General features: G+C 43.3%; 2 protein-coding genes across 2 annotated transcripts; both read right to left on the minus strand.

Moving 5' to 3' along the window:
- Positions 1-10592: 10592 nt before the first annotated feature.
- syt19 (synaptotagmin XIX) lies at positions 10593-28280 on the minus strand. The gene is made up of 9 exons (XM_034141153.1): positions 28157-28280; positions 27641-27845; positions 27470-27543; positions 25846-25965; positions 24546-24731; positions 15138-15287; positions 14854-14973; positions 11828-11936; positions 10593-11736 (listed from the first exon to the last, which is right to left on the minus strand). Exons 2-9 carry the CDS (start codon positions 27798-27800, stop codon positions 11429-11431), a joined length of 1227 nt encoding a protein of 408 aa, XP_033997044.1. The 5' UTR covers positions 27801-27845; positions 28157-28280; the 3' UTR covers positions 10593-11428.
- Positions 28281-54885: 26605 nt separating this feature from the next.
- On the minus strand, positions 54886-71817 carry si:dkey-12e7.4 (uncharacterized protein LOC558132 homolog). Its single transcript, XM_034141587.1, has 4 exons — positions 71665-71817; positions 65307-65358; positions 64878-65065; positions 54886-54987 (listed from the first exon to the last, which is right to left on the minus strand). The coding sequence occupies exons 1-4, from the start codon at positions 71815-71817 to the stop codon at positions 54886-54888; spliced, it is 495 nt and encodes a 164-aa protein (XP_033997478.1).
- Positions 71818-72089: the final 272 nt, after the last annotated feature.

Consider the following 72089-nt stretch of genomic DNA (forward strand, 5'->3'; position numbering starts at 1 on the left):
GGCAAGTATGCTTACAGAGTGGTAACATGAGACCCATTTTTATATATAAAATATAAATATATTTTAATTTTATAATTTATTTTAAATATTAACAATATAATAAAATAAATGGAAATATATACACCGGCAAATATTTAATATAAATACCTTGTGTGTGTGTATAGCTATCGCTTTATCTGCTTAATGTTATTTTCATATGAAAGTCCATGATTATAAGTATGCAGTATCATAACTACATCTTTGATGTTTATAAAAAACCAAACCGTTTGAAAATTGGTTGAAAATTGAGCAAGCTATGGTTATTTAAATAGTAAACCATAATGTTATGAATGAGAGCACTGCCTGTAGCAAGATGGCGGCCATGTGGCAACGTCGGTCTCCATTGGCCAGCAGCGCGGGTGAGTCATCTAGTGTTTATATATATCTATGCCCGCGAAAACGGCATCTATAGTTGCCGACAGTTTAGTATTTTTAAAATACCGTTACTATGTCAAACATGCTCAAAACTTTCTGACACACTCTCTTAAACATCTCTAACATTATATCTCATTAACACAAGTTAACATCGATCATTTTCATCATGTACTGACCTGTAGAAAACAGAAAAGTGCAGCAGCAAGAATTAGACACAGGATCCGATTGATCGTTTGGATTGCTTCTGCGGAGGGGGTGGAAGTGTCCCCCCTAAAATAACCCAGGTGTCACCGCTCACCTGCCAAAGGTTCCACCTTGGCACTACTTACTCTTACTGCTTCTCAAACAGTACAGATAAACCATAAAATGATATGAATGTCACCAAAATAAATACAGATAAGGTTGAGCTTCTCAAAACAATAAATTCACTGTTTAGCAAAAATAAATAAAAGTAAATACACAACAGCGACGTGCAGTCAGTGGAGGCAGAGCCTCACCTGTCGAGCACTGCCTCACGTAAGCCCACAGTAACTTGCTGGAGCGCGGGCACTAATTTAGCGCGGCCACTTATTTTGTGAGCGCGCTCAAGCCATTTACTGTGGGATGAGGTGAGGCACAGATGAGCTCTGCCTCACTTCAGAATGCGTCACCCCACAGAAACTGGCTGGAAAGCGGGCCCTAAGCGCATGCCTGTTCCCATCTCACTGTAGGTCACCAATGTAATGTTTGTAGATCCCTTTATTACATTTATCCTCGCCATCCATAGTCTCTAAATAACTTATTTCACGTATATATGATATTTAGGCTCGCTGGTCTCATCGTACAACGGCAATGAAAAAAGCACCAGGAGAGGCAGCCATAACCTCTGCCGCACTGAAGGGGGCGCACGTGAGCCCACAGGTTCTTGTTGCTACTGTTATTCTACCGCAAACAACAAACTAGACTTTTGAAACTACAGGAAGATAAGGAGGACTTTTACAAAACAGTAATACAGATTGTTGTCCAGAAGGATAGCATGGACTTATATTCATCTTCAAGTCAAGGTAAGACCACAACTGTAATGAAAATGGGATCTTACTTAGAAAGAACAATCCAATATTTAGATTTTGGGTATCCTTTTGTTGATCGGTCTGTTTCAAATTAATCATAGCATCAGACTAAAAAAGCTTTTGAAAATAACAGAATATTTCGATTAAGGTCAAAATAGGCTATAATATTTGTAAATCTGACTCTGAAAGAGTCAGTGCCTCACCAGCCATGAACCTCACCGCACATCACTGATACACAAATAATTGTACCATTTTTGGGGTGTACCACACACTCCCCCACAAACAAAAGTGGCTCCTGACACTACCTATTTAACCTGTTAAGCCCTGAGCCTGTTTTTCAGGTCTCAGGCTCGAAAATGACATTCCCAGAACAAATGACCATATCTTCCCTTCTAAAAGGGTTAAATTAATAATCTTTTTTCTCAAAGTAATGATAAACCTGTGAGTTGGATGTAGAAAAGTCAGAATCAATGTAGATGTTTTTTATTTGAAAGAAAATTCAGATTTTACATAGTAAAAAACTGTAAATTATAGTGTCCGTCCAAAAATTCTTTTTTACTTATAGTGAAAACTACCCTTGGATGATGGTAAGGTAGACTAAAAGCTTTAGGAATCCAAAGTACAACATATAATAAGTACCCTGTATCAAGATTGATACAAAACAAGTGACATTTGACCTTTTTAGAGAGGTTTAGCCAAAAACACTCCACCTCTGAGGTGATTTGGGTGGAAATGGTTTTGTTTTCATATCTCTGGAACCCATTGGTCGATTTTGATGGTTGACACCTCTTTCTGACCGTTAGAGCCAATAGAATCGAAGGGGGAGTCCCCCACACACACTCATTGTGAAACAAAAAGGTGGGGGCTTTGCGCATGTAATTTTGCATTAGAGTGAAGCTACATTCTAGCTCTGACATCTAGAAACGGAATAGCATGGATTATCCGTTGTATTGCTCATGGATTATCAGAAATCATTTCAAAGGGACACAGACACATTGGATTAACTTGTGGATTAACTTCAGCAGCGTTTTTATCGTTTTAATGCCATTGAAGACCACTTTGGAGAGACTACAGAGCCAAGGTAAGAATGTTAGCATTTTTAGCTACCTAGCGTCACCTGTTTTGATGTCTGTTTTTGTTTATAACGTCGCGAATTAGTATAATTCAGTGATAATGAGGGTACCCATCGATTGTGTGTCACCTCACGATGTGAATCGATGTCATGGATGTGGAGAGAAGATAAATAATAAGGTTTTGTGAGTGATTTTCGGTGCAGTAATCTGTTAGCATTTTTCGCTCGTTGCTAATTCAGAGGCTCAGTGTTAGCATTGTGGGTTTTCTTTTGGAAAAAAAAAAAAAAGATCATTTAGATGAGTTTCTTCCCGTTACATGGATATAAAACATTCATAGTTTATTAAATGAACATGCCCTCAGACACTGTTTCCTGCAAGATGTTGCGGCAGTGCCCCGGTACCGGGGTCTCTCGGGCTTAACAGGTTAAACAGTTCGACTCCCTTGGTCATATAAACTCTCAACAATATACAAAACATTTAACCTTGTGGGATACCCCAACATCTGAATACTAGAACCTTAGGTACCCATGTGTGAGTGTCTATTAACCATTCAATAACAGTACATAGGATATGTGTACAGTAAGATTACAATCTATCTATTTTCCCTGAAATCCACTTTGAAAAGTGAAAAGAAAATGTTTTTTTAAATCTAGAAAATTTGATAATCTCTGTTTTGCCATACATTCCATGGTTTTACCCAGAGCCGTATATAATAGAAGAGTTACGACATCTCCGTTCACTCCAATGGACCAGTTTTTTTACAGCAATGGCGGATCGTGGAGCCGTCAATAGTTCCCTGGAAGTTAGCTTGCCGCTGACTTCCGGGGAACTATTGCGGCCAGCAACACAGTAACAGAGTTGCAGCATAATAGACCGTTCGCAATGGACTTTTAAAGGTAAGAAGACGTTTAAAGATTTATATTGCGGATATTATCAGCACATCTGAGTCAAATGAACATGTGTATTAAAGGATGTTAGTGGATTATCCCTAAATCAGTAGATTTAGGGAACGTTTACAGATAACAGATTAGGCTAGGATACCGGATAAAGTTAGCAACACACGTGAACCATGAACAGCCGATTAATCCGTTCTCCTAATGTTATTTCATCCAATGTTGTGGAATTAGAGAAAAAGGGCTTCTAAACGTGATTTTTTTGTGGGGTGGAGGAATATAATATTAGTTAAATATAACATTGGGGCACGTGTGATTGTAATGAGTGGAGGTGGAGAAATTACGATCTCCATTTTGGAGTAGGCCTACAAACTAGTATAATAAAGTTAACTTTACACAATAATAAGGAAGAGAGCTATTTGTGTGATACATCGCTATTGATATTAATTTAGAGTGCATATTTGAGACTTCCAAACAGTAAACAAAAACGTAATTTATGGGTGAGTGTTTTTAGTGTATTCTGTTGATTATTACCTGTCTCTATTATGTTGCAGCTCAGCTGATTTTGAAATGATGGCAAAGTGAGAGTGAAAACACAAGGTAAATGTAATACTACTGTTGTATATAAGTAAGCATACTAAACATGTATTCTATCACTGTATTATATAAGTAATCTTGTTAGTGTATATTAGTAACCTACTGTATGGCAGGTGGAGGGGCAGTGATGTTACAGGTGGAGGAGCAGGGATGTTACAGGTGGAGGAGCAGGGATGTTGGCTGGGTGCTGGCAGCTGGAGGGGCAGTGATGTTACAGGTGGAGGGGCAGGGATGTTATATCTCTCACAGGCTCCGCCCTCTACTGGACTCTATGGGTACTACCTTATCATGCAAGCATTCACCTACTGAGATTTCTATAGACGTAGCCGGCCCCGGGGCGGGCCTACCTGAATGCGTGCGCATCTCACTTCCCTATAAAAGGAGGCCTCGCCTCCTGACCACCATCCTTTACTCTTCAGCGAGCGGAGATGATAGCCTAGCACTGAGTCCAAGACGTATTATTTGAGAGAAAGGAAGAAAGTAAACGAGTCATTTTTTAAATCATGCCCTGGATTAAATAGCGGGCGTCGATCCCCACCACCTCTGCTTCGAGTGTGCCAGGATATGGCCGAGGCGGTGCAATTCACGTTCACCATTCCTTCCGGGTCCGGCGTCCATGGAAGTCCACCGCCCAGGGCTGTACTCTCCCTGGATGATGATCATGGCGGCGGGTGTGTGGGCTACTCGCTCATTGCTAGAGATGCCCCCGCCTCACAAGGTCAGAGCGATTATTGGGCCGCAAGGCCGAATAAGTAGCTTGGTCCACGGGCCTTGCCCCAGGCCTCGGTGGCTTCACATGATATAGGGGCGACCCTACTTCATCACAGGCCGCCGCCGCTGCCTGCCGTGTGATGTCCCTGGGATATCACGCCGCATGGCACTTTCCAAAGAGGACCGTGTTGATCTCCTGGGAGCCCCCGTGTTTACGGAAGGGCTCTTTGGATCGATCTCTGCAGCGTGGCTGCTTCTTGCCCATCCCCAGAGGAAGAAACACTGTCATACACTCCCCGCCTCTGCTGTAAACCCCAGTATAGGGAGCCAGCAGGTGGGTATGTGCACGTGAGTGGGATAAACCGAGTGCTGTCAAAGCACTGTGCGGGTTCAAGAGACGCCAATGCCGGCGCGCTGTTGTCAGAAAACACACCTTGCCTGGTATAATAGCTCCGATTAATGCATTTCACCGGTGAATGGGAAATACAGCGTTAATACGTGGGCGCGCGACCCTCGTAAGAGTGGCCGCGGTGCGTTCAGGAACCTCCGCAGGAGAACGGTGATTTACGTTTGTAAACTCTAGTTCTGGAGTGGCGTGTGTGTGGGAAAATGCATTCAGTAAACACGGTTGCATTTATCCCAGAGTAAGAGTCATCTCTCTCCACAATTCCACTTTTCCCCATAATGTCCGTTTCAAAGAGAGGGCATTGTGACGGCGCGCGCGGCCCCCCTCCCCTGAGGGCGGGCCGCGGTGCGTTCAAAGAACTCAGTAGAGAGGTTGGCCACAGCGGAGAGGCTGTGGTTATGGGCTTCAGAGGTGGTGTTATCTCTGAGAGCCCTCCATATCCCGGGACTGGAGAACAGGGGGGCCGACCTCATGGCGAGGGGCGGCCCCCTGCCAGGCGAATGGACGCTTCACACGGAGGTGGTGAAGCAGATCTGGGCCCAGTTCGGGAGAGCGGAAGTGGACCTGTTCGCCAGCCGGCACAACAGCAACTGTGCCCTGTGGTTCTCCATGGCCCTGAGCGACGACCCGCCTTTGGGGGTTGACGCGTTTGCACACGAGCCATGGCCAAGGAAGCTGATATACGCCTTTCCACCGCTGCGTCTCATTCTCCCTCTCCTGGGGAGAGTGAGGCGAGAACGTCTGGCAGTCATTCTGGTGGCACCGGATCGCGTCGGGGCTCCGTGGTACTCAGAAATGACACAGATGAAGGTGGGCCAGCCCTGGGCGATCCCCCAGTTCTGGGGGGCGATGTCTCAAGAGGCAGGTGCAATCGGGGCGTTACCCACTCTGGGCCGTCCTCTTCAGGCTTGGCTCCTGAGAGGGACAGGCTGAGACAGGGTGGATTGTCTGACAGCGTTATTCAGTCTATCCAGGCAGCTAGAGCAGAATCCACCACAGCCTGTTACAGGCCAAAGTGGCTGAGATTCCAGCATTGGTGTGAGTAGCAGGGAATAGAGCCCCTATCTTGTGAGTTGGGCTCTATTTTATCCTTCTTACAGTTACTGGTGGACAGAGGGCTTGCTCATTCCACAGTGAAAGTGTATGCAGCAGCCATCTCGTCCTGTCATGAGGGATTCAACGGCAGGTCAGCCTTCTCTCATCCACTGATGTTGCGGTTGTTACAGGGGGTCAGGAGGCTGCGCCCTGTAGTGCACGCCTCCGCCCCACAGTGGGACCTGCCGCTGGTGCTCGAGGCTCTGGTCACAGAGCCTTTTGAGCCTCTTGAGCTCTCCTCCCTGAAAGCACTGTCGTGGAAGACAGCGTTGCTACTTGCCTTAACGTCAGCCAAAAGAGTGTCCGTGTTAACCGCTCTGTCGGTGCACCCGAGCTGTTTACTGATTCGGGGTGACCAGAGTGGGGCGACACTCAGACCAGAGGTCGCGTTAACCGAATATTTTCCGTCTATGACGTAATTTTTCCAAGAATGACGGAAATATCTGAAAGCAGTCCGTCATTTTGACAGATTAGAACACAACTCGGAACAGCGCCAAAATGTCCACCAGCGGCCCACATTATATTACATCCTTATGGCCAGGTCGACTGAGGGCGATCTACTGTACTCTACTTTAACTATTATTTAGTAATTCACACCCCTGTCCAGTTGGTGGCGAGTGTGTGCATATTAAGTAGCTATTGTCTAGTCTTGTATTTGACCTCGTTGATTTCCTCGTTGTTTAACCGGCTTTAGCAATCGCAAAATGTCACGGCAGCTGAGTGTCCGAAGCTTTTTTAATAAGCCCAGTAATTGTGATGGTGTGGATAAACGAGGTGAAAGAAGAGGGATTGATGCAGTGGAGGATGAAGGACAAGCCAGTAAGACTAACACTGACAACGTTCAGCCAGCAGCAGAGGGACAAGCAAGTGGCAAGGAAAAAATAAATCATTCATATTCGTTTCGACATGAAAAGTGACCGCACGGTCGGTGTCTCTGTTCATCTTTTTTTTTCTCCATGCCCTTAAAAGTTCTGTATGAATCATAAAAAAAAGGAATGAATGAACATTTGCTGCTTAGTACCCAAACATAAATATTAAATATGTCTCATCATTAAAACATGAAAAATAAAATGACGGGTAATAATGGATTATGACGGAAATGTTACGATCCTGTCCGTCAAAATGACAGACAACGAAAAAGTCTAACGCAACCACTGACTCAGACCGAACCCCTCCTTTGTGCCCAAAAGCCTAAGGAGTGCGTTCAGGTCGAGGGCTATTCAGTTGGGGGGTTTTAGTCTTCCACCCCATGGTGGGGCCAGGGAAGCTAAATTACACCTCCTCTGCCCGGTGCGCGCGTTAGCATATTATGTAGAGCGCACAGCTACCCTGAGACGCACTGAACAGCTGTTTGTGTGCTTCGGGGGCGGGGTGACTGGAAAAGCTCTGTCCAAGAAACGCCTGGCAGGCTGGTTTTGCGAAGCCATTGCACACGCCTACAAGCAGGCAGGGAGAGCCTGTCCCATGGGGGTCCGTGCGCACTCCACACGAGCTGTGGCTGCATCAACAGCCTTATTCAGCGGTGTGAGTGTGGAGGATATATGCACGGCGGCGTCTTGGTCAACACCAGGCCCCTTCATAAAGTTTTATCTCTTGGATATGTCTGGCTCTTTCTCAACGTCTGTGCTTGCTGGGGCAACACAGGACTGGTGAGGAGGGAGGGGGCTGTGGGTCAGTGGGCATCTGACCCCCTCCCCGGGCGTAAATGCGCTTACATTTCTTCGGACCCCTGGAGGGTCGCAGGGTGATGTAATGCGCTCTGGGCCCTTACAGGGCTGAAGGGCTCCCCTCGCCTGCCTGGAGGCAGGAGGGGGAAAGCCCTCCATACTATAGTCCCTACACACTCTGCACAGGGTCAGTGGCTGAGTGGGGGGACATAGGGGGCACTTGCGTTCTCCCCGTGCTCTTTAGGGACTCAGGAGGGAGAGTGCATAGTGAACCCATACAGGGCTGCAGACTTTCCCTGTCTGCCTATGGGCAGACGCACGGGAGTCCTCAGCACTATTTTTGAGCACACTTTTTTGCGAGGCAAGCGCGTCAGGGTGTGCTCTATCGGCCGCAGCCCGGACTTCTCCACGGTTACAACCGAGGGAGAGGTGAGTGAGGCGCAGTGGCTGCTAAAGCCGGTCAGGGACAGTGAGGTGGAACGGTGTGATGGACGACAGTGCGTGCATACATCGGGGCTCCGCCCACTGTACCCATAGAGTCCAGTAGAGGGCGGAGCCTGTGAGAGATATAACGTCGGGTTACGTATTGTAACCCTTGTTATATAAACACAGGCGGAGCCCTCTACCTTGGGGGCACTGTCTGTCCTATACCGCTCGCTGAAGAGTGGTGTAGGATGGTGGTCAGGAGGCGAGGCCTCCTTTTATAGGGAAGTGAGATGCGCACGCATTCAGGTAGGCCCGCCCCGGGGCCGGCTACGTCTATAGAAATCTCAGTAGGTGAATGCTTGCATGATAAGGTAGTACCCATAGAGTCCAGTAGAGGGCTCTGCCTGTGTTTATATAACAAGGGTTACAATACGTAACCCAACGTTACAGGTGGAGGACTTACTGGACATGTATACACTCATTACATACTGTACGTAAAATACGACCAAGAATGTGAGACAACTTTATACAAATTCATATCACATCCATTAGGACGTTAGGACTGTAATTTCCCGTGTTCAGTGAATGCAACAGAGGCATGACACCAGACCAATCAGAGAGTTGCATGCATGAAAATAAACGTGTGCTTGTGTCATTCAAGCGGCTCTGTGTGTGTGTGGCAATAGCGCATATACTGTAGAGAGAGAGGAGAGAGAGAGGGAGAGAGGGAGAGAGAGGGAGAGAGAGGGAGAGAGAGGGACCTGGAGCTGGAGCTGGAAAAGCACAGTTTTTTCCTGTTCACACCGCAGCGGCGGCGCGTCATAGCTCCGGAATGCGGTTCACTTCCAGCTCCAAAAAATTGTCGGTCCAGAGGCAAGAGCTTCGGAGCTATGACGCGGCGTCTCTTACGTCGAGGCGTGCAGGAAACCTTACTTTGACTATCCGTTCGCTGTTATTGATCATTGTGGAGAGCAGGCAGACGTTTTGTTTGTTATTATAGCAGCTATCGGATGGAATTAATACATGGGCTGTACAGGTTGTCATGTCCGACTATCACAAGTAGAATCATAATGAAAAATACGCCGGTAAAATGTGCCTGTAGAAAACGGCTTAGCAAGTAGTCAGTTTAGCTTCAGTTGCTATGCTAACATCACCCATGTTATACCAGAGAAACTTTCATAACAGCGTTGTGATGCCAAACAGCGTCAATTCAGACTGACACACATTCACTTAAGGGGAACTGGGGATATGTATCAGCTGCTTGTGTGACAGTCAGACAGTGAATACTTTAGAGCCGTGTGAGCTAACCCGGAGCTAACGGGAGAATAAACTCCCGTCGAAGAGCAGCCAGCACTGCAGCGGTCGGTAAATGCCGCTGAAACACATTAATAAACAATGAACCACGGCACTCTGGAGAAAAGTATAAGGTTGGAGAAGTCGTTATTTAATTTAATCTGGCTTCGTATGATTAAAAGCAACACGATCATCGACCCGACGCAGTCCCCGGCCCGTTGTTGTTGTGGGAGAAAATCAGCGACGTAAACTGTGACGTCATGACGCAGCAGCGGCAGCTCTGGGCGGTGTGAACAGAGCGGGAGCTGAAAAGGGAAACCGGAGCTGAACCAGAAAAGCTCTCGCTAGGAGCTAGAAAGGGAAAAGCGCTGGTGTGAAAGCCGCATCTGAGTGTTTAGATAGTTAACTTTAGTCTAAGCTATCTCAGTGGGTCTCAAACGGTTTGGTCACAAATAATTCAAAAGATTATTTCCGCGGCACACGTTTATATGATCATTATAGTTATAAAAGAAATAAGAGAATAAAGGAAAAACAGTTATGAAATAGTATATGGCAGTAAACCAAGAATAGAGTTTAAAAGGGTGATTTGTAAAATATCCATAAAGAAAAAGTAAATCTGCTTACAGTTCTGTTTCATATGGGTGTTGAGAGAGGTATCCATAGATCTCTTAATGTTGCTCTCAAAGTGCACCAGATTGATGCTTTTAACTTCAATATTTAAAAAAAAATCTTCCCGCGGGAGCATCCCCCCGGACCCCCCTAGAGGAGGTTAGGTCCACCCCCCACTCAAAAAATAGCACTTTACCCCTGCCTATATGCGGTGAGATGATTATCGAGCCTTCATTGTAACAGTCGCGGGTGTACTGTGTGGGGAGTGTTGCAGTAAAAAATTCCACTGTAGCGCCGCGGCCGCCGCCACTGTGGGCTAAGCCCCGAATGTTTTCAGGTCCAGGCGACGCCCCTGTTGATCAACATTCTTCCTTTTCCAATGAGCAATTATCCATCAACCATTTCCTGGTTACACATTGAACATGTCAAGTTAATTTGTTTCTATTTGTTTATTTACATTTTCAAAATGTGGGGGGCTCTGTTTGGAAATGGACATTTATTTTTGTTTAATTGATTCACATTTTATTAATTAATTATTATTTATTAAAAATAAATGAATTATTATTGTTAATATTAATCTGGTTTGTTTTGCCTTTTTTCCAGTGAGGCTACTTACCCCTGGTAAAATCTTGATAAACATTCCTTTCTTTGTCATTTTATGTTTATGCATGTTACTAACTCATTATCCCAGGGGCATCAAGTTTTGTGTCTCACCTGGGGCTGCACCTGTTGCTGTTGTACTGCCTGAAGCCTACCTCATTTTATTTTGGCGACACCGGGAAGATTGTTGACATCTTCATTTATAACAAAATTGTATATGTAGCCTACCTTCAGAATTCATCCTATGTGTTCTGGTACTTTTTGTAGTTACTCATAGCCGAGCTATCCATACCAAGAGACACAACGGAGTTATTAAAAAAGTTGAGATTTCAGACCCTTTTCATACATAATCCTGCCAGCCACTAGCAGAGGATGGAGGTGGTACTGTCAAAGCATCCAATCATATGTAAATGTCCCCCAAATTTAATTTGTTGTTGACGAAAGTGCTAAGTGCTAAACCGGAAGAACTAACATGTATGCGTTTAAATCGGAAGTCTTTATAAAGTGAATACACAAGCACCCCGTTTGGCAGTTAAATACAGGTAGTATGTCTGGACAGACATCCAGGAAGAACAGGAGAGAATCTATCGGTATGTCAGATCAGAAGGCCGTGCCACTTTGCTATTGGCTGCCGTACTGAGCACATCATTACGCTCCAGTGTTTGTCTTCTGAACTCTTCTCCTTCCCGACCGTCAACTGTCCAATTAGATGTTTTGGGGATTTCTTGGCCGTGCGCATTTCATACACAGACACCACTATTTTACACTGCTCCAGAGGAAACTCTGGTAGGGAGAACATGGCGACCTCATTGAAGACAGTCACCAGGCAGCGAGCCACTGCAGAGGTTTTCATGTACCGCAACTTGCTCTGGTTGCACTGCACACTGATCCTAGCGCACAGGGCTACAAAAAACAGAAAAGGAAAATCCCTGACTGTATGTTATACTGCTGCATTTTCATAGCTTTATTTTTCTTAGATGTGTTAGCTATTTACCTGCATCAGATATCTCAGAGTGGGCTGTTCTGACCTTTAGCAATCCAACCTCCAGCCTTTGAGAAGTGGGTAGAATCTTTAACGACAGAAGAACCTTTCCTACAAGATCCTATTCAGAAGGTGGGAGGATAAACACAAAGCAAAAAATTTTTTTTACAACAAATAACAGCATTGAAATATTAAATAATAGACAAAACATTAAAAGACGTATTTGTATAATTAAAAAAATTAATTTAACACAGATTTAAAAAAAATAAAATGAAATGCTAGATGTTCAAGTGAGTTACATTAACAGGAAAAGAAACAGGAAAAACTCAACTGAAAATCATTCTGTAAGTATACTGTAGGTATGAGGAGGACTTTATCCCTCTTTAACCCTGCAAATGCCAGGAGCATATTCAGTGTCTCACCTTGTGTAATTTATGTCCCTTTAACTGTTTAATATGTAATATCTTGTTCTGAATGTTCAAGACTTTTGAATTTCAAAATAATTCACCTTGACCGAAAGATTAGGGAAAAAAAGTTCTTATTTGATTGCTATGTGTGTCTTTGTACACATGAGCCGCGTTCACACCAAGTACTTTCCTGTACTTAGTTCCGGCACTAAGAGCCCCGGCGCTTTTAACCCCAGGGCACTTAGTACAGATCGCGTTCACACCGGAGTACTTTTCCCTGAGGGAAGATTACGCAAATGAGCCGCTGACGTCACTTCTTCTTCTTCTGCTTTGGCTTTACTGGCAGGCCACAAACCACTTCACGGCGAGTACAGTAGGTGGCGGTATGCACCTTAAAGTTGTTTGCAATCCGCTGCAAAATAAGAGAAGAAGAAGAAAAACTTCCCGCGTATACTGCGACGCCCACCCACTCGCTGTACATTAGGCGTCTGTTGTTTACCTTACCAAGAAACTGTGCCAGGTGTGTTGTATGCACAGTAAATAGGCTCAGCAGCAAACATAGTGGACTCCATTTTGTGTTGTGTAAAATGGGGGGGGGGAATTAAAGATTTGCAAATCCCCATGTCCTCCTCAGAGGACAATCATAAAAACATTTAGTTTTAGGTCAAATAATATTTAAAATTATATAAATTATCATATTTGTGTATGTGCCCCTGCCATTCCTCCACAAGGTTGCAACATTGATGATAAATAAATGACAAATAAAGCTTTGCCAGTTTATAACCGATGAAACATGATGGTATCAGAATAATCACTTACATGTGATGTATAGGATGCTACGGTCACTAAAGATAAAGTGTCAGGAGAAATAAGCAAGCTACAGGATCTGTTTAACAGTAAATAGAAGTTCACATTTTTAATGTAAATAAAATAGAAGTTGTACATGTAAATTAACATTATCAATATAAAATAAAGTGTCAGTTGTATCAAGACTATATAATAACAGTAATAACAATAATATAAAATGAACTGGTGAGCATCTTGTCCTCCGTTTCCTGGGCCTTGGTGAACAGCACCATCTGATCCCCGTGCATCGACTCTTTCACCACGGCACGCCGGTCCTCCAACGCCTGGACGGTGTCAAAGAAATTCGCATCCCGTGTCCGCTTTCCTAAGAGGGAAAAATAAGCAAGATACAAGATCTGTTTAGTCGCCATGTAGTTTTACAACATACTAGGAGTGTGTTTTTTGTATTTTCACAAATAGAATTAAGGTTTCACAAATCTGAAACTGTGTTATAAAGAATCTTTTGACTCTCTGGGATAATCCAGTCCAGATTTGATGAGTCTAGGTATAGTGGTTTTAGATCAGGACCTGGTCTAATGTGGCCAGGATGTTTAAAAGCACTGAAATCTCTCTTTTTTGTATTTTCACAAATAGAATTAAGGTTTCACAAATCTGAAACTGTGTTCTAAAGAATGTTTAGCCTCTCTGGGATAATCCAGTCCAAATAAATCGGCTATGCAGCGATTTAAGAGGTTCAAACACGGAGGATTGTGCTTCATGTATGCTTGAACTTTGTTTAATGTTGTTGAGGCAAGTTTTCGTACCGGAAGTCATGTGACCTCTAGCCCGGATGTTTACAATGTTTGTGAGAGAGTAAAAAGCGAATACGTTTTCACGCTGTTTCATAATTGTACCAAGAAGGAAATAAACATGATTGTGAACATCAGTTCGATGCGTAACGTTCTTTCAAGACAAAGTTACAGTGTGTGTACCTTTGCGTTTGGTTGCTGGTAAGGGGGACGAGCTAGCGCTGTGATCTAGAATGCAAAGCTCGCTTGTTTCCAATCCCGAGAGTTGTCCATCCTCGCCTGAAACAGACGATTAGTGCCATGAGTTAGTGAAGCAAATTACAGAAACACTACACAGTTATTCACAAGTCAAAACGTTTATAGCGGCCGAGAATATCTAGCTAGCTAGATGTAGCTAGCTCGAGGCCGGTGTTAGCCTATTCAGCCTAGCATGGCTAGCTTGATCTACTGAGCAAATAAAAGTACATCTGAGACCATTATTGTGCAGATTAAAACCCCAGTGCATGTAGTTGATTTTACCTTCGTCGTGGTCGTCATCGTTGGCCACTGAATCCGCCGTTTGTAGTCCTGCCTGAGTTTCTTTATTTATAGCCGGTGTGCCGTGGGGCTGTGCACGATTCCCAGGTCGAGTGAAAGCTACTGAACTGGCTTCAGTAGCATTCCCTGGGTCGCGTCCTCGGCGTAGATCTCCAGAAGCGCCGACACCTCCTCATCATTTTTTGATGCTTGCCATAACTGCTTTCAAAAACAAACTACTCTCCGTCGGTGTGTTGGGATTTTGTAGCGAGGAAAACAAAACATTTTCACAGTTGTACGGGGCGTGGTTTGCAATTCGCCCAGCCAATCAGCACTGGGGCACTTTTCACCCACAGGAAAGTACGATCTCTCAGCAGGCTCTAAAAATGGGGGTAAAAGTTCCCGAGATTAAGTACGATTTTTGGTGTGAACGCGACATAAGGGGTACTAACGGAACTAAACGCGAAAAGTACGGTGAAAAGTACTCCGGTGTGAACGCGGCTATGGTGTCCTTCTGTACCTTCTGTGGTATCATTAGATCTTCTTGTAGCTCCAGAGGGTAGGAGATGTTGAGCCGCCCTAAAGGAACCCTCACCTCCCCTAACACTGAGTGTCTGGAGAATTTATCAAAGTCCCTCACCTGAGATGCACAAGGACACAGGACAGTCAGTCATTTTACACAATCACATGTAAAAAAAATACATAGATTCTGCTTAGATGTTTTTTCTTCAACTGACTAAATACTAATTCCCTATAATTGGAGAGAAATTTAGAGGAAAGTGGTGTATCTATGTATTTCAGGACCTCCATCCTGAGGTTGATGTGATGAAGCTGCTTTTCTTCTAGCAGAGGACAGCTGAACTGGTCTCCAAATAAAGGGTTACAGCTGCCTTTCACAATGCGAGTCCGGCATTCCTGCAGCACTTTCCACAAGACGGGTGCAGTCCCTTCACCCTAAGAAGGTCACAGAAGTAATCTATTACTCTATGAGAATGTGAAGGACAGTGTTATATTTTTACAAAGTGGGCCTAATGAGCATAAAAGGAGAAAACAAAAGCTGTATGTTTCCCAAAATCAAGATTTGTAATTTCTACAATTAATTAACGAGGTAACAAGGAATGAGTCCTAAAACACAGAAATTAGTTAAAATTCTAACACTTCCGGTTCCCTCGTCTGGAAGTCCATTTGTTTTCCTTTACTGTGTTTGATGTTAGATACCTAAAATAAAGGCTGGAATCAACTCAAAATGAAGAGATTTTAACCTTTTGTTTCACCACATAAAATGTTTCAGTAAATACCCCACTGGTGAATATCCGAAGCTTTTATTTGTCATAAAAACAGTGGTAGCTAACAAGTGGCTAAATGAGACTACTCATCGTCACACGCCAAACATTAAGCGCCTTGAGCTTAGTGAATGGTGACATGAAGTCATGTGACCTTGATGTAGCCTAACGTTAGCTTTTCACTTCTGGCGATTGCATTTACGCTTAAAAAATCCTAAAAGCGGAGATGATCCTGCTGAACAAAATTTGTAAATAGCATAAACAGTTGTTTGACACAAAGCTTATTTTCTGCTACAATCTGGAATCCATTGAAACATATGAAGGTAGATATGGTGCAAAATGCGAGAGCGTGTAAAACCTGATGTGAGTACTTGCTTAAAAAAATCTGAGCTTGTGTGCATACATTTATACTTGTATAACATATCCATGTTTGAAGTCACAGAATAAAAAAAAAGTTTTGTAGCTTGTAGAAAAAAAATGAACTTAGTGATGAAATGTTCACTTCAAGGTTCAAGGTTCAAGGTTCTTTATTGTCAATCTGACATAGCTACAGAGTAATTATGCAGTTGAAAATCTTATGTCACAGGCTTCTCCAACAATGCAACATAATAACATAATAACAATAAGAGCATGAACAATACAAAAATAATAATAGTTATAAAAATGAAATAAAGTTATGATGTGGAATAGTGCAATAGAGTCTATATACAAGTTATTGGAATGATTTATATATATTAGGTATTAGATACATACTACTGAGTAGCAGATGAATGTTTGATGTTGTTTTAACAGTTCAATTTTTTAACAGTCTCACTGCCCGCGGGAAGAAACTGTCTCCGAATCTTCTTGTCCTTGCCAGGATGCTGCGGTAACGTCTGCCAGACGGCAACAGAAAGAACAGTTTGTGGCTGGGGTGACGGGGGGTCTTTGATAATCCGTAGTGATTTCTTCCTGAGCCGCTGGGAGTAAAGGTCCTCCATGGATGGCAGCTCCGTCCTGGTGATGTGCTGTGCAGTTTTCACCACCCTCTGTAAAGCCTTACGATCGAGGTCGGTGCAGCTGCCGTACCAGGCCGTCATGCTGCCAGTGAGGATACTCTCTATCGTGCACCTGTAGAAGTTGCAGAGTATCCTGGAATCCATTTTGAACCTCCTCAACCTGCGGAGGAAGAAGAGCCGCTGTCGAGCTTTCTTGGTGATGGTGGTGGTGTGAAGAGACCATGTCAGGTCCTCAGTGATGTGGACCCCAAGGAACCTGAAGCTTTTGACTCTCTCCACCGTAGTCCCATTGATGGCGATGGGGGCGTGTCCCTCTCCCTGCTGCTTCCTGTAGTCCACAATCAGCTCCTTTGTTTTGCTGATGTTGAGATGGAGGTTGTTATCCTGGCACCAAGATGTCAGGTTTTCGACCTCCTCTCTGTACGCCGTCTCGTCATCATCTGTGATCTGGCCGATGACGGTCGTGTCATCAGCAAACTTCACGATGGTGTTGGAGCTGTGTGTGGCCACGCAGTCGTGGGTGAACAGGGAGTAGAGGAGAGGGCTGAGCACGCAGCCTTGAGGGGCACCGGTGTTTAGAATCAGGGTGGAGGATGTGATGTTTCCCAACCGCACTGCCTGGGGTCTGCCCGTCAGGAAGTTCAGGATCCAGTCACAGAGGGCGCTGTTGAACCCGAGATCTCTGAGCTTGATGGCCAGCTTGGAGGGCACAATGGTATTGAATGCTGAACTGTAGTCAATGAACAGCATTCTCACATATGTGTTCCTGTTCTTCGGGTCCAGGTGTGAGAGGGCAGTGTGGAGGGTGAGGGCTATGGCGTCGTCTGTGGACCTGTTTGCTCTGTAGGCAAACTGCAGGGGGTCCAGAGATTCAGGGAGGGAGGAGGTGATGAATAATTTGACTAACCGCTCAAAGCACTTCATTATGATGGAGGTGAGTGCTACTGGGCGGTAGTCGTTGGGGCAGGTGATTGTTGTCTTTTTGGGGACAGGAATGATGGTGGAGTGTTTAAAACATGTGGGGACTACAGACTGCAGCAGGGACCTGTTGAAGATGTCTGTGAACACCTCTGCCAGCTGAACTGCACACACCCTGAGAACACGGCCAGGGATGCCATCAGGTCCAGGAGCCTTGTGTGGGTTAACCCTTTTAAAGGATTTACACACATCTGCCCTATTTAAAACAAACGGGCAGTGTAGCTCCTGGTCCCTCTGTACCTCCACAGCCCGGCTGCTCTCAAAGCGTGCAAAAAAACTGTTTAGCTCATCTGGGAGAGATGCGCACGCAGACACTCCCGCAGCACCCCCCGCTGCTCCTTTGTAGTCAGTCATTGTCCTTAGTCCCGCCCACATATTCCTAGTGTTACAGCCTTTGAAGTCAGATTCCACCTTGTCTTTGTACTGTCTCTTTGCATTTTTAATTGCTCTCCGGAGATCATACCTAGACTTCCTGTACTCCTCCAAATCTCCCGCTGTGTGCGCGATAGTGCGCGCTTTCAGTTTGCCGCGCACCTCACCGTTTACCCAGGGCTTTTGATTTGGGAATGTCCGTACAGAAACCTTCGGTACCACGTCATCGATGCATTTCCCAATGTAGCAGATGACAGTGTCCGTGTGTGTGTTGATGTTATTGTCCTCAAACACACTCCAATCCGTGGATGCAAAGCAATCCTGCAGTGCCTCATCTGACTCCACGCTCCATCGTTGTACTGTTCTTGTAATCGGTCTGTCCCTTTTAAGTTTCTGCTTGTACGCAGGCAACAACAGTAATGAGATATGGTCTGATTTGCCGAAGGGAGGGCGAGGGAGAGCCTTATATCCATTCCGGAAAGGGGAATAAACATGGTCCAGTATGTTTCCCCCGCGCGTCGGGAAGTTGATGTGTTGGTAATATTTTGGCAAAACCTTCTTCATGTTGGCGGTGTTGAAATCTCCAGCCACAACGAACGCCGCATCTGGCCGCGAAGTCTCGGTTTTATCAATAATCCCAAACAGCTGATCGAGTGCCGTGTTGTTGTCGGCGAGTGGCTGCGGCGGGATATACACTGCTGTTATCACAACAGATGTGAATTCCCTCGGCAGATGGAAGGCCCGACATGAGATCATGAGGTGCTCTAGCTGTGCGGAACAGTCCGATGAAATAATCTTCACATCTGAGCACCAGTTGTTGTTAGTCATTACACACACACAGCCTCCCTTACTTTTCCCCGAGTTTGCAGTCCGGTCCTGACGAAAAATAGAGAATCCATTAGGGACAATGGCGGAGTCCGGGATAGCGGGGTTGAGCCAAGTCTCAGTGAGAATTAACACGTTACAGTTCTTAATGTCCCGTTGAAAAGCAATCCGGCTTCTGAGTTCATCTAGCTTATTTTCAATGGATTGAACATTAGCCAGAAGAATACTCGGAAGAGGGGGCCGATTCTCACGTTTCCTCAGTCTGACCAGCAGCCCGGCCCGGCATCCGCGCTTTGTCCTCTTCTTGCGTCTCTCAGGTAGAACAGCAACAGGTAGCCATGGTGAATCTCCATTGTTTGTCGGAGGGTTATTATTGTCCACGAAGTTTCGCAATTGGAGAAGTTCCTCTCTGCTATATTGTATGGCAGAGTAGGTGCGGTCGGCTAGCATGTTGCGAACCATGTTAAAAGTAAAACGGCAAAAGTAAAACAAATATGTACAAAATACGAAAATGGGCAAAGTTGGAGAGGAGCACATAGACGATGCGGCCATCTTCATCGGCGCATCACAGCTTGCAGAAAAATATATATTTTTTAAATATATTTTCCATTACAACTGCAACTTGGTTATTACAACCTCTCAAATCAGTCATTACAACTTCACGAATCTGCTCTGTGGCAGTATAAATCGACGAATCTGCGGCCTTGACTTTTGCTACACCTCTTGCGATGAATGTGTCGCAAAAGTAATTTTCACCTGTAGATGTGGGGGAAGGGAGGGGGGTTGGAGCGAAGGGGCGGAGCTATCACAACGACGAGGCTCGGGTCAGTCACACAGTCACAGCCATAGTCAGGTCGAACCGGATGACTGCGGGGCTAACGGTCCGTGTCTTCATGCTTATATCGGACTATTGTGACTCGCTCTGCGGTTAAAACAGACGGTGCATGAATGCGGTTTTGCGGTAAGTGAAATTCGAGTACTTATTTATGTGTTTATGATTTTAATCAGCTACGTAATGAATGTTAAGGCTTGGGTTTGCGTGTAAGCGAGTGGTAGCTACATCTGTGCTAACGATGCTAATCGTAGCCTGCAAGTTAAAACCATAGACTGTATATATGAAGGTTAAAACGAAAGTGTTAAGCGTTAAGTGCAGGGCTCTCGGCTAACTTCTTTCACCATCCTCCCGGAACCGTCCCGAAATACAATCTAAGCCGTCCCGAAATTAATGTGGACCGTCCCGAATTTAAAATATTAGTTTTTCTACATTATCATTAGTTAAAATCATTCAAAGTGACCTTTAACATAAATAAAACATCATACAAATCATTAGATGATAATTCATCAACCTTTTTAATTGAGTAAATCAGTCAAACACATAAACAAAGGCCAAATATATTTAAAAAAAACACACAAGCGAGAAAGTTACTCTAATATTGAATCCAATCAAGTTCTATCCAATTATCAAAAACATCCAACACTCTGTCCTGAAGACAGAAGACAGAACCCAGAGTAACCACTAACCAGGATGACAGTCTGTAACACAGTCAGGAGACCTTTACAAACTGCCCCGCCCCCTCGCACACAGACGGGGGAGAGAGCTCTCTCGTCTGGATTGGAAAGATCGAAAATAAGATCGAAAATACATCATAGACGCATTTTGTAGACTTATTGCATATTAGAAACGGAGTTGGCGAAACTAAAACTGCGATATAATGTTCATGTAGCAATAATACATGACATATATGTTTTAAATGTCTCCACTACCGATAAAAAGTCAGATAACGTCGGAGCTTAACGCTACCACTGTCTTTAATAATTCCGGCCCGGGGCCCGTTTAATACCGGGGCTCGGTACCCATCCCTACATGGGGAGAGACGCAGCATATTGCTAAGGACTAAATACGATGGAGAGTTCTCATCTCAGCCTTATTACCCATAGGGGATGAAGAGGAGTTAGTAAATAAAGAGGCCGGCGCTCCAGGGTTAGGTTCTGCTGTGCGTTTTCGTGATGTAACGTAAACAATTGCAGAATTCCTCCACGGGATGCCATTGTCATTGTACATCACTCAACGCGAAATACACACACTCAGTACATAGCTAGACCCAATAATTTGCGGGCCAGGAGTTTGCGGGCACAGCTGTGTGTGTGTGTGTGTGTGTGTGTGTGTGTGTGTGTGTGTGTGTATTTCGCGGTTTGCTAAATGTTTTGTGCGTGTGTGTTTATGTTGACAAGGAGGTTTAATAACTGTGTGCTACACAAAACGTGCAGTCAGTTTCATTTTCATCGCCGTTCGTACTGTAGTAGAGTTATCAGGGTATTTTTATTTTAACTCTCGTCCCAAATTCGTCCCAAGATTATTTTTTATCCTCCCCGACCCTATTTTTTTCGGCCCCGGGACGACGGGACGTCCTTAAGCTCGAGCCCTGGTTAAGTGGGATAATACTGTAGAACAAACGGCTTCTGTTTGAGGTTGGTAAAATAAGGTCATCCTTGTAACTTAGAGAGATATTTTATTATGTAGGTAGGAACTGTATGCATCGCTAAGATTAATTTAAATCCGCTATGCTCAAGTATGTAGACAAGCTAACGTCGAAGTAGTGTATGTGAAATCAACCTCACAATAAGATGTGTGTATATTACAATTATTAATGTCATATTTCAAGATGATTACTTGGATATTACAATATGGTTGGTTGAGCTGGAGTTCATTATTGAGCTTACACGTTAACGTCAGTCATCTGAAGAACGAACCCAAATCTTGTTGTTTTTATTAATTGTATTACCAAATTGGTATCAAATGAACAGTAAGCATTGGTAACACAACTTCCAAAGTTACAGTAAAATAAAAAGGACCCTGACTCGGGCAATACACAATCCAACATGTTCAACAGAAGATAATAAGTTATATTGTTTGTACACATGGTTCTTTACATATATATCTGTTTGTTTAAAGTGTCCAGGTGATGCAGACAGGATGGACCAGAGAGTGAGAGACAGCACTGGACTCAGCAGTGAACTTCAGCACAGGTACAAATACTCTTTTTTCATACTGTACAAAGAATCAAGAAAGATATTGGTTGAAATAAATGAAGTATTGACTTTAATACACTGATATACATTCCATTAAACAATACTAAATACTAGATCACCTACACATCAGTGAAGTTGAGGGGTTTTTCCATGCAAAGGGTTACATGTTAACAAGCAATATTACTTTGTCAGCTTTCTAATTTAAGGTATTGAAGGCAAAGCTATTAGTGAGAACTGCTACTATTTATCTCTCAATATTGTCTGTAAAAAACGTGGTAAAAGTTATTATTTCAGTGAGACAACAGAGCAAGCTTCTACAGTTGCACTAAGTTTTGATAACAGTTAAATATTATTTTGATAATACAATATATTTCAATGTTGATGAATGTCATACTGTTCATTCATAATCTGATTGTCTTTGTAGCTCACTGTTGAAATAAAATAAAACGTTACAATTACAAAATAATTATATCTACAGCCCCTAAACACAAACACACCTCTTTCATAAATAACACACTTGTTCTGCAATAATATGTTTTATGTTTCCTGTAATTTTTGTTAGGAAAGGACATGCCTGAAAGACACGACTCAGCATCTCCTCTTTCTCTGAGGGTCAAGAAAAACATCCAAGAGGAAAATTAAAAGCTGATGTTATGAGATTTTAAGACCAGTACAGGACATTCACTAAGAAACTACTTTTATTGTGAAAACAAAGTCAGCTGATCGAATGCACCTATTTCCACATCTACACTCCATCAGCTGATTATTTCTATTTGCCTCACTTCATGAGCTTCACAACACCTGTACCTTGTACTGCAGAGTTTGCAACGTCACAAATAAATGGGGCAAATCTTCAGTCAGATGTGAATGTGTAATCTAACATTTTCAGTAAGAATAATGGACAAAAGGAGTGCAAATACAAATACAATTTATTGAAATGTGAACCAAAAGTTCATCAAAAATGTTTTAAATAAAAAGCACATATGGACAGAAGGTGTAAACCTATTAAATGTATAAGTAAACACATTTAGTCAAATAAAGTGACAGACTAGGCCTGTGCAGTTGGTATCAGCTATGCCCAGCATGGGCTCCTCCATCAGGCCTGGTCCTCCTCGCTGAGGAAAGACCCCCAGTCCTCTCCGGCCAAACCAACAGACAGGACGTCCATCACACAGAGGTTTCTCCCTGAAGTCTCTGCAGCTCTCTGGACACCACGCTGTCTCAATCCGTCCACACTGAATATGAGAGGGGGAAAATGAAAATAATAAATGCTTTAGACAATAAGAAATATAAAAGTGAACCGTTGAGTTGCTCAGTTTTTTTTTAGATTGTCAATACTATTACTGTATAACTAATATCCCAGGTTAAGAGGCACCTTCAAATAAAGATTGGTCTTTAAATACATTTTGTCTTTTGAATTGTTTGTCTAAAGTCAAGGATCTAGAAGTGGTACTTCTAGTTTTAATGGTAGAGTCTGGTTATTATGCTGTTTGGAGGAGGCATCACAGGTAAGAGCACTAACTAGCTACCATCACATGTACCTTAGCTTGACTTAAATGTATTAAACGTATAATTAAGTGATGGCAAAATATAAATAACTAATGTCATGCAAACATATTAATATTTTCTTGATTCCAGTGTTGAATTTAGCACAATTGCATACAAACGTCAAGGGATTTTAAGATTCTGAAGTCTTCGTTCTAAATAGAAAATAGCATGGATAATTTACAAAGGCTTTAAAAACACATCAGGAGCCCAAGACAATTATAAAACTTGTCATTATTTCAGTACAGTTCAATTGGTTTTATTTTCATAAACGGTTATCAACCGTTAGTGCCAAAGCAGTAGGCTATAATATATGAATTACTGCTGTATAGACTACAGTACAACCACTACTTGTTTAACTAGCATAAATTCAACAAAGCTAGCATTAGCTGGCTAACTGACGTTATTTTGCCGCTAAACTGCACGATATAAAACGGTGGTCTTAGCGGATTTAATCCTCAATCACAATAATAATATTCAAAGTAATACTGGGGAAGTAATGGGCAAAACTTACCGTTGATTGACGCGCCATGTCAGCGGACTGGTAGCGACACGGACCGTTAGCCCCGCAGTCATCTGGTTCGACCTGACTGACTGTGACTGTGTGACTGACCCGAGCCTCGTCGTTGTGATAGCTCCACCCCTTCGCTCCAACCCCCCTCCCTCCCCCACATCTACAGGTGAAAATTACTTTTGCGACACATTCATCGCAAGAAGTGTAGCAAAAGTCAAGGCCGCAGATTTGTCGATTTATACTGCCACAGAGCAGATTCGTGAAGTTGTAATGACTGATTTGAGAGGTTGTAATAACAAGTTGCAGTTGTAATGGAAAATATATTTAAAAAATATATATTTTTCTGCAAGTGAACATTTCATCACTAAGTTCATTTTTTTTCTACAAGCTACAAAACTTTTTTTTTTATTCTGTGACTTCAAATTTGGTTCACAGATACATGGATATTTTATACAAGTGTAAATGTATGCACACAAGCTCAGATTTTTTTCTGCAAGTACTCACATCAGGTTTTACACGCTCTCGCATTTTGCACCATATCTACCTTCATAGAAACAATCCCATTCATTGTCAAGGGAGCCTTTAAGAAGCTAACTTCCGGGCCTACAAAAATACATCATCACTGCACCAGTGACATATTGTATGTGATAAGGAAGACAACAATTACCTCTTCGTCTGTACATTCTTCAACTTCCACTTCTTCTGAGTTTGACCACATGAGTCTTAGTTTAACAAATGGCTGGAGGGTTCGCGTCGGGCTTTGCTCCAGAAGCCCCTCCACCTGCAAGACGGTGACCACCAGCTGGGACTGCAGTTGGTCATAATAGATGGAAAAGCGCAGCGTTCCTTCGACCTAGTACAAGAGGGTTTGTTAGAAAAGACACCATTAACTAAATTATGCTGTTAATGTTTAAAAAGGATATTTTTGAAATACAAATGTTTGTCTGCCAGTTGGTCCACACTTCTTGCAGTGGAATTCTTTACTAATATTCAAGAATGACTTACCCTTAAGATTCAAACTATTCGACCAAATAATAATACAAAACTAATGACATTTTCATCAGCAACAGGTTTACTTTGTTCCGTTTGTAAAGCATGCTAAACTGAGATGGTTAACATGGGTAATATGTTAAACCTGCTAAAAGTATTAGCATATTAGCTTTACCATTGTTAGCATAACACTGCTGAAAACCCATTTCTTCTCTCTGGCGTTCAGCCCCAGCTAGGCAAGTTATCTTGGTTTTACTTATTTATGCTGTAACGTTATTGTTGCTTTTATTGTATTTAGTTTCTTTTGATCTATTTTTACCTGTGTACAATTATGTCTTTATTCTTTAATGAATTGCTGATTGTCTTATTTTCAATTTGGAAAGCACTTTGGTCAACCGAGGTTGTTTTAAATAAACTTGACTTGACTTAATACAATTTTGTTCAAAATCCGTGCTTTTCCAAAGCGAAAAAACACATCTCTATTTATGAGACATGATAGTCTGATGAAGATGGATGTTATACATACAGATTTAAAAACTACATAAGGCTAAGTTGCGGTACAATGAGAAGGAGATAAAACTAACAAATCTTTATGCACATTTCCTGTAGGATGCAAAATAAGCCGTCATGCATATAGCAATTTTTGTATGTAATATTGTTTTGTTTTTTGGTGTCATTCAAGTAAAAAAGTCATACAATAAGGCATGTTTCTTTGTTTTGGTTAACTTAAATTAGTTTGTACATTAAGCAAAGTAAATGTATTGACAAACCAAGTAAATAAATAAAAGTTAAAAAAACAAAGGATGCACATACATTCAATGTATGTGCATCCTTTGTTTTTTTACCTCGAGTAAAATCAAATTGTGAGAGAGCGTTGAACGTTTTTGAAGGTAAGGACATTAGATGAAGAGATTAAACAGGATTTGGAAATTGTAGATTGATTGTCACGTGACAACAGGATTATAGAGTAGTGCTACCTTTTTATTGTTGGCCTGCTCTTCCATCTCTCCGTCTGCCTGTACAGATCCTGAGGAAGGTAATGAGGCCTGAGACAGACAGCGACTCAGCCTGCGGACCTCTGTGTTGACATTCTCCACCTGGGGCGACACAAAGTCATGTAAACACACACACATTTCTATCTGTGGTGTTTGTTATTCACCACAGCGCCTTCAGCGTTTATTTGACTTGACAAGTACCAACATCGTCTTTGTTCAAACAAGTAAAATGTAATCTTTATGTACACTGACAATGGGACCTATTTTGAGCATCTCCACAAAATGTAGGAACAGGAACACCTACACACATAGTGCAATATGTGTGAGATTAAAAGAGGTGTTCATGGTGATGATTGATCAATAAAGTCCAATCTTCATCTTGTCTAAACAAAGTAAAAACTACACATTTTCTTTGCAAACAGCAGTCAGATGACAGAAAGGAAACAGTAGACTACTTCAATAAAATGTGACCAAGCTCACATAAACAGAGAAATCTCATCTGCACATACATGTCGGGATAGAATCCACAAAAGATGTCCTTCGGGCTAGGCAAGAGCTGACTGACCATTTGTATATGTACCAGTATTATTTCAAAATGCATTGGTACATATTGTTTGAAGTCCTGTTTTACTTATTCCTAAAACCTTTCGTTGAAAATATCTAGAATTTACAGTATTTCTGTGAGTTTTCGTTGTTTTGCCTGATCTTCTTGTTTTTGTGTTAAATTATTTTTTTGTCAGTAGCTTTAACAGTTTTTACACTGTGTTTCCTGAGTATTGACTGAAAGGCAGCAGCTATGTAAAAAGGTCGCCAACAGCTGCTCTGATCCATCTTGCCCAGTTAAGGCCAACCTTCGACATCTAAAAAATCTGGTCATGGCTAATATTGTACTGTACAGAAGCTGCTTTGAAGTGTGGGCATTCTGATACAGGCATGATTTATATATCCTGAGACCCAGCCACTGGGGCCTGTATTTAAAAAACTATGCATTCAGTCTATTTGAGTCCTAATCTACTGTGAAAAACACATCACAGGCTTTTTAGTGACAAACATAGCACATCACGTCTTTTCAAAATGGAATAGAAGCAAGTGATCAAAGGCTATATTTGATTTCTGTTCAAAGGATGTTTTTTTAATTATTAACAAGACTCTTAAATGTTTATTTAGAAGTGTATGTTCACTTAAACCACATGTGTCAATCCTAATTGACTTTAATAGGTATTATAAATTAAACTGTCTTAAAAAGAAATATTGACCCAATGTCCAATGCCAGTGACAATATAGAAAATAAATAATTATTTAATTGATGCATATCATATCATTTTTGTTTTCAATTGTGATGTTTCTCACATCTCAATTACTTATAATACGTTTTTAAAGTATTAATGAAAAAATTATTAAAAGTAGTATTAAAAAGTCTAATGCCAGTGACATGTATATTTGTGTGATGTGCTTCCTTAATACCAATTACCTTTACTAGCATTAAAAGTAGGTAAAAAAAGGCCATAGGAAGACTTGTGAGATATTAAGTATAAGCAATATGGTCATAAGAAAAGGTGTGGATTATATTCTACTCTATCCACACCTACAATCCATTTCCTCTTACCCTGGTGCTTGGAGCTCCTGAGTAGATTCTCGCTGTCCCCGACTTTTCATCCGAGTACAGCTGATCATTGTTCACTACAGTAAAAATCAGACACACAATTGCAATTTGTATTCCTTTCTTGGTACACAGCATTATAAATGTGTGCTTTGTATTGTAATCCTATCTACTCACCGGTATCTTGCCGCGTGTATGTGGTGTATTTCTGTGAGCAGCACCTGAAGACCTGCCATGCCAAGATACCCAGCGCCAGCAGTAAAAGAGTGACTGAAATTCCCAGGATGCAGTACTTGTCTGGGAATGGCATTGTCAGGTTCCCAGCAGCAAACTGCATTTGTAACAGTTGGATTATCGCTTGAGGTAAAGAAAACCGGTACACCTGTGGCGTAGTCAGAAATATTAAATGATCTCCTATCAGAAGTGGTTTAGTCAAATCGCATTTGTCAAACTCACACTGCATGCAAAGCAAGATGAACATTGCAGGGGAAACCTACAGTTAGAAGTAGTATTTATATTTAAACAAAGAAAGTTGACGTAACACATTTAAACAATTCAGGTTTGGCAAAATGCTGCCCTACAGAGTTTTAAAAATGAATAAAAAGATAAATGGGGAAGACTAAAGGCAGCATTTCTGTTGCTGCTTACCTGAGACCAACACACAATTAAATAAAAAAGACACAAAGCATTTACCTATGGTTAGAAGGAATAATCAGCTAATGTTTCTCTTCAGCGATGAAGGTATTTCACTGTGCTGTCCACTCTTCTAGTTTCACAGAAACAAAGTCAGCAAGAGGAATTCAAAGCAGCACCTTATCATATAACTGTTCCTCCTGTTTGTGTCACACTCCTCTTACTATCCACACACACCGAGCACATGACTTCCTGCACACCATTCTGGGCAAACTGGTTTTCATAAGATTTAAATAACATTTCAGGGAGCTTAACAAGGCCTGACCTTAAGGTGTCTTCCTCTTTAAGATCCCTCGGCAGGCCTGCTTACAAAGTGTCTACCAGGATAAAAAAGAACTAGTTGATTTAGTCCTAACATCACTTCATAAATCAAAACATTTATGTTCATTAAAACAGTACGTTTTTCTCATGTTTTTAGGAATATCCTTTCGAAAAAAGATATTAATGAAACTGAAAAGTTTGCTGGATGTAAGTGCTACTGAATCAAGTTATGTCCAAAATGGTGTACAGTAGAAGTACTAAGTTGCATACAATTACTCAGTTTAAGTAGTACTTAAGTACAATATTTAAGTAAATACACTCCATTACACTCAACCACTGACAACATCTATTAACCTGTTAAGCCCTGAGCCTGTTTTTCAGGTCTCAGGCTCGAAAATGATATTCCCAGGACAAATGACCATATCTTCCCTTCTAAAAGGGTTAAATTAATAATCTTTTTTCTCAAAGTATTGATAAACCTGTGAGTTGGATGTAGAAAAGTCAGAATCAATATAGATGTTTTTTATTTTTAAAGAAAATTCAGATTTTACATAGTAAAAAACTGTAAATGATAGTGTCCATCCAAAGATTATGTTGGACTTATAGTGAAAACTACCCTTGGATGATGGTAAGGTAGACTAAAAGCTTTAGGAATCCAAAGTACAACATATAATAAGTACCCTGTATCAAGATTGATGCAAAACAAGTGACATTTGACCTTTTTAGAGAGATTTAGCAAAAAGAAACCACTTCTGGGGTCATTTGGGTGGATTTTCCATATCTCTGGCTTCCCTTGCTCGATTTTGATGGTTGACACCTCTTTCTGACGTTAGAGCCAATAGAATCGAAGGGGGAGTCCCCCACACACACTCATTGTGAAACGAAAAGGTGGGGGCTTCGCGCATGTAATTTTGAGTGAACCTATCTCTAGCTTTGACATCTGGAAACGGAAAAGCAGTTTTAATGCTTATGGATTATCAGAAATCATTTCAAAGGGACACAGACACATTGGATTAACCTATGGATTAACTTCAGCAGCGTTTTTATCATTTTAATGCCATTGAAGACCACTTTGGAGAGACTACAGAGCCAAGGTAAAAATGTTAGCATTTTTAGCTACCTAGCGTCACCTGTTTTGATGTCCGTTTTTGCTTATAACGTCGCAAATTCGTATAATTCAGTGATAATGTGGGTACCCATCGATTCTGTGTCACCTCACGATGTGAAACGATGTCATGGATGTAGAGAAGAGATAAATAATAAGGTTTTGTGAGTGATTTTCGGTGCAGTAAGGTGTTAGCATTTTTCGCTCATTGCTAATTCAGAGGCTCAGTGTTAGCATTGTGGGTTTTCTTTTGAAAAATAAATAAAAATGATCAGTTAGATGAGTTTCTTCCCGTTACATGGATATAAAACATTCATAGTTTATTAAATCAACATGCCCTCAGACACTGTTTCCTGCAAGCTGTTGCGGCAGTGCCCCGGTATGCAAAAATAAAATCATAATCTTTTTTTTCAAATTAGTAATAATTATTTAAAGGGGACCTATCATGCAAAATGCACTTTTGTACATCTTTTATACATGAATATGTGTCCCCGGTGTTCCAGGGAACTCACCAAGTGTCAGAAAACACAACCCTCTCTATTTTCCTCCATACCCAAATCTCTAAAAAAGGGGCTGCAACGGATCTGATAAAAACTGATCCAGATTTGAACACTGTCCTGACGTCAGGACGGTGGCGCTACGGCTATTGGGCCAACTCTCCACCTATCAGGGGAATGTGGGGTTGGGCCACGGCCGGCCATTGCCGCTCGAAAGCGCTGGAGACGCTGTAGTACATATGTGACCTGCTCCATCGAAATCAGTCGCATTGACCCAAAGACACATTTTGAGTTGTATACACTGTTGGAAAGAGGAGATTCCTAGCTTTCTAATGATATCAGGATTGTATTTGTACTCCAAATATTAAGCAAAATACGTCACATTATATAATGACTGTCACCGAGTCATCATGTTGAGAAAAAGGCCTTCAAAGTTTCCTCTTCTCTGGAATCCATCGATCTGATTGATTATTAGCGGAGCAAATGATCAAAATACTACGGAGGGAAGATATTTTCGTTTGGATTGCTGCTCTGGGGGAAGCTCGCGAGTGTGTGTGTGTATACGTGTGTGTGTGTTTGTGTAATTTTGCGTTTCTGTGTATTGTTTGATTCCCGGGGAAAACACTCAGGAGAAACACCGGCTGTTGTTATGCCTGCTGTGACTTTAAGTTACTCCGTTCTCCGCTTGTAACTATGCCGTTACAAGCTTCAAAGTTGTATTTATCATCTGAATTTGCCGAAACAAGTTTAATATTCTGAAAGCCAAGACCTTGTTTAATTGAAATCAGATGAAAACAAACTGTAACGGACCCTGCCGTGTTATCTATGATTACTATACGCCTTACATTCATAATGTCAGCCGGAGGGAGGGGAAGCTGCGCTACGGAACAGCAGAGTGGCGAAGGAGAGCTGTCATCTTCCCTTTACAAGCTTCAAAAATGTATTTGTCGTGTGATTTTGGAAATAAAAGTTTCATATTCTGAAAGCCAAGACTTTGTTTATTTAAAATCAAACAAAACACCCGAACCCCGAAAAACTATTTTTTTATGCAAATCCTGGTTTATTTTTAAATGAGCCGTTGCGACTTCCGACTGATTTCGATAGAGCGGGTCACATATGCCAGGCCTGTAAGTGGCGCTGTAGTCTGCCACAAAAGCAGCGAAGAAGACTTCCCGCGCATGGTTACCATGGTTACCCTTCTGTTTATTCTCCGCTGTGGCTTTTTTTCTCCCTCCCAGAGGCAAGTGTTTGCTCCCGCTGCTTTAATTCAATGCAATCCCTCCCCGTCGAGGCAAGCACTGTAATTATCTCCGGTTAGTCCACCAGCAGATGACAAACACCCACCTCTCCGCCTCTTCCAAGGAACGAGGGGACCGTGCGGCAGAGTTTCAGTTAGGTTTTCTTTCGCCGGTCAAGTTTAAATCTTCCGGACAAAATTAGATAAGTGCCGGTCAAAGGTCTTCTTTGCTATTTATTGAGCTTTAAAACAAATGAATAACGACTCTATATAATAATAGGCTATAATAAAACACGGAGGACGGAGATCGATTTTTCTCCCCCTCATCTGACTTCATCTTGCAGGGGGGCGTGGTCCGCTGCAGCTCACAGAATCAGCCCCCTGCAAAAACAGGGCTGGAGAACAGCAAATAGAGCGAAATGAGGCATGGCTAAAATGCATGATCTGTTTGGTATTTTGAAAACAGAAACGTATAAATATACCTTATATAGGTATGGCCCTACAATATATCATTTAAATATAGTATGATAGGTCCACTTTAAGGTCAGATCTTAGGTTATATTCAATTATGTTCTATTTCGTAGTTGCCGGTTTAACGTTGGCTCTACTTTATAATCCACCGAGCTGGCATCCTGGTTAAAGAACTCCCAGTACCTACTACCACCTCATTTGAGTGTGTTGTCTTCAAACTGGCTGGGTCTGCTCCGCTCCAGGTTGCCCTCATTTACCGCCCACCTAAAGCTTCCACTACCTTCCTGTCTGAGCTGTCTGAGTTAATCACCTCTCTCTGCTCCATGTCTCCATCAACTCTCCTGCTCGGTGATTTTAACATTCACGTGGACTCCAGTAACTGCACATTCGCTGCTGAATTCCTCTCACTTTTGGACTGCTTCAGCATCAAGCAACATGTCCAGGGCCCCACCCACATCAAAGGCCACACGCTGGATCTGGTGTGCTCTACCGGCTCTCCGCTCCCCGACCTACAGCGCCTCGACCTGGCTGTATCTGACCATCACGCCATCCTCTTCACTGTTCCTGTCTCCCTGCCCAGGCAGCATCCTAAACGCACCATTATGTTTAGGAACATTAAGACTGTGAGTGCACCGGCCCTATCCGACCTGATAGCTACCCACATGGCCTCGGGTCCCTCCGAATCCACCGTGGACGGCCTGGTAGCCCACTACAACACTGCCCTATCCCTCAGTCTCAACTCTCTCGCCCCCATTAAAACCCGGACTGTTTCCTTCACCTGCCCTGCCCCCTGGTTCACCACCGAACTCCGCCGTTTGAAGGCCTCTGGTCGCCAACTGGAGAGGCTCTCCAAAAATACTGGCCTCATGGTCCACCTCCTGGCCTTTCGTGACCATGTCAAAACGTATAAGGAAGCTCTCTCCCACGCCAAGACTCACTACTACTCCCGTCTCATCGGTGCCCAGCAAAGCAACCCCAGAACACTGTTCTCCACCATCAACCGCCTACTCCGCCCCCCCTGACGCCCCCCAGCCCTCCCGATCTGTGCTCCAAATTCCTCGACTTCTTCCAGGCGAAAGTCGAGGCCATCCATCAGCAGCTCCTGGCGACTGGCCCTCCCCCCCTACCTGCACCTCAGCCACCTGGTAACGCAGCCCAAGCGCCGCGCCTCTCCCACTCCAACCTCTCCTCCTTCTCCCCTGTGGATGCTCTCCAAGTGGCCAAACTGGTCAGCTCGGCCAAGACCTCCACCTCAAAAAACCTGGCCTGGACCCCGACGACCTCCAGAACCACCGGCCGATCTCCAACCTTCCCTTCCTAAGCAAAACTCTGGAAAGAGTGGTCATCGGCCAACTCCATCTGTTGGTCGCCTCAGCATCCTCATCCTCCTGGACCTCTCTGCAGCGTTCGACACAATCTCTCACAACATCCTCCTCATCCGCCTCTCAGACCTCCTAGGTGTCACTGGCACAGCGCTGTCCTGGTTCACATCCTACCTCCATAACAGGAAACAGTTTTCTCCATCAGTGGCTCAAACTCACCCCCGGCCCCAGTCCACCACGGTGTACCCCAGGGCTCTGTGCTTGGCCCCCTCCTGTTCACCATTTACATGCTCCCCGTCGGCCAGATCATCCGACATCATGGACTCAATATCCACTGTTACGCTGATGATACCCAACTGTATCTCAGCACCACTCCATCCTCCCAGCTCCCCCCTCAGTCTCTCATCAACTGCCTGCATGACATCAAAGCATGGATGTCTTCCAACTACCTTAAAGGGGACCTATCATGCAAAATGCACTTTTGTACGTCTTTTATACATGAATATGTGTCCCCGGTGTTCCAGGGAACTCACCAAGTGTCAGAAAACACAACCCTCTCTATTTTCCTCCATACCCAAATCTCTAAAAAAAGGGGCTGCAACGGATCTGATAAAAACCGATCCAGATTTGAACACTTCACTGACGTCAGTAAAGTGGCGCTACGGCTATTGGGCCAACTCTCCACCTATCAGGGGAATGTGGGGTTGGGCCACGGCCGGCCATTGCCGCTCGAAAGCGCTGGAGACGCTGTAGTACATATGCCAGGCCTGTAAGTGGCGCTGTAGTCTGCCACAAAAGCAGCGAAGAAGACGTCCCGTCCCCGCTGTGGCTTTTTTTCTCCCTCCCCGAGGCAAGCGTTTGCTCCCGCTGCTTTAATTCAATGCAATCCTTCCCCGTCGAGGCAAGCACTGTAATTCTCTCCGGTTAGTCCACCAGCAGATGACAAACACCCACCTCTCCGCCTCTTCCAAGGAACGAGGGGACCGTGCGGCAGAGTTTCAGTTAGGTTTTCTTTCGCCGGTCAAGATGTCCGTTAAAGTTTAAATCTTCCGGACAAAATTAGAAAAGTGCCGCTCAAAGGTCTTCTTTGTTATTTATTGAGCTTTAAAACAAATGAATAACGACTCTATAGGCCTATAATAATATAATAAAACATGGAGGACGGAGATCTATTTTTCTCTTCTGACTTCATCAGAGCACAGCTCCCCTCTCCTGCAGGGGGGCGTGGTCAGCTGCAGCTCACAGAATCAGCCCCGTAGACAGCAAACAGCAAATGCGTTTGCGGGGGGGAGGTGTGCACCACTGGGTGCTGTCTCCTGACCCCCTGCAAAAAACGCGCCATAAGCGGTTGACTGAAGGCTGACCTGCTGCCAAATCCCTCATAGCAGGACAAGGTGGCTGCTGCATACACCTTAATTGTGGAATGAGCAAGCCCCCTGTCCACCAGTATCTGTAAATAGGACAGAATAGAGCCTAATGTACATGATAGAGGCTCTAGACTCCTTTCTTCACACCACCGCTGGAATCCCAACCACTTCGTCCTGTAACAGGCTGTGGTGGATCAGACAGTCCCTCCTGTCTCAGCCTGTCCCTCTCAGGAGCCAAGCCTGGAGAGGTTGGCCCAGAGTGTAACGCCCCTATTGCACCTGCTTCCTGAGACAATGCCCCCCAGACCTGAGGAACCATCCAGGGCTGGCCCACCATTATCTGTGTCACCTCTGCGTACCACGGCGCCAAGCGGCGACCTGGGGCCACTAGGATGACTGACAGACGTTCTCGTCTCACCCTCTTCAGGAGGGGGAGAATGAGACGCAGCGGTGGAAAGGCGTAGAGCAGCTATCTTGGCCATGGCTCGTGTGCAAACGTGTCCACCCCCAAGGGTGGATTGTCCTGCCGAGACAGGGAGAACCACCATTCGTCTGGCAGGGGCCCGCCTCTTGACATGAGGCCGGCCGCCCTGTTCTCCAGTCCCGGAATGTGGGGGGCCTTCAGAGATAAAAACATTCTCTGAGGCCCACAACCACAGGTTCTCCGCTGCGCTAAACAAGGCGGCGGAGCTGACTCCGTCCTGCCTGTTGATGTAAGCCACTGTGGTGCGGTTGTCGCTCCTCACCAGCACATGTTTTGCCTGTAGTAAGGGTTTGCAGAGCTGTAGGAGCAGTACTACTGCCCGTAGCTCTAGAACACATGTGTCAAACTCAAGGCCCGGGGGCCAAATCAGGCCCTTGGTGGATTTAATTTCGGCCCGCAGGATAATTTCGAATTACTATTTAATCTGGCCCGCCGGTATATTGCACGCACACCTTCACTCAATCCTGGGGATTTCCTCCGCTCAGAGCCTGACCCCAAACATTGATGAACTTGCACCTATGAAGGTAGATATGGTGCAAAATGCGAGAGCGTGTAAAACCTGATGTGAGTACTTGCAGAAAAAAATCTGAGCTTGTGTGCATACATTTACACTTGTATAAAATATCCATGTATCTGTGAACCCAATTTGAAGTCACAGAATAAAAAAAAAAGTTTTGTAGCTTGTAGAAAAAAAATGAACTTAGTGATGAAATGTTCACTTGCAGAAAAAAATATATTTTTTAAATATATTTTCCATTACAACTGCAACTTGGTTATTACAACCTCTCAAATCAGTCATTACAACTTCACGAATCTGCTCTATGGCAGTATAAATCGACGAATCTGCGGCCTTGACTTTTGCTACACTTCTTGCGATGAATGTGTCGCAAAAGTCATTTTCACCTGTAGATGTGGGGGGAGGGAGGGGGGTTGGAGCGAAGGGGCGGAGCTATCACAAAGTTCGCGTTCGCTCGATGCTAGGCCCATCAAACGAATACGATGATGTCATAACTCAAACTGACATGCTCACAACGCCACCAAACTTCACAATGTTGTCTTAAGTCAATGGAAAATGCTCCAAACTGCACCAGACTTCAGATGACAGTTAATGGTCCGGCCCTCAACACATTCATATGACAAAAGTCAGTTTTCCTCAAAAGCTGTTGCCATGGCAACGAATCCCTCGCCATAAAACACCGTGTCGCTGTAAATCCAATGGACACGGTCCCATCATCCCCCAATCTTCACTTTTATATTACTGGTCCATGACTCAACAGCTCTACGCGAAATTTGAGATCTCACCGTATGCCGTTTCCATGGCAACGCATTCCTCGCCATAAAACACGGTGTCGCTGTAAATCCAATCGACACGGTCCCATCGTCCCACAATCTTCACTTTTATATCACTGGTCCATGACTCAACAGCTCTACGCGAAATCTGAGATCTCACCGTATGCCGTTTCCATGGCAACCCATTCCTCGCCATAAAACACGCTGTCGCTGTAAATCCAATGGACACGGTCCCATCGTCCCCCAATCTTCACTTTTATATCACTGGTCCATGACTCAACAGCTCTACGCGAAATCTGAGATCTCACCGTATGCCGTTTCCATGGCAACGCATTCCTCGCCATAAAACACGGTGTCGCTGTAAATCCAATGGACACGGTCCCATCGTCCCCCAATCTTCACTTTTATATCACTGGTCCATGACTCAACAGCTCTACGCAAAATCTGAGATCTCACCGTATGCCGTTTCCATGGCAACGCATCCCACGCCGTAAAACACGATGTTGTCTTAATTCAATGGGAAATGGTCCAAACTGCACCAGACTTCAGATCATGGCTACTAGTCCGGCCCTCGACAGCACTATGTCAATTATGGGGTGTCATCATATGCCGTTTCCATGGCAACGCATCCCACGCCGTAAAACACGATGTTGTCTTAAGTCAATGGAAAAGCTTCCAAACTGCACCAGACTTCAGATGACAGTTAATGGTCCGGCCCTCAACAGCACTATGCCAATTATGGGATGTCATCATATGCCGTTTCTATGGCAACGAATCACTCGCCGTAAAACACGACGTTGTCTTACGTCAATGGAAAATGGTCCAAACTGCACCAGACTTCAGATGACAGTTAATGGTCCGGCCCTCAACAGCTCTACGCAAATTCTGGGATGTCATCATATGCCGTTGCCATGGCAGTAGATCACTCGCCATCAAACACAATGTTTACTGTATAATACTGCTGTAACTCCCATTTACGTTGTCCGATCGGCCTGAAACTTCCAACGTTTGCCAACGGCCGAGTCCGGAAAACTCCTGCATGATACCTCGACGTGCGGACAACAGCCTGCGGAGCGTCGAAGACCCGCTCAACGCTGCTTGCAGCTTTAATTAGGGTCTGAGACCTAGGTCGGCGAAGACCCTATTGAAATCGGTCGCGCAGCGACCGATAAACCTTTGACCCCCGCAACACATGTGAAAACTCACCAAATTGTGCACGCGCGTCAGAAGTGGTGCAACTTGCGATATGTAATTGGTTCCGGAACTTTGCGTAAAAAATTGCGTAGGCCACGCCCACTTCCGTTTTTAACGTAAACCCCCCCACTTTAACTTTCACGTAAACGAACGAAACTCGCTACGCATATCTAGGGTGCGGAGACGAACAAAAAAGCCTCTTGGAGGGGTAAAAAATAACGTACAGGAAGTGGGCCATTTTGAATTTGGCGTCGAAAAAACGCGATTTATCGCGTTTCTCGTCCTCCGCGCAAAATCTATCTTCTCCCAGGGACTTTATCCGTACGACTCGAAATTCGTCGGGTAGCATCTCCAGACATGGGCAATTCAAAGTTATCACGGAAGTCTTTTTCTTTCGCACGGCGCAGCCGTGATTTGGCGCCAAAGTTCGCGTTCGCTCGATGCTAGGCCCATCAAACGCCATGGAACACGATGATGAATAACTCAAACTGACAACGCCACCAAATTTCACATGATGGTTAACACTGCGGCCCTGAACAGCTCTACGTCAAATTTTATGTTACTTAATATGGCGTTACCATGGCAACGAATCCCTCGCCATAAAACACGGTGTCGCTGTAACTCCAATGGACACGGTCCCATCGTCCACCAATCTTCACTTTTATATCACCGGTCCATGCCTCAACAGCTCTACGTGAAATCTGAGATCTCACCGTATGCCGTTTCCATGGCAACGCATCCCTCGCCGTAAAACACAATGTTGTCTTAAGTCAATGGAAAATGGTCCAAACTGCACCACACTTCAGATGATGGCTACTAGTCCGGCCCTCAACAGCTCTACGTGAAATCTGAGATCTCACCGTATGCCGTTTCCATGGCAACGCATCCCTCGCCATAAAACACAATGTTGTCTTAAGTCAATGGAAAATGGTCCAAACTGCACCAGACTTCAGATGACAGTTAATGGTCCGGCCCTCAACAGCTCTACGCCGATTATGGGATGTCATCATATGCCGTTGCCATGGCGACAGATCCCTCGCCATAAAACACAATGTTGTCTTAAGTCAATGGAAAATGATCCAAACTGCACCAGACTTCAGATGATGGCTAATGATCCAGCCCTCAACAGCTCTACGCCAATTATGGGATGTCATAATATGCCGTTTCCATGGCAACGCATCCCTCGCCGTAAAACACAATGTTGTCTTAAGTCAATGGAAAATGGTCCAAACTGCACCACACTTCAGATGACAGTTAATAGTCCGGCCCTCAACAGCTCGAGACACCTAGACACACAACTCGACGTGCGGACAACAGCCTGCGGAGCGTCGAAGACCCGCTCAACGCTGCTTGCAGCTTTAATTTTATTTGTATTCATAATAATTTTTATTTTTCGTCAGAATGTATTATGGCGCATTATTTACCAATTTTTGTTCTCAAAAAACAGTGCATTGTGTGTAATACAACTGTGATTTTTATTAAATTAGTTAGTTTTTAAGGAAGGCCAGAGCTTCAGCTGTGTCAAATAGATTGTTCCCTTTAGTTAACGTTATTTAAAAGATAATTATATTCCTATTTGATCATGTCCCCTTTATTGTATTACGGACCCAAAGAGCAATGTGAGCGTCCATTCCCATTGGATAACGGAGGATTTTACACCCGGAAGTAAGTATTCTCCTTACTGTCGATTGATTTTACAGTGATATCTGCACTACTCATCAACTCAAAAACACCAGATTATCCTTGTTAATTACACAACATTGATTGGTTTAAATTGTGTGCAATGCTTTTGTATTTTCCCCTTTCGATTCGGAGAAACAAATATTTTTTCTGAATAAAAATATTTGGATGGCAGAAGACACTACACTACCCAGAATCCTCAGCTATGGGACTACACCATGTGCTTAGAACGTGTCCTACCCCCCCCCCCCCCCCCCCCCCCCCCCCCCCTTAGGTCACAGGCTCCTCCAACAGTGCAGAAAAAATAGTGCAAGTAAATACAAAAAGAAAAATAGTAAAATAGTAAAAAGTGAAATAGTGCAATAAGAGTCTATATACAAGTGATCGGAATATGATATATTAGATAAATAATTTCTAAGTACAGATGGGGCATCTTATTTCGGACGCCAGCATACAGCTTCCTGCCTACTACCAGCCAGTTACCTGCCTAAGACCTGCCAAAGACCAGTATCCGGGAATGTTAAGCCCTCCCACTATTTTCCAATTTCAGGGTTTAACCAGGAGATGGCGCTATATATTAAATAACTATGGCCAAACTAAGACTTAGTTTTTCACAAGAGAAAATGCAGATATTATATAAAAAACTAAAGTTAAAATCTTGTTTTTAATGCCCCAAGAGCAATAAATCACCGACCCCCCTCTGAGTGAATACCTGTTAACTTAACATCTTGTCACAAGCTTTTTCGAAGAAAAGACTGACCCAAGAGACCTGTAGTTGACTAATTACAGGCCTCAATAAAGTTCTGCCATTGGTTGTGAAAAACAACGGTGGACATAGTGGAAAGTGAAATTGACATTGTCGAATTTAATAAAAATACAAAATAATGTATCTGTGTACGTGTTTTACTATGTGATCTGCATGCACTTATCAAACATCTAATTAAAGAATGGTAGCTGTGATGCAGCGGGAGGAGCAAAAAACACACACTTCAAGTCAGATCATCACCCTTAGCTATTTCAATTACCTCTCAAACAACCTAAACTAGTTATAAATGTTTATTTTTATTTTAAATAAAGTCTTTATGACTCAGAATATGAATAACATGGGTCCGTTACAGTTTGTTTTCATCTGATTTCAAATAAACAAAGTCTTGGCTTTCAGAATATTAAACTTGTTTCGGCAAATTTAGATGATAAATACAACTATGAAGCTTGTAACGGCATAATTACTTAAGCGGAGAACGGAGTAAGTTAACGTTACAGCAGGCATAACAACAGCCGGTGTTTATTTTATTATAATATATAGTCGTTATTCATTTGTTTTAAAGCTCAATAAGGAAGATTTTAACTTTCACACACGTTGACCGGCGAAAAACTCTGCCCGGTTCACCGACCCCCCTCTGAGTGAATACCTGTTAACTTAACATCTTGTCACAAGCTTTTTGGAAGAAAAGACTGACCCAAGAGGAGGAAAACACACACTTCAAGTCAGATCATCACCCTTAGCTATTTCAATTACCTCTCAAACAACCTAAACTAGTTATAAATGTTTATTTTAAATAAAGTCTTTATGACTTAGAATATGAATAAGATGGGTCCGTTACAGTTTGTTTTCATCTGATTTCAAATAAACAAAGTCTTGGCTTTCAGAATATTTTGCCCCAAGAGCAATAAATCACCGACCCCCCTCTGAGTGAATACCTGTTAACTTCACAACTTGTCACAAGCTTTTTGGAAGAAAAGACTGACCCAAGATATCTTGGTTTGATTTGGAGAAGGCTTTTAAAGCCTATTGTATACTAACTCTTCCCGTCAAGAATATGAATAGAACTTAGATAGATCACTTTACATTTCTGCGAATGAATAGCTTAGCTACTTGGCACTAAGAGTACAGATATGTCTACCCTTTCTTTTCAGAGTGTAATATCTGCATTTTCTCTTTTGGTTTGAATAGGAGAAGGGCAATGGTTATCGATGGTGCTTTTAAAGCCTATTGTATACGAACTGTGTGATTTATATTGCTTTTCAAATGCATATAAGCCCCCCATTTACACTGCACTTCCCGTCAAGAATATGAATAGCACTTAGTTAGATCACTTTACAGATCCCTGTCGCTACTCTCTGCAGGTCCACTCCATTTCCTACTGCAGATCAAAAAAAGCTAAAAATATGTATTTCTTAATAAACTAAATAGGCCACCATTGGTAGCAGTTCTCATTATATACTTCTCAGTAACTGCTCCCCTTAAATTAAATGTATTCTGTAGATAAATGTAAACGTTCACCATCCCCCACCCGCCTACTGTATGTTGCTTTTTGACATGTAAATGAGTAACTACCCCCCTCTGAGTGAATACCTGTTGTACCTGTCCGGGGCTAAGCCCATAGGACGATGCTCTGATGTCATCACCCTCGCACATTTGTCATATTTTTACAAAAAACGATGTTAACACTTTCTCGTTCTTAATATATGCTATATTTAGGGTCGATATGTGTTGAATTTACTTTAAAATAGCAGATCACTGTGATTCGGCTTAGTGAACGTGTGTCTCTTCTCCGCGGCTCCTCCGTGCAGAGAGGCCCCCCCCCCCCCCGTTGACAATTCACGAGCGTCTAACTCTCTCCCCCCTCCCCCGTCGCACCTTCTAACAGAACCCCCCCCACATATCAAATCCCAATTTAACTGCTCTGGAGCAGAAATGAAAGATTTTTGAAATCAGATGAAAACAAACTGTAACGGGCCCATTTTATTCATATTCTGAGTCATAAAGACTTTATTTAAAATAAACATTAATAACTAGTTTAGGTTGTTTGAGAGGTAATTGAAATAGCTAAGGGTGATGATCTGACTTGAAGTGTGGGTTTTCCTCCTCTTGGGTCAGTCTTTTCTTCCAAAAAGCTTGTGACAAGATGTTAAGTTAACAGGTATTCACTCAGAGGGGGGTCGGTGATTTATTGCTCTTGGGGCAAAATATTCTGAAAGCCAAGACTTTGTTTATTTGAAATCAGATGAAAACAAACTATAACGGACCCATATTATTCATATTCTGAGTCATAAAGACTTTATTTAAAATAAACATTTATAACTAGTTTCCTCTTTGTATTTGTTTTATTATTTTCTCATCTGTGATGGATAAAGAAAGTAATCCAAAAGTAATCTAAAAGTAATCTGATTACGTTACTTTTTTAAAACACGTAACTGTAACTGTATTCGGATGCTTTCAGAGCCATGTATTCAGTAATCAGTAACTGATTACATTTACAAAGTAACCCTCCCAACCCTGTTCATAAAGTGTTTCTAGGATTTCTAAACGAACTATTACAGCTGTCACTACCCGATCCGTTCGCCTGCCCGATCGGTACTGCGCATGTGCGAGATGGTCCGCCATATTGCACAACTCCGTACGGCAACCCAACTAGGACATTTGACACAGTGGCTTTTGGCAAAGCACACAAAGAAAACTAAAAAAACCGAGAGAGATGAGTTATTGTTATTACAACGTGACTTCACCCATTATTTAACAACTATTTTAATTGGGTTCTTTTATTTGGGGTTAAGTACATTGTCAGAATAAGTGAGAAATGGATTTAACTTCTGTTAGACAGCTATCATACTGAATACATATGTATGCAAAAATGTATGGCATTAATATCCTAATAAGACTCACCTAATTAACTAACAACTAATAATTAACTCACCTAACTCACCTAATAAGATCATAAGACTCGCGCATGCGCAATGCATATTCGCATATTGGCCAGCCGTCTAGACGGTCTAGACGTCAAGTGTCCTAGTTGGGTTGCCGTACGGAGTTGTGCAATATGGCGGACCATCTCGCACATGCGCATAACATGCGCACATGCATAACATCTCGCACATGCGCATAACAACATGGTGATGTTTTGTAAATGATTACATGTCTTATTTAGCACAGACTATGATCCAGACTATGATCCTATCCGTGACATATGGATCTTAACAAAGATCCGCTTTACATTAGTACCAGACATACTGTACAATGTGATGATTGACATTATTCACCCACGGATCTATGGGTTGGGGTATTGTTCCGCACGGACATTTTAGTGAATCAGACCAGCTGTTTCCGCCGGGTCTTCGCTTCCCGGGCATGAAGTTGTTTACAAGTGTGTTCAGATGCTAAATAAAAGTTTAGCTTGTACTTTTGATACCCCGCCTCCGACTCCCGTCTCTCGGCACCACAACATCCAGTTTACTGTATTTCACATGAGCGATGTCGAACATTGAAAAGTCCTTATAAAATCTCTGTTATTAGATCAGTACTTTTCTTATATGACTATTATTGACTTGAACACTGAGAATGTATTTATTAACTTCAGACATTTGAAATATTTGAAATCAGATGAAAACAAACTGTAACGGACCGTCGTGTTATCTATGATTACTATGCCTTACTGTACATTCATAATTTCAAAACATTCAAAAGCATTAAATAAAAAGTCATGAAAGAGATAAGGAGGAGAAAAGGTTTAAGGAAGTAAGCAAGGAATACAGAATGTTTCGTTACGTTACTTTGTTGAGAATGTGGCCATGTAATAAACGGGATAATTTGCAGCGACTTGGTCATTGTGGGGAAAAATAACACCCATCCTGATCGTTTCAATGAAGTTGAATACAGAATATTCATATTTGTCAGTGATTTCATGTCAATTCGGCGAACATAAACATCAATGATGATGATTAAATTAGGATTAAAAATCGGGAGAGCCGGCTCGTTCGTTTTTTTCAACTAAACAACATTATTTTGTTAAATAACAACATGGTGATGTTTTGTAAATGATTACATGTCTTATTTAGCACAGACTATGATCCTATCCGTGACATATGGATCTTAACAAAGATCCGCTATACATTAGTACCAGACATACTGTACATCCAGTTGTGGAAGACTCCACACATGACTCCAGTGTGGAACCCCACTGCACCCCCTGGTGGATCAATGATCCATTGCAGCTGGCTTCACAATAATTAAATTAATTTATCACGGGGGCGGTATCAAGTCAGACTGGGGGCCGGCCGGCCATCACGGAACGTGCACGAACCAATCACGACCCTCGCGTTTTAAACTGTCCAAAATAAGACGCTCCATCTGTAGAAGCCAGATGAATGTTATGGATGTTGTTTCAAAGTTCAGGTGTTTAATAGTCTTCTGGCCTGTGGGATGAAACTGTCCCTGAGTCTGGTGGTTTTAGTCCGGATGCTGCGGTACCGCCTGCCAGACGGCAGCAGACAGAACAGTTTGTGGCTGGGGTGATGGGGGTCTTTTATAATTCTGAGGGCTTTCTTTAAAGGCCCGGACACACCAGCCCGATTTTGGGAGTCAGAGGCCGTCAGAGGCCGTCAGAGGCAGTCAGGCATTCGCGGCGCCCTACTCAGGTTTGTGTGTCCCGCACCGTCGTCTCTTTACGGCACCTTTTCACACCTCCCGACGCCTCCCGCGGCCGATTCAACATGTTGAATCGGCCGCGGGAGGTCAGAGAAAGTCGGGACAAGCAATCACTCTGATTGGCTGTTCACACTACCGCTGCCTGCTGGTAAGGATTGCCACTCGTCGACTGAAGTATTTGCGGTGTGTTCGTAGGCGGGCGGCGTAGGCGGGCGGCGTAGCCGACGCAGGCGACGTATCTGACGTAAAAGTCGGGAAAAGTCGGGACGCCTTCGGTACGCGTTCTTTGGTCTCAGGTGGGTGTGTAGCGGCCTTAAGGTTAACCTGGTATTTTTACTCCACTACATTTATTTTAGTTACTTTACAGATTTGGATTAATGATGTGAAATATAAACAACCCTTAAATCAGACTTTAGTTACACCTGAGTAAAATTCAGTGAAGGTGATTGTCAAGTGCCAACAATCAGGCGAGATATTTGGTAGTGGGTGCTTGAGAAGACTAAATATTTTATATGTATATTATATATCTGCAGATCCCTATAAATTATATTCATTACTCGTTATTCTCTACTAATAGTTAATTAAAAACTGTATATAATGGCTATTTTGCACATCCCTTTCAAGATTTCAAGATTTTCTAAGGTTTATTGACATATCATATACACAACTACGGTGTAGTTATGCAATGAATGAAAAACTTGGGTCACAGGTTCCTCAACAGTGCATTACAAGACATCTATCGATATCTGTGTACCTCCACCATTAAACATATTCTGCACATTTGTTATACTATCTACATACATCTTATAAGAGTATAATTAATATGTATAATATCAGTTAAAATAAGTGCTTCAACATAGTTAACATTGCAGGAAAGTTGATTGTCAAGTTCCAAAAACAAACCATGCAATATATTAGACGTTAAGTACTTTGTCAGGCTTAATATCTGTAGATACCCCCAAAGCTTTTTTCTTATTTAAAAGAAGACCTTAACCTAAAGTATTCTTTAATGTTTAAATAAAGCCTTATTAGTTTGTCTGTTTTGCACATCCTCCTATCAGGCACTAAACTGTTTTATTGTAGAGATCACTTACAGTATCTTCTTGATATTTTCTATTCTATATTATTTATATCATTGACCTTCCACTTTCCCACTATATTAAGAATATGTACTCTTAATATTTAAATGTTTTCATCAAATATAACACATTCAAAAGTGCTTTACAAAAATGAAAGACATTAAGAAAAAGGCATTTTAAAACAGTCATTAAAAAGCAACACAATCTACCTGCATTGCAATTACTCTAAACGTGCAATAACGTGCTTTAACCAGTAGGAGGTGCGGGTTAACAAGCTGTCAAGTTTACAGTGTTAACAAAATCAAATATACTGCTGTTTCTGGTTTAGTTTACGATGGAAAAGATGGTCTTAACATGACCCAGCGGTCTAGTAGTTAATAAAAAACAATAATATCAAAACAAATTATTACTACTAACTTTATTGTGAAATTAAAACAGAACAGTAAAAGAATAGTTTCCGGTCTATTCTGAGGCCCGATCTCTGTAGATAAATAAAGAACTACGACAGATGTGTAATATTTAATGCAGCCAAACCATTCATTACAATGCATTCATGTGATGACTTTCAAAGAGTAAAGCAAGCACTGCTGAATAAAGTATGATTTTATCTTTTACGAAACGTTTTTTTTCATATGGAATGCAGTTGGAGGTCAACCAATCACAGAGTTGAGGCAAAGCGGAACAATAGCTGAGGATTCTGGGTAGTGTAGTGTCTTCGGCCATCCTAAACTCTGAACAAATATTTGTTTCTCCGAATCGAAGGGGAAAATTACAAAAGCATTGTACACAATTTAAACCAATCAATGTTGTGTAATTAACAAGGATAATCTGGTGTTTTTGAGTTGATGAGTAGTGCAGATATCACTGTAAAATCAATCGACAGTAAGGAGAATACTTACTTCCGGGTGTAAAATCCTCCGTTATCCAATGGGAATGGATGCTCACATTGCTCTCTGCATCCGTAATACAATAAAGGGGACATGATCAAATAGGAATATAATTATCTTTTAAATAACGTTAACTAAAGGGAACAATCTATTTGACACAGCTGAAGCTCTGGCCTTCCTTAAAAACTAACTAATTTAATAAAAATCACAGTTGTATTACACACAATGCACTGTTTTTTGAGAACAAAAATTCGTAACTAATGCACCATAATACATTCTGACGAAAAATAAAAATGATTATGAATACAAATAAAATAAAAGAAGCCTCCCGATGAGTGAATGTCTCATCTGTTCTTGTGGCTTTGAGAGCGCTGAGAGTGCTCATGATCCGATCCTGGCATTTTTTTATGTCCACCGTCTAACTTTGCAGAACCTGGAAGAGTGGTTCTGTGAGGCTGAAAATGGACTGAATGAGACCCCGAGCAGGAAGGTGAAGTCAAAATCCTCAAGTTTTTGCTTCAAGGAAGCACTCTGTGCAATGGTCTCTTTGTCCCATCCCGGCTCTGTCATTTTCTTGTCGAAAGCGATACAGAGCGACCCGCGTCCTTCATGGATGGCGTGTACCGTGTGGCTTTTAAAGTTCCACCTCACAGCAGAACCCCCTGATACACGCACAGCTCGATCAACTTCACACAGTAATGCTGATCTCTTACATGAACGTGAGAAAAAATTGTGGAAGGCATCAAGATTGGCAAAAAAACTGTTTGGCTGCTTGAATGTTGTTTGTGCCTTGTGCTAAAACCAAATTTAATTTATGAGCATAACAGTGGATGAATAGCGCATTGGCGCATTGGGGCAGTGTGCTTTCACTAAAGCCTGAACGCCACCGTGTCTGACAAATCAGTTTGTTTGTTGGACTGTAGTTCCCGATGGCTCTCATGACAACTGATGTTACTGCTTTTACGTCTCTTTCTAAGCTGACATCAAAAAAGCCGAGAAAACGTTCACACACACTGCCTTTTTCATTCACATATCTGATGATGACAGTGAGTTGGCACTTATTGGAAATGTCTGATGTGTCATCCGCTTGTACAGCAATGAAAGGAGAAATGTGTATTTCTTTATCAATCTCATCCTGGATAGAACGAGCTATGCTCTCAATTTTGTCATTTTGTATGGTGTTTGACATACCGCTGAAGACTGTTGACGATCCCAAGTGCTCCGCAAGTGCAGTGTCAAACTCTGCAAATGCACGTACCAGCTCTACGAAATTGCCCCTGTTAGAGCTGCCAGCGGCCTCATTGTGTCCCCTGAATGCTTGTTCTTGGCGCGCAAGGTACAGGGCAGCAATGATGAGTTTCCTCAGAATATCCCGGTTATTTTTTACTTGTTCATTGTGCTTCTTTGTGCTAATGGTTCTTGCTAAATCCAGAGCCTTGTCAATCCTGACGCGTCCAAAAAGCTTAAATTTCACAGCACAATCTATGTGATTTTTGGATTTACCGTGCCTCTCATGCGGCTTTCACACCAGCGCTTTTCCCTTTCTAGCTCCGAGCTAGAGCTTTTCTGGTTCAGCTCCGGTTTCCCTTTTCTGCTCCCGCTCTGTTCACACCGCCCAGAGCTGCCGCTGCTGCGTCATGACGTCACCGTTTACATCGCTGATTTTCTCCCCAACGGAGCTCACAACAACAACGGGGGACTGCGTCGGGTCGATGATCGTGTTGCTTTTAATCATACGAAGCCAGATTAAATAAAATAACGACTTCTCCAACCTTATACTTTTCTCCAGAGTGCCGTGGTTCATTGTTTATTAATGTGTTTCAGCGGCATTTACCGACCGCTGCAGTGCTGGCTGCTCTTCCACGGGAGTTTATTCTCCCGTTAGCTCCGGCTTAGCTCACACGGCTCTAAAGTATTCACTGTCTGACTGTCACACAAGCAGCTGATACATATCCCCAGTTCCCCTTAAGTGAATGTGTGTCAGTCTGAATTGACGCTGTTTGGCATCACAACGCTGTTATGAAAGTTTCTCTGGTATAACATGGGTGATGTTAGCATAGCAACCGAAGCTAAACTGACTACTTGCTAAGTCGTTTTCTACAGGCACATTTTACCGGCGTATTTTTCATTATGATTCTACTTGTGATAGTCGGACACAGAGATGGAGTACTCGAGTCCTGGACTCGGACTCGAGTCGGACTCGAGTGCCGATTTTCGGGACTCGTGACTCGACTCGGACTCGCGCATTGATTGACGCGACACGGACTTGGACTCGTGAATTCTCGCGCACGATGACTTGGACTCGGACTCGTGAATTCTCGCTTACAATGACTTGGACTCGGACTCGTGAATGTTCCCCCCCACGATGACTCGGACTCGTACTCGAGCAAGTTTTCTCTGGAGTCTGATGTCCTCTATCCTGGCGTGTGCACCTGCGAGGCGAGTTCACGTATTGGGCCCCGCTATTCCAGTCTAAAGATGTCTAGAGACACACCCCGCATCGTGCTGTATGCTTTCACACATTCTGCTTCCACATTGGAAAAGAGCAGCGCAAAATGCTCGTTATGTGGAAAAAATATTGAAGAGAAGAGAATTGGCTCCATAACACATTACTCTAAGGATCGAGTTCAGACATATAGGCTGTCTTGAACACTATCATCAGAGTAACGTGATCTAATCAATAAATAAAGATTCAGTCGATAACACGAAAGCACATGGCTACTTAACATACAGAATGACGTCATTTTGCATGCTAAGTAGCCATGTGCTTTCTGGGGCTCAATCTTTATCGGTAAACCAATTTAACCGGTAAAAGTTCCTTCAAAATAAGAGTCCTGATCTTATTACTAAAGGTGCAAAACGAAAACGTTACCATAGGAAAATATTGGATTACAAATATAATCACTTCTCTAAAAGGTAACTCATTTTAAATATAGTTAGACATATTATGAGTCATTTACAATAATAATAATAATAATATTAATATTAGTAATAAGCTTTATATTTGTATAGCACCTATTACAAGAATTGTAGCCAAACTGGCTTCACAGCAGTTCAATAGACAGATTAGTATAACATGACAGGATAAAAGCAATGTAGAGGAGCAGCTACATTTCAACACATATATCCACGAAGATTAATACATGAAGACTTGTGACTCGGACTTGACTTGGACTCTTCTTAGGTGACTCGGACTTGGACTCGGACTCGAACACAGGTAATGATGACTCGGACTCGGACTCGACTCGGACACTCCTTAACTCCATAACTAGGGCCAAAAGGGTGGGTGGAGGGGGTCTGGATGATGGGTTTGGGCTGACAGCCCAGGGGCACAGCGGAGGACCCGGAAGGGGTCTCGGGCGGACGGCCCGGGGGCAAGGCAGAGATCAAGGAGGGGGTCTCGGGTGGACTGCCCGGGGGCAAGGCAGGGTTCAAAAAGGGGCGAAGGCCACAGCGGGCGAACTCAGGGGGCCGGGCATGAGAGCGAAGGCAGCGGCTGGAAGAGTCAAGAGGCCGGGCTCGAGGGCGAAGACCACGGCACTCAGGGGGCCGGGCTCGAGGGCGAAGGCAGCGGCTGGAAGTGTCAGGCGGCCGGGCTCGAGGGCGAAGGCTGCGGCTGGGGAAATCAGGGGGCCGGGCTCGAGGGCGAATAGGAAGGCGCTGACGGGACAGCTCCGGAGGCCGGGCAGGAAGGCGCTGACGGGACAGCTCCGGAGGCCGGGCAGGAAGGCGCTGACGGGACAGCTCCGGAGGCCGGGCAGGAAGGCGCTGACGGGACAGCTCCGGAGGCCGGGCAGGACCCAGTATCGGCCGGACAGGAACCGGAGCCGACGGGACAGGCGTAGACGGGATCCTGAACATGGGCTGGTGTCAATGGGACCCCGGATGGAGCAAGGGCTGGTGTCGACTGGACCCCCAACGGAACAGGACACAGAGTTGGCAGGACCCCCGGTGGAACAGGTGTCGGCGGGACCCCCAACGGAACAGAACATGGAGCTGGCAGGACCCCCGGCGGGACAGGTGTGGGCGGGACCCCCAACAGGACAGGATATGGTGTAGGTAGGAAACCCGGCGGAGCAGGTGTCGGCAGGACCCCCAACAGGACAGGATCTGGTGTTGGCAGGAAATCCGGCGGAGCAGGTGTCGGCGGGACCCCCAACAGGACAGGATCTGGTGTTGGCAGGAAATCCCGCGGAGCAGTCGGCGGCGGGACCCCCAACGGGACAGGACATGGGGTTGGCAGGACCCACAGCGGAACAGGTGTCGGCAGGACCCCCAACGATACTGGACGTGGAGTTGGCAAGACCCCCGGCAGGAGAGTAGTCGGCGGGACCCCCAACGGGACAGGACATAGGATTGGCAAGACCCCCGGCAGAAGAGTAGTCGGCGGGACCTCCAACGGCACAGGACATAGGGTTGGCAGGACCCCCGGCAGAAGAGTAGTTGGCGGGACCCCCAATGGGACAGGACATGGAGTTGGCAAGACCCCCGGCAGGAGAGTAGTCGGCGGGACCTCCAACGGCACAGGACATAGCGTTGGCAGGACCCCCGGCAGAAGAGTAGTTGGCGGGACCCCCAATGGGACAGGACATGGAGTTGGCAAGACCCCCGGCAGGAGAGTAGTCGGCGGGACCTCCAATGGCACAGGACATAGGGTTGGCGTCGGCCGTAGAGCCAACAGGACACGGGGGGCTGGCGTCGGCCGGTACGCCAACAGGACACGAGGGGCTGACACGAATCCTTGTCAAAAAGAAGACATGGCCAGCAAAATAGACGCTGAACTTTAGCGCTTCCAGTTAGCCACTCCGTGCGGACATAATTGTCCTCATTGAACGTCCGATTCGTTCCCTTTTTCCTCTGTGTACACAGCTCGAGTGTGGGCATTGGCCTGTCATCTGATTTAATTTTTAGTTGCTGCTGTAGCGGAAGTTTAGTAAAGTTATGTTTGATTAAGTACGCCAAATCTCCACCCAGGGCCGGCCCTAGACTTTTGGGGGCCCTAAGCGAGTTTTGGCTTGGGGGCCCCCCTCACTCTAGCGCGTTCTCACTTCACACAACACGGAACCAACTTTTGTCTTATGATGTTAGCATAAGCACACATATTGTATAAATAAGCATGTAAACACTGTGGACCTAACATCCTCCAGGGGGGTCCTCACCTCCTCTAGGGGGGTCCGGGGGCATGCTCCCCCGGGAAGATTTTGTTTTAAATATTGAAGTTAAAAGCATCAATCTGGTGCACTTTGAGAGCAAAATTAAGAGATCTATGGATACATCTCTCAACACCCATATGAAACAGAACTGTAAACTGATTTTTCTTTATGGATATTTTACAAATCACTTTTAAACTGTATTCTTGTTTTGTCATATAGTATTTCATAACTGTTTTTCATTTATTCTCTCTGGCTGTCCATCTCATAATGTTCACATAAAAACTAGCTGTCAATAGGAATATCATTCAGAAGAATTATAATTTCATACAAAAATCTGTTACAAAAAGAGGTTGCACATTTACATTCAGGTGTTGTTATGGCAACGTCAGTGGCCAAACAGCCACATTTACTGCTGCAAATACGTTCAATCATGCTGTCGACACGTAAAGCAGTGGCAACTATGCCACCATTTCAGCTGACTTTTTCTCAGAAATACTGTCACTTAACATCCATATATTTCAGTGCTAGGTTGATGCTTAGCTAAGCTAACTATGAAACACTTTAACTGACAGGACTCAGGATCAACTGTGTACTGTAAGGTAGCTTCTAGCTTCATGTCGAACAGTAAGTCAACATTTCCCAGAGAGCTTTCTTTTAAATCACCAGGTAACGCTAAAAAACATTACATTTAGATTGTATGACAAAGTGTTTATTTAATATATCTGGCTAGCTATAGCTACTTGCTAACGGTTTAGCTTACCCCCGCGATTCAAAGTAACGTCAACGTAGCTGTAATTTCTCCTGGCTCAAGTGCTGGCTCTGGGGTTGTTGTGTGAACCACCACTTGAGAATTGTCGTCTTTTTTAAGAACAAATGTTCTTATGTCCATCTTCAAAAACGCTGAGTCTGAGACTGACAGTTTATTTTAAACATTGTCACAGCTCACAGGATAGTCCTGTTAGCCAATAAGACAGATGTTTATTTCCATTCAACTCTCTGGTTGGTCTGGTGTCTTGCCTCTGTTGCATTCACTGCACACGGGAAATTACAATCCTGTCGTCCTCTCTAGTGTCATGATGAGGTTCAGGTAAAGCATGGTTAATGTATTATATGATTGACTCAATAATATAATACATGACTTTGAGAGTAGGCAATCTAGGCATATTAACACAATTAATTAAACATACTTATCACGGCGACAGTGTATTGCTAGGAGGCCCTTAGTGGCTGCGGGGCCCTAAGCGGCCGCTTATGTCGCTTAATGGGTCGGGCCGGCTCTGTCTCCACCCTCCATAATGCTTCATTTGCTTGATACTTTCTAACGGCGGTGATGACAGTTACAGTACTACGTAGTACTACTGATTTTGATGCGATTTGATTGGATTGTGAGGCTCACAATCCAATCAAATCGCATCAACTGGCTTCCCTTGGCATGGCCCTGACCAATCACAGGTTGGCAGGGGCATGACGTGGGCCTCATCTGATTGGTCAATCCGGGACAATCCCTCCATTTTCTTTCACCAAGGGAAGCCCGATTCGGCTGGCCTCCTCTCGCAACAGTGAATGCAATCTACTGTTTCACCATAACATCTAGAGGGGCGCTGTTTGTTTCACTCTTTGTAAAATACTCAATGAGAATGGGGGAGAGACGGTCCGGCAGCAACACACAGCAAAGGAGAATTACCGAAACAAAACAAAGTGTTTTTATTTTTTTATTAAAATTATAACTACAATCCGAAAAAACAGGGGAAGCCTGGCTTCCCTTGGCCTCAGGGAGAAAACGCCACTGTCTGTCAGTACACAGCTGAGCTTCCATTCCTCATAAAACTGTGTTTAGGGGACATGTAAGCAGCTGTGGAGCCGCAGCTAAGAAGCTGTAGTACTCTCTGGTGGCCTACTCTGCTGCCAAACCTTCCATAAAAGGACGTTTGGCCCATGGGGGGCTGACACAGAAAGGGCCGATTTTCTACTGAGGTCCTTGAACGCACCGCGGCACGCTCTCGTGGGGCCGCGGCTCTGTCATAATGCCGTCTCTTTGAAACGGACATTATGGGGAAATGTGGAATTGTGGAGAGAGATGACTCTTACTCTGGGATAAATGCAATCGTTCACACACGGCAAGCAGCGGCGGCCACACCGTAGACCAAGCTATTAATTCGGCCGATGCTGCGGCCAAATAATCGCTCTGGTCCGGTGAGGTGGGGGCATCTTGCGGAAGAGCAATGTGCGAGACGACCAACAGACCCGTGTTTATTTGCAGCCGCCCTGTCACACAGCAGCGGGGCAGAGGCTCTCTGCCCAGCCTGCTGCCTACTGGGAGCAGATGGGCTGCCATGCTTGAATCATAAATCTAGTCGCCAGAAGCAAAATGCTAACGTTATGCTATAAACGAACTATAGCAGGGTCGCTGCTTCAACGTCACGCCAACTTAACTAAAGTGGACGTCATGCATCACTGGCTATATTTCAACTAAACTTCATACTGTTACTGCTACTGTTCTTCTTGAAAATACTTCATTTCTTCAATATCTTTTTGGGCCTTAAATCAATATACTTAAAGGAGACCTATCATGCTAAATGCACTTTTGTACGTCTTTTATACATGAATATGTGTCCCCGGTGTTCCAGGGAACTCACCAAGTGTCAGAAAACACAACCCTCTCTATTTTCCTCCATAAAAAGGGGCTGCAACGGATCTGATAAAAACTGATCCAGATTTGAACACTGTCCTGACGTCAGGACAGTGGCGCTACGGCTATTGGGCCAACTCCACCAATCAGGAGGAGACAGCCACCGCCATTGCCGTTCGAAAGCGCTGGAGACACTGTAGTACATATGCCAGGCCTGTAGGTGGTGCTGTTCTCACAGAATCACCCCTCGCAAAAACAGAGCTAAAAAAGTGCAAATTGAGCGAAATGAGGCATGGCTAAAATGCATGATCTGTTTGGTATTTTGCACAAAAAAAAGTATAAATATGCCTTATATAGGTATGGTCCTACACTATATTATTCAAATATAGCATGATAGGTCCACTTTAAGTTATTATAATGTAATTTTAAGTTTGCACATCTTTATTTATCATTTTTTCCAAATGTACAAGTTTTCAGTTTAGACTTTAACGCATACTGTCCACCTGAGTGGACATATAAAACACTTTTTTTCTAAATTTGAAAAAACTAGATAAAAACAAACTAAAGTTAAAATCTTGTTTTGTTTTTTTTCGCCCCAAGAGATATAAAAACACTTGGTAAAAAAATCCTGAGTGAGGCTTTCATAATTCATGCATGAAAGGGTTTGACTGCCGCCCTCTTGATGCCCATCCCTCCCTCACCACCTGCTCCACCTTTGGATGCAGCTAGTTTCAGCAGAGGCAGGAGAGCCTGACAGGGGCAGAAGAAAAGAAAAACAAGATAACTGAAGCTGGAGTCAACCCACTGCACCGGGTTTTCATGAGGAGACACAATCAGTATATTGAGAAGACATCAGAGCTTTGTGAACCTTTTATGATTTCAATACAGTGCAAACAATATATAATATAAACAAAAACAGACCTGGATAAAACATATGCAACAAGAGCCAACACCTAGAAATATACATTAGAAATTATTTATTTGTCAAACATTGAGTTTCAGAGTAAACACATAAACTGTATGACACCAAATATACAAACAGTGCCCTCAGGTGGCAGCATGTCCACTTTACAACTTTTAAATTCTGCATTTACATTTTTTGGTCAAATGTAAAATGTACACACTGTTTTACAGTTATATGACTGTCCACATTGTTAATTAATGAAGGCGGTCTAAATATCATAAACACTTGTCAGTATAATACAATAACGTTCAAGAGCACCACAAACTATAGCCTCCCAAATAATAGTTGAATCAAAAGTTTTTGCAGGAATTGTTAAATCACAAATTGAATATCTCAGAGCACATGTTTGCTTGGTGTTCAGGGATGCATCTTAGCATTACTCTTAATGCAGATAAGGCTGAAATACCCAGAGATTCCATCCGGATGTTTCTTGTTTTGGTTCCTTTTTCCTAGGTTTTCCAAATCTGTTAAAGATTTGACTTCAAATTACAACAACTGGTTTATAAAGCTCTGAATAGTAAAGGGCCAAAATATATATTTGATCTCCTGCTCAGTGGCGGTTCTAGAACATTTTACATGGGGTGGCAAAGGGGGGGCAAGAGGTCATGCCAGGGTGGCATGGGAGGGCGGACCGTACGTGGTATTTTATACTGTATAACCTATTTATTGTTAAATCATGCCCTAACACAAGTGTTCTTAATGCACAAGAGAAACAAGGTGTTCAGACAAACAAACTAAAATATAGTATAAAACAGCAGAAAATACTCATGATACCCTAGAATTCTGTTTACTGTAAGTACAGTAAAATTACTTAGTTATAATTAAGTACACAAATGACATCACCCATCTCTTAAGAGAGCTAAAGGTGACCTGTGCAGCAACACATTTCAATAAATATTTGTCAATACTAAGAGCCGCTAGATTGTGCTGCTGTAATGGAATATATGCAAGGAGAATAAAAACATACCATGTACATTTTAAGTACCAAATTTGATAAAAACTCAGAGAATTCTGATAAAAATTCTGAATAAGGACCTGGTGCACGGTACACTGTAACAAATAAGATTGACTGCAAAGTTTTCCAGGTCGGATGCGTAAGACTAAAAACAAGGCTTTCAAATGAGGTATAATTTAATTTTGGTTTAGTATTGATGAGTAAACTTGAGTCAAAGATTGCTGCAACTCCACCTCCTCGGCCTGTGCCTCGAGCAATATGAGTATTGATATGGCTGGGTGGAGTGGCTTAATTTATGCTGACATATTCTTCATGTCTCAACCAAGTTTCAGTGAGACAGCATATATCAATATTATAATCTGATATTAAGTCATTTACCAATATTGCTTTAGATGCTAGAGATCTTATGTTTAAGAGTCCACATTTAATCTTCCTGTTTTGTTGCACTGTAGTAGTTACATTTACTTTTATTAGATTATTAGGTAAAACACCTCTATTAGGTTTTACTTTAAATTGTCCTTGGGCAGACACACACACCGTTAATATTGGGTATTTTATTAGAGAGAGCGCAGAGAAGCGTGTAAGACTGCGACTCTGCCTCCTGGGTTGCGGTCGAATAGTCCATTTAGCTTAGGAACCTTCCTAACGGAGTGAAATGACCCGGAAGTCCCTCAGTGGCAGCCATGATAAGTGCCGTTCGAATTCTCTAAATGAAAGGAAAGGAGGTTTCAAACTTCCTTTATAACCTCCTTTAGCTTAGGAACCACTGGACCTCCCTAACCTAAAGGAGAGGAGAAAATGCTGCCCCACAATGCCTTGCGGCCGCCGCATTTTCCGTCACACAACAGTCGGCCGTTCACGGAAACAACCGATTATGAACGAGAAATGATATCATGAAAGTTACGTTGCTTATTAAGCATTTTAAAACGTATGTGGTAAGTTGCCAAAGTGCTTTGTTTTGAACGTTCATCAGTATTATCATCAAAAAGAGAAATATGAACGTTAGTTTTTACTGAAATGATCAAATAAAGTCAACATTTCACAGTCTTTACTGAGCTGTGTGGGGTTTGTTCAACTTTTAAAAGATGTTTGAATGGTGATATACACAGATGTTACAGATGTTAAGGACTAACTTTTATAATAAATACATTTGTATTGATTTTAAGATCTTTTCATACAGTCATACGTATTGGGATCATTTGTATTAATGTGGACCGGAGGGAGAGGGTGACAAGCATAAGTTTCACTTTCCTTTTTTATTTCAATTTCAACTTTGGTCATGAAGAATATGTTTCTCTGTTGTCCACGTTCATAAAGCATACAACAACAGCATCAGAGCACGGTGCAGAGTCTCTAGATGAGTTTACAGTAGTCCCTCGTTCTTATTAAACATCCATGTTGTAGTCCGCTGTATAGAAAACTGTAGTTTCCATAGTTTCCCCACAGCAGCAGACGCACATTTATGACCTCCGCTGGCGCATCATAAACACGTCGGATAGTGAAAGTGCAGTCAGATTCTCTAAAGTACCGCAGTCTCTTCTCCTAAATCCTTTTGAATTCTCCTATCCACTATCCCTTAACCCCGTGACGTTTCACTCAGAGGTCAAGGAATAGACGATAGGGTTAGAACTTAGGAGCTGATTTTTGGACTATTCGACCGCAACCCTGGTCTTCATGGCAGAAGTCCTCCTACCATTAGACTCTTGGCTGCAGGGTGGCTTTGTTGTAGCAAAGACTGTCCTTCAAATGGAGCAAACTATGTGACAGCAGGCATCTGCCCTGCTGACATGCTCTGTAGTTCATCCTGCAATTCAGGGCAAACTCAAACCAGCCTTTCAATTCATATTTATGAAATACTGTTTGCCCTGAGACAAGAGCTTTTGGTTACTTCTGTTCTTACCTCAGGATGTGTCCCAGCTGCCTTCAAACATGCCGTGGTTAAGCCACTCCTTAAAAAGAAAAATCTCGACCCCTCCATTCTCGCAAATTTTAGGCCCATCTCCCAGTTACCTTTTTTATCAAAAGCCCTGGAGCGAGTAGTCTACGCCCAGCTGCAGTCTTTTTTAACCACGCATGGAACCATGAAAAGTTTCAGTCTGGCTTCAAACCCATGCACAGCACTGAAACAGCCCTTTTAAGAGTTTTTAATGATCTGCTCCTAGCCGCCGACTCAGGTAGCCCAGCTGTCTTGGTGCTGTTAGACCTGACAGCTGCCTTTGACACTGTGGACCATAGCATCCTGCTGTCACGGCTTGAACAGTCCGCTGGCATCACAGGCTCTGCCCTTGCATGGTTCAGGTCCTACCTGACAGACCGTAGCTTCTCGGTACAGCTAGGTGCCTTCTCCTCTGCCAAAGCCCCTCTTACCTGTGGGGTTCCCCAAGGCTCGATTCTGGGCCCCATCCTTTTTCTACTGTACATACTGCCCCTAGGTTCAATACTCACAAAACATAACATTCCCTTCCACTACTACGCCGACGATGTACAGATCTATCTGCCTCTCAAAGCAAATGTCACACACTCACTACAGCAGCTGATGGACTGCTTAGCAGAGATAAAATCCTGGCTGAGCAAAAACTTCCTCAACCTCAACGAGAGCAAGACCGAGGTCATCTTTTTTGGACCGCAACCTCCAGCCTCTCCGGTTGATATTCTGGGCTCTATAAAAAAAAACATCCTCCCCTCGGTCATGAACCTTGGAGTGACCTTCACCAGCACTTTTAAATTCGACAAGCAGGTCAGCACCGTAGTAAAATCCTGCTTTTTTAAAATAAGACTATTGGCCAAAACCAAGTCGTATTTATCTTTTAAAGACTTAGAAAGGGTTATTAACGCCTTTGTAACCTCGAGACTGGACTATTGTAACGCTCTGTATGTGGGTATGGACCAGGCCTCAATCAAACGCTTACAGCTAGTCCAAAACGCTGCTGCACGTTTGCTGACTGGCCACAAAAAGCGCGACCACATCACCCCTATTCTGGCCTCACTACTGGCTTCCAGTTCGGTTCAGAATTGATTTTAAAATCCTTTTATTTGTTTTTAAAGCACTAAATGGGCTGGCTTCGGCCTATATAACTGAACTGCTCCAGCGCTACACCCCAGCCAGAGCTTTAAGGTCTGCTGACCAGCTGCTGCTGGTAGTGCCCAAGACCAGGCTAAAAACCCGAGGGCACCGAGCCTTCGCAGCAGCTGGCCCTAGGCTCTGGAACACTCTGCCCCTCCATGTGAGGTCGGCCCAGACCCTAGGGGTTTTCAAATCAAAACTAAAAACACACTTCTTCTCTCTGGCTTTCTAGTTAGAGCGGAGCACGACTCCTGACTTTTCCGTGTGTTTTATTCTTATTTTTTTTTTTTTTTTAAGTTATATCTGTTGTAATTTATTGTCGTTTATTGTGTTCTGTAGTAATGTGTTTTTATTACATGTACAGCACTTTGGCTCGACCAAAAATCGCTTTTAAATGTGCTTTATAAATAAAACCTGATTTGATTTGATTTGAGCCTCTCTGCTGTGGCCAACAAGGCGGCGGAGCGGACTCCGCCCTGCCTGTTGATATAAGCCACTGTGGTGCTGTTGTCGCTCCTGACCAGTACATGTCTCCCTTGAATTAGGGGCATGAAATGCCGGAGAACTAACACTACCGCCCGTAGCTCTAGGAGGTTGCTGTGTCGAGACTCCGTAGAGCCCAGCGCCCACCTATAGCCCTCTTCAGGCAGGTCCCTTCCCATCCTGTTCTGGATGTCCGTGAACACTGTGATGTAGGAGGTCACCCGTCCCAGTGGAGACCCCCTCCGGAGGTGATCCGGGGACCCCCAAAACCGGAGGTTGCCCTCCACTGAGGGGGGGATGGTCACCAGCCGCCGTTTGTGCCTCTTGGGATCCAAACGCAGGCTGGAGAACCACCTCTGCAGGCGGCGCATATGTAGTAACCCCAGCGGGACCACAATGTGAGCAGCCGCCATGAGACCCAGAGTCTGCATGACAGTTAAAGCTGTCACTGTCGCCCCCTGTCGCAGCCTGTGCACCGCCCGGAGAAGGGACGCACGTCTGCTCTCTGACAGGGTGGCGCGTAGCGCGTCTGCATCGAGCACCACTCCCAAATACAATGCCTGTTGGTGAGGTATGGGGGTGCTCTTTTTCCAATTGATCGCAAAGCCTAATTTGGTTAGGTGTGTGATCAATCGTGCTGTGCAAAACATTGCCTGTTCCCGGGACCCAGCCATGACTATGAGGTTGTTTAGGTAAAAGAAAACTCTCATGCCGTGGGCGCGCAGCGGTTAAAGCGCTGTGGCCACACATTTGCTGAATGTGCGTGGGGATAGGGAATAGCCGAACGGCAGCCTGTTGTACTCGTAGGCCATCCCCTGGAAGGCAAAACGCAGATACTTTCTGTGCTCTGGAACAATTTCTACATGAAAGTACGCGTCTTTCAGGTCGATGGTGGTGAACCAATCGCCTGGCTGCACAAGCCCAGTAACTGTTTCATAGTTACCATGCGGAATTTCCTGCAGGAAATATGGCGATTCAGGCCACGGAGATCTAGAATAGGTCTGAATTCCCCTGTCTTCCTGAAAACCAGGAAGTACATGGAATGAAGACCCTTTTCTCTGTGCTGAGGGTGAACAACAGACACAGCCTGCTTCTGCACCAGAGCCCGAATCTCTTATGAGAGGAAACTCATCTCCTCCTGGGAGGACAGATTTACCTCTCGCATGCCCATAAAATGAGGTGGGACGCTGCAAAACTGGAGTGAATAGCCCCGTTTCAGCGACCTGTCCATCCACCCTATTAGTACACAGCTGAGTTTCCATTCCCCATAACATTGTGTTTATGGACAAGCACTCAGCTGTGGGGCCGCAGCTATGAAGTAGTGATGGGAATTATGGCTCTTTGAAGGGAGCCGGATCTTATGGCTCCGTTCCTTTCAAAGAGCCGTTCAAAAGAGCCGTTGTTTTAAAGGGGGCGGGGTTACTAGGTTTATCTGCGAAATAATCACCAGGATAATGGTTGACTGTATTTCCAGACCAAATGTAAATAATCTGCATTGTAAACATGACACAAGGTGGCGCCTCCATGTCATTCATGTCAGTGAATGTACTTTGAATTTACCCTCTGTATGTGATAAGTAAATAAAGTTGCCTTGCCTTGAATGAAATTCACGCAACTCTTAATATTAGATACTGTGTTTTTAAGTGGCGATGGAGATTATTTGTTGACCCTGCTTTAAAGGATATTTTTGCCTTTACAAATGGTGCGCTTTATCACTGCCTGGGTTTTGGTTGAAGTGCATCCAAATGCTGCTGCGCTTTCAAGTTTGGCTCATTTTCCATCCGAAAAACACGTCGTCTACCTGTCCTGTACCACTTGGTATGACTTCTCTCTCTCGCGTATTCCGTTAAGACCCACCCCATCTCACTCCTCGTGCTGAAACCTACCAAACAGAGTAGGGGCGGGTCTTCACAGAATACGTTTGGGGAACAAAATCAAGCTTTTTAAAAGGCGATTGGATGTTGGCAGGTAGTGAGTGCTGACCAACGATTGAACGATAAAAAGAACGGCTCTCACCAAGTACGACTCGGTTCCCCTCGTTCGTACCAAAGAGCCGTTCAAAAGAATCGGCTCGTTCGCGACCGACACATCACTACTATGAAGCTGTGATACTCTCTGGTGACCCGTTCCGCCGCAAAACTCCCCATGAATGGAAGATATGCCCATGGAGGGTCGACACAGAAAGGGCCGATTATTTACTGAGGTACCTGAACGCACCGCCTCACGCTCTTGTGTGTGCGCGCGCTCCACCATAATGCTGTTCTCACCACTACGGTAAACAGCATTAATCGGAGTTTTTATAGGCATAGTGTTTTTACTAAGGTCCCTGAACGCACCGCCACGCGCTCTTGTGTGAGTGCGGGCTCCGCCATAATGCAGCCTTTACCACTACGGTAAACTGCATTTACTGGAGTCTTTGCTCTAGGCGTAGTGTGTTCTCTGACAGCAATACGCCGGCCATAATGTCCCTGTAACCGCATAGCGCTTTCCTTTAGATAGCACTCCCTGCGGTTCATCCCTCTCATCTGCGCATGCCCACTAGTCACCTCCTTTACAGGAGCTACAGCTGGGGCAGCGAATGGGGAATTTGTACGGTTAACATTGTGTGTAAGTGTAGCATTTGTGAAAACAAAAGACACCTAGATTTGGATACAGATCAACCTCATTTTTATTTAGAAAACGTAGTGATCTGTGCATTGTACAGGGAGGAGGCGGGATTCGCCCTCTCGTCCCGGGCGGAGAGATTTTCTCCCCCCGCCAGACAGCTCCGTAAAGACGGAGCACCCCACCCGGCCGCTCTCTGCTGCTGCGGAGCCTGCCGGGGCTGGGCAGCCCGTCCCCGTGAGTGCCGACACGCCGGTTCCACGGGGTGGGCCGAAGAGGTGGAGGGCGCCGCGGGCACGGGATCTCCGTGCCGGCACCTCTCCCTTCGTCTCACCGTCGCGCTGCGCTCTCTTGTCTGCAGGCCTGTGGAGGAGTGCGCGCCGCGGTGACTCTTTTCTCTACTGAGGTCTTTGAACGCTCCGCGGCCCGCCCTCAGGGGAGGGGGGCCGCGTGCGCCGTCACAATGCCCTCTCTTTGAAACGGACATTATGGGGAAAAGTGGAATTGTGGAGAGAGATGACTCTTACTCTGGGATAAATGCAACCGTGTTTACTGAATGCATTTTCCCACACACACACACCACTCCAGAACTAGAGTTTACAAACGTAAACCACCGTTCTCCTGCGGAGGTCCCTGAACGCACCGCGGCCACTCTTACGAGGGCCGCGCGCCCACGTATCAACGCTGTATTTCCCATTCAACGGTGAAATGCATTAATCGGAGCTATTATACCAGGCAAGGTGTGTTTTCTGACAGCACGCCGGCAATAGCGTCTCTTGAACCCGCACAGTGCTTTGACAGCACTCGGTTTATCCCACTCACGTGCACATACCCACCTGCTGGCTCCCTATACTGGGGTTTACAGCAGAGGCGGGGAGTGTATGACAGTGTTTCTTCCTCTGGGGATGGGCAAGAAGCAGCCACGCTGCGATTACTCCTTATCCCGTGAGCAAGGAGATCGATCCAAAGAGCCCTTCCGTAAACACGGGGGCTCCCAGGAGATCAACACGGTCCTCTTTGGAAAGTGCCATGCGGCGTGATATCCCAGGGACATCACACGGCAGGCAGCGGCGGCGAGGCCTGGGGCAAGGCCCGTGGACCAAGCTACTTATTCGGCCTTGCGGCCCAATAATCGCTCTGACCTTGTGAGGCGGGGGCATCTCTAGCAATGAGCGAGTAGCCCACACACCCGCCGCCATGATCATCATCCAGGGAGAGTACAGCCCTGGGCGGTGGACTTCCATGGACGCCGGACCCGGAAGGAATGGCGAACGTGAATTGCACCGCCTCGGCCATATCCTGGTCCCCCACACTCGAAGCAGAGGTGGTGGGGATCGACGCCCGCTATTTAATCCAGGGCATGATTTCAAAAAATACTCGTTTTCCTTCTTCCTTTCTCTCAAATAATACGTCTCGGACTCAGTGCTCGGCTATCACCTCCGCTCGCTGAAGAGTAAAGGATGGTGGTCAGGAGGCGAGGCCTCCTTTTATACGGAAGTGAGATGCGCACGCATTCAGGTAGGCCCGCCCGGGGGCCGGCTACGTCTATAGAAATCTCAGTAGGTGAATGCTTGCATGATAAGGTAGTACCCATAGAGTCCAGTAGAGGGCGGAGCCTGTGAGAGATATAACACTTTCATTGGGAGCTAATAACAATGCAAATATAACACCAACTTGAAGAAACATGCGCAGCATTTACTAAAAGCGCTGCATAAACGAAACGCTGCGAATACAATGCGCATTTCTCCCAATGGAAATCTTTATGGCCGTTGTAACGCATTTGCAGCTGTCGGCCACCGTAGGAGACTCAAAGCAGAATTCTGAGCTGCTAATAATAGAGTGGTGCAGGAATGGCGTATTTACCTGGAAATAAGCTGCGCATGGGTTCCCTCAACAAAAAAGCAATGGGATTAACTAAATAAGGTCTGTGGAAAACGAACCTGTTTGATAAATGCACCTTTTGTTCAGCCGGATAATATCCACATGTCTACCATACTTTTATAATTTTCGTATCATAAAACTAATCGCCAGAAGCAAAATGCTAACGTTATGCTATAAACGAACTACAGCAGGGTCGCTGCTTCAACGTATTCAAAAATACAGATTAAAAATGGTACAAGTTGAAGCTTTTGTTTGAACAGTTTGCAGGAGGCAGGTACTTGCTTTCAAGTGGTTACGTGTTCGGTGTAATGACGTACAACGTCCTCGACAACTTCTGTAGTCCTATTCAGCTACTTGTTAACAACCATCGTTTTTCAGACACGTAAACTCTTCAAAAATCACCAGTGGGGTCACTGCTGATGTATTTAATGTCGTAGAACAAAACGTGATCCGTCTCTTAAATTTGTGTCAACCACAGACCTTATTTCCAGCTATTTTCCAAAATCCTATGGAGAAATCCCATTGACTCTGAGACGAGGGAACCGGGAGTGGTAAAATGCTAACTCACTTCCGGGTTTTAGGACTCGTCACTGCACCACTCTATTATACAACACTTAAAATGTAAACAAAGCTCAATATACACATATTTTATAATATACTTATATTATCATAAGTATAATCAACATTACCTTGGTGATCATTAGAGGAGCCACCGCATTTGTGTGGAAGTTTTCCATCATCTTCTCAGCAGTGACAGTATGGAAGTCGGCCACCACATTGATCCCTGCATTGTTGATCAGGCAGTTCAGACCCTCTCCTTGCACCAGCTGGCCCACCTCCTCCACACACTTCTCTATACTCTGCTGGTTCAACACATCTAGTGGAGAGACACATCAACATTGGAAATCAACAAAACGTGACAGAGTAAGAATGCAAATAGAAGAAAGAAAATACAATCGGATTATACATTGATCAATAACACAAGTAATGTCTTTAGCTCTACTTCATATCTCCAGCATTGATGTATGCAATGTTTAAGGTATAAACAGGGTTACTTGGGTTTATAATTCACATCTAAAATGTACAGACCATTGTTTTGGATGTCTTCTCTGTCTTACCCAAGGTGATGATGTGGATGTTAGGGTGATTATCTGCCAGTTCCGGAAGTTTGGGTCAAAATCAAAAATCAGGTTATTGTTTATTTGCAAATACAAGGTGAGTGTGGTGCTGGGAGGGAATAAAGGTGTCTAGAGTCAGGGATTCGAGCCCACCCTCTGTAGTCAACATGTCGAGAAGTCCTTGGCTTGGGCACTGACACTGGATCCCAAAAATAGCTGAAAAATAGCTTTTTTTAAGTATAAGTCGCTTTGGAAAAATAGTGTCTGCTTAAAGGTGGGGTAGGTAATTTTGGAGAAACCAGCTCGAGTGCGCTAGAATTTGAAAATACACAACCGGAAAAAATCTGCCACTTCCTTATAGAGCCCCTCCTCCAACACACACGAGCGCGCACATGACCAATGAGGGCACGAGATACGTTTGTGCACAGATGGAAGGCTGACAGGCAGGTAGGCCATCCAGTGATTTCAGCCAGGCCGGCTAAATTGATTGGTCGTGCTTTTTACAGTACTACGGCTTCCACAGATGACATTTTTTTTATGGATTTTTTGTCAAAGCACTTAAGATATTCATTGCTATCGGGATGTTAAGAGCATTCCCTGGAATATAACAAAAAGTGTATCTCGAGCCGGTTTCTCAAACGTACCTACCCCACCTTTAATGTCATGAAAAGTAAAGTCAAATGTAAAATGTAAAAATATCCAGAGGGGAACAATGGCAGCCTCTGAGTCTTTAACACCTGTGTACCTTATGGTGCATTTCCACTACAGGGCCTCGCTCGGCCTTGCTCGGTATGGCTAAGCCTCATTAGGCCTTGTTAGGACTGGCTCACTTTATGCAACCCTGTCTCCTAGAAATTACGTTCCCACAAAACTAAACTGCATTCTCAAATACGTTTTGCAAGAAACGTATTTCCTTCCACGTTACGTTTGTTATGAACATATCTTAAATACGTTTATTTTCTACATATCTTCTAGAAACCTATTTTCTCTCACATGACGTTTGTTATGAACGTATCTTAAATACGTTTGCTTTCTACCTATATTTGCCATTTCTTTTCTAGCTTATAATAATGATAATAGTCATTTATTAATATCATTTTAGAGCAAACTTATTTTCGCGCTGGCTGGCGGCTGACTTTTCAGTTGACCAAATCCGTTATTATGCTGGTTAATGGTTAATAATCACAATATTGTTTGTAGTCGTTTCATACAGCATTCTCAATTACGTTTAATTTTGTCCCACGTTACGTTTGTTCTGAACATATCTTAAATACGTTTATTTTCTACATATCTTCTAGAAACCTATTTTCTCTCACATGACGTTTGTTATGAACGTATCTTAAATACGTTTGCTTTCTACCTATATTTGCCATTTCTTTTCTAGCTTATAATAATGATAATAGTCATTTATTAATATCATTTTAGAGCAAACTTATTTTCGCGCTGGCTGGCGGCTGACTTTTCAGTTGACCAAATCCGTTATTATGCTGGTTAATGGTTAATAATCACAATATTGTTTGTAGTCGTTTCATACAGCATTCTCAATTACGTTTAGTTTTGTCCCACGTTACGTTTGTTCTGAACATATCTTAAATACGTTTGCTTTCTACCTATCTTTGACATTTCTTTTCTAGCTTATAATAACGATAATAGTAATTTATTAATATCATTTTAGAGCACACATTTGAAATCGACGATCGGGCTTGATATCCTATGGTTAAATTAAAATCAGTAGGCGAGGCTGTAATTTCGCCAGCTGCGAGGCAGAGTTTTAACATGCCAAAAGCTGCTGTGTCGTTTATTGCACCTCAAACACCTCAAACTTCCTCTAAGGACAGCAGAAGAGCTCTGTGGCTTCAGGCTTGATCGCCGTTCAAATGACAGCGTTGGTTTCCCCAAAAGTGGGTGGGGCTGTGACGTAGATTTTACTCTCATCTATTATTCAAAACCATTCTATTTAATCCAAACGTAAATTACATGCCAGTGTTTTATCTTTTTATTAAGCGATTTGTTTATGTTGTTTAACTCATAGATATATATAAACATATGTTTTTATATATATCTATGGTTTAACTGGGAATGTTTTCACATTGAACCGGAAGTACGTCACTTCACTTTGTCTTCTTCGTCCCTTTTACGTTCCAGACAATGCATGGCTCAGCGTAACAGACTGAACAGCGACCCCAGGTGTGTCTACATTGGAATTACATCTTCATTACTGAAGGAAAAATACTTTACCTTGTGTTTGTTAACTGGGTTTTTAATGCAATTGGCTTTTCTTAATGGTTACAATATTGCTATGAGTTACAGTATATATCTGAAGCAAATTATGTTTCTGAAGATGTGTAGTCAATTCCACCCTTCAATGTAGCATAAATGTGAACTCTCATTACAGGAACAATACCGGAAACAGACGTAGGAAAGATCCTCAGCTCGCTGATTGGATGTTTTAGCCGCAATGCACGTTGGGATATGGTGTTTATGCGATGTGAAATCCGAAAACATTAAAAAAAATAATAATAATACTTTATTCTGAGTGTTCTTGCTTTTCTCTTTGAAAGTCATCACATAACGGCATTGTAATACACGGTTCGGCTACATTAAATATTACACATCTGCCATAGTTCTTTATTTATAGAGCCCTGATGAGAAGACTTCTGGACTGAAGTTCTGGAAGAACTGCCGCCGAAACTGAATACGTGTCGTGGATCATAAATATATCAACAATTAAACAACATCTTACATTTCTTTTCACAAAATACGTCTCCTTGCAGTATCAATACTAATACGGCTGACTTTTATATTTGATCCAATTGGTAGATAGGTTATATTTACACCATAACGGTGCACAGCTGATAGAAAAGGACTTGTAGTTTTTAAAGATATTACTGATTTTCTTTGAATATAAGAATGTAAATACTGAGTTGAGAGAATAGTCAGGGGATTTGGGTGATGGGAGACACATCTATGGAATCACAATTTCAATAGCTTACCATTAAATGACGGATATACCTTTCTGTCTGTGATGTTTTACAAATCAGATATTAATGTGTAGAAGTAAACATGAGAAATAATATAGCAATATCCTGTACAATTATGTAAAAACATGAATAAAACTACACATCTTCAGATGTTATACATACATAAGTGTCCTACACTAATAATACAAAGTTATTATTAGTATACTGTGTGTACCTTGTGTGCACCGCCTAGTGGTTAAAGCATGTTATTTAATCATTTTTGTTGAATAATGTTATTTTTGTTGAATAATGTTATTTGATGAATAAAATATTAAGAGTACATACTTTCATAGGGGGAAAGTAGAAGGTCAATGATAGAAATATAGAATATAAAAAATCAAGAAGATACTGTAAGTGATCTCTACAATAAAACAGTGTAGTGCCTGATGTACAAAGATATTAATATGAGGATGTGCAAAACAGACAAACTAATTAACCTTTATTAACACATTAAACAATACTTTAGGTTTTCTTTCAAATAAGAAAAAAGCTTTGGGGGTATCTATCTACAGATAAATATTAAGCCTGACAAAGTACTTAGCGTCTAATATATTGCTTTCCTGCAATGTTAACTGTGTTGAAGCACTTATTTTAACTGATATTATATATATATTAATTATACTCTTATGTATGTAGATAGTATAAGACATGTGCAGAATTTGAGTTTAATGGTGGAGGAATACACACATATTGATAGATGTCTTGTAATGCACTGTTGAGGAACCTGTGACCCAAGTTTTTCATTAATTGCATAACTTCAACATCGTGGTGTATATGATATGTCAATAAACCTTAGAAAATCTTGAAAGGGATGTGCAAAATAGCTATTATATACAGTTTTTAATTAACTATTAGTAGAGAATAACGAGTAATGAATATACTTTATAGAGATCTGCAGATAAATGTTTAGTCTTCTCAAGCACCAACTAATATCTCTCCTGATTGTTGGCACTTGACAATCACCTTTCCCTGAATTTTACTCAGGTGTAACTAAAGTCTGCTTTAAGGGTTGTTTATATTTCACATCATTAATCAGAATCTGCAAAGTAACTAAAATAAATGTAGTGGAGTAAAAATACCAGGTTAACCTCTGAATTGTAGTGGAGTAGAATTCCAAAGTAACAATGAGCTGGCATGTGGGTATATATTAATGCTTCCCATTATGGACACAAGCGATTTTCACCCATTTATTAATTACATGTTTTACATTTGTACACACCAATTTGTTTCCTATCCCCTAAACCTCCAGGGCTGTACACAGTTTAATACTGTCAACTTCTAATTTTGGGAAAAACGAAAACGTCTTTTAAAACTACAATTCCCAGTAGAGACGCTATAGAACATGTTGCGAAACACAATAGCCAGCATTTGTAGTTCTGGGGGGGCGTTCGAGTCCAGTTTTGGAAAGTCTGCCGTGGTTTCGTTCCATTTCAAAGAGCTGTTTGGCGCTCGGCGTAACCTTGGCGCACTGCCACTCCAACATCCAATCCCAGAGCTTGAAGATTAATCACGGGGTTTGTCAACAGGACTGTAGTCCCAAACGATAGCTGGGGATTATGGGTAGTGTAGTGTCTTCGGCCATCCTAAACTCTGATTCTTTTTTCGGATTTCATATCGCATTAACACCATATCCCGACTTGCATTGCGGCTAAAACATCCAATCAGCGAGCTGATGATCTTTCCTACGTCACTTTACAGCCCTGCTCACTTTTGGGGAAACCAGCTGTCATTTGAACGGCGATCAAGCCTGAAGCCACAGAGCTCTTCTGTTGTATACTGTCCTTTCTTCTTAGAGGAAGTACAGAAACACGTAACTCTGGATTTGTTTTAATGTTTGAGGTGCAATAAACGACACAGCAGCTTTTTGGCATGTTAAAACTATTATTTTCTGCCTCGCAGCTGGCGAAATTACAGCCTCGCCTACTGATTTTAATTTAACCATAGGATATCAAGCCCGATCGTCGATTTCAAATGTGTGCTCTAAAATGATATTAATAAATTACTATTATCATTATTATAAGCTAGAAAATAAATGTCAAAGATAGGTAGAAAGCAAACGTATTTAAGATATGTTCAGAACAAACGTAACGTGGTTAAAATTAAACGTAATTGAGAATGCTGTATGAAACGACTACAAACAATATTGTGATTATTAACCATTAACCAGCATAATAACGGATTTGGTCAACTGAAAAGTCAGCCGCCAGCCAGCGCGAAAATAAGTTTGCTCTAAAATGATATTAATAAATGACTATTATCATTATTATAAGCTAGAAAAGAAATGGCAAATATAGGTAGAAAGCAAACGTATTTAAGATACGTTCATAACAAACGTCATGTGAGAGAAAATAGGTTTCTAGAAGATATGTAGAAAATAAACGTATTTAAGATATGTTCATAACAAACGTAACGTGGAAGGAAATACGTTTCTTGCAAAACGTATTTGAGAATGCAGTTTAGTTTTGTGGGAACGTAATTTCTAGGAGACAGGGTTGCTTTATGGCGCATTTCCATTACAGTTTAGGAACTAGGGTAGTAACTATAGTAACGCAGTGTAGGCGGAGCCGTGACGTCATCTTCAATGAGAACCCCAGAAAAACAACATCAGCCGTTAGCTGTTAGCACTCAAGCTCACAGCTCCTCATATCTGTTCAGAAACTAGACAAAAGTTAAACAAGTACAAACCACAGACTGTCTGTGTCATGGCGAGTACAGTCGCTGGTTTATTTATGTCTGTATAGGCCGTTGTTGTGAGTGTGGACGGTCGGAGCATATACTGCGTTAGTTTAGCCGATCTCCATTTAGACAACACGCATTTTAAAAGGTTTTTCGCCTGCCGTCTGTCCGCAGACTTCTCAAAGCATTAATTCATGGTTTTTACTAACCGGTATCAGTATGTTGTTACTTCGGCATCATTTTGAAACGTGTATTACAATTAAATCACGGTCAAATATGTTCATCTTGTTGTAGTTGTAGCTCCCTTGCCAGCGATTCTCTCTCTAGTTTAGCATACTCAGCCCGACTCAGCCTGGTTGTTGGCCCGGAAAGAACCTCGATTTTATGGGGCCAGAAAAACTGTGAAATAGTACCCGCTAGCCGGTACTACGCCTAGTGGAAACGCAACCAAAAACGAGCCCCGCACGGCTCTGCACGCTTAAAGCGAGCTCCGCACTGTAGTGGAAATGCGCCATTACTCCTTTAGTCGACTCAGCTTCATGGAGGACTAGATTATTCCTCTATTAGTGATTAAAAGCACTAAATATGGCTAAAGGGTAATATATTAAAACTAGTACCCGTACTAGTACCCGGCCATTAATGTTTATTATTACATCTGTTACCTGTGTATTCACTGGGTTTCTGGCTGTGGCTATAATCTTGCCTGGGGAGAAACCTCCACTCGCCAGGCTGTGTACTATCTGCAGCCCGAGACCTCGACTGGCTCCTGTCACCAGCACAGATCCGCAGTTTTTTAAGTTCATGGCACTAGTCATTGCTTACATTACCTGTATAAAACACTGAAATGGATAATACTGTGCCCCACCTGCCCCTACTGTAAAGACGAGTCGCCACTGCTCGTGACAAGGATTAGGTTAATCTGCAGTGGTAGCGCAACTCCTCCGGTAGGTGGGGATATGGCTCCATTTAAACCAGCCAGAGACTTTAAACGATGAAGATAATTAAATAGACTCTAGCTTCGATGACAGGTTAGAAACAGTTTGGGCATTGAAAGAAAGTTGTTTAAACGACAGTTTCTCAAGATAAA

This window comes from Trematomus bernacchii, unplaced genomic scaffold, assembly GCF_902827165.1.
Source record: "Trematomus bernacchii unplaced genomic scaffold, fTreBer1.1, whole genome shotgun sequence".
Lineage (NCBI taxonomy): Eukaryota > Metazoa > Chordata > Actinopteri > Perciformes > Nototheniidae > Trematomus > Trematomus bernacchii.

Coding starts and splice junctions, on each gene's coding strand:
- syt19 (XM_034141153.1), bottom strand. CDS start 27,800: ATGCAGTTTGCTGCTGGGAACCTGACAATGCCATTCCCAGACAAGTAC. Junction 27,544..27,640: donor ATACACGCGGCAAGATACCG/GTGAGTAGATAG, acceptor TTTTTACTGTAG/TGAACAATGATCAGCTGTAC. Junction 11,937..14,853: donor ATCTAATGATACCACAGAAG/GTACAGAAGGAC, acceptor CCTTCTGAATAG/GATCTTGTAGGAAAGGTTCT.
- si:dkey-12e7.4 (XM_034141587.1), bottom strand. CDS start 71,817: ATGACTAGTGCCATGAACTTAAAAAACTGCGGATCTGTGCTGGTGACA. Junction 65,359..71,664: donor GAAACCCAGTGAATACACAG/GTAACAGATGTA, acceptor TGATTTTGACCC/AAACTTCCGGAACTGGCAGA. Junction 65,066..65,306: donor CATCCACATCATCACCTTGG/GTAAGACAGAGA, acceptor TCTCTCCACTAG/ATGTGTTGAACCAGCAGAGT.